Source organism: Telopea speciosissima, unplaced genomic scaffold (assembly GCF_018873765.1).
Source record: "Telopea speciosissima isolate NSW1024214 ecotype Mountain lineage unplaced genomic scaffold, Tspe_v1 Tspe_v1.0036, whole genome shotgun sequence".
NCBI lineage: Eukaryota > Viridiplantae > Streptophyta > Magnoliopsida > Proteales > Proteaceae > Telopea > Telopea speciosissima.
Genome location: NW_025317372.1, coordinates 858 through 72,946, shown reverse-complemented (window position 1 = coordinate 72,946; position 72,089 = coordinate 858). Strand labels below are relative to the sequence as shown.

The window sequence follows — 72,089 nt, the reverse complement described above, 5'->3', positions numbered from 1 at the left end:
CGAACCTCTACAGGAGCTACTCCATACTCTCTGGTATACGGAGTAGAAGCTGTGTTACCCGTAGAAATTCAAGTCCCTTCTCTTCGAGTGTTACTCGATAGTCAGTTGCCAGAAGGAGAATGGGTAAGGGCTACATATGAAGAACTCAATCTCCTGGATGAGAAAAGGATGAAAGCCGTAGATAATCTCAAGAAATATCAACAAAGAATGGCTAGGGCATTTAATAAAGGTGTCCGCAATCGAAACATTGAAGAAGGAGATTTAGTCCTTAGAGAGCAATGGGCTCCGATCCATGATCCAAGTGGAAAGTTTCGACCTAACTGGAACGGACCCTATAGAGTCAAGACCATATTGCCAAGACAGGAAGTCCAACTCTCTGACCTTGATGGAGAAGATCTTCAGGGACTAGTCAACATGGACCAATTAAAGAAGTATTTTGTCTGAGTCACTTGAGGTGACTTGAACTACGTTCGACCTGATTCCTCCCAAGGGATACGTAGGCAACTCGATGTATTCGAGTGCAGTCTCAAAAAAAAAAAAAAAAAAAAAAAAAAAAAAAGAAAAAGAAAAAATAATAAATAATAAAAAAAATAAAATAAAGAGAGGGCATTGTGTTGGTTTTCTTCCATAACTCTGCCAACTGGCATCCCCTGCATGTATGGATAAATCTTGCCATTTGACCTTCAATTCATTGACTTAGCTTAGGTGTAGAGTCATCTAGAGCTGGTTATTAACAAAGGATTTATCCATTCTATGCCATAAAATGCTAACCCCATCCTTGATGCAGGTAGTATGAGGGGACCAAAGAAAGAAGGGTTGGACAAACAGTTGCACCAATGGACTCTCCGGATTAATGTGGATGAGTCCACACTTCTAGAGGATTTCCATCTGACCGTGCTAGGAAGAATCGGTTGTTTCAAGCTCCATCATGACTTACTCAGAGAAGTATTAAAGTGCTGGAATCCCCAGTTATATACATTTCACTTCGGAAAAGTCTGGTTGGCGCCGACCATTGAAGAATTCTGAGCTTGCATGGTGGTGCCCTCTCGAGGAAGGCTGTTCCTCCCAACCATGAAGAAGGAACAGCTTCTCAAAGATTTGGAAGATTTCTTTGCCATGAATAAGAAGGAGATAAAGCAAGTTCTCAATTATGACAAGGTGGATGCGTTGAAAGTGGCGAAGATCTTCAACAACAATAGGCTTGTAGAAGAAGGTCAGACTAGATGCAAAAGGCGAGCACACTTATTCTGTATGATTGGGAAGTACCTATTAGCATCTCCAGGGAAAGGCATGTCTCCCATGATTGCAGAAGTAGTTAAGCAGATCAAAGAAGGATCTGACATTGTTCCTCCTATTTTAGCATAAACATTCAAAGGTTTCGACACCATAAGTCAGTCTTAGAAGTACGGGACAGACTTCCTTCATGGATCTCCGGCAGTGTTCCAAATGTGGTTAATGGAAAAACTGAAGTTGGTAACACCAGTCCCATGTCCTCACTTCCAACCCATGCATTATCAAATAAAAAGGGAAAAACTAGAATTATACAAGATCCAAGACTGGAAGAAGTATTTGGAGGAAAGAGATGTTCCAGAAATCCGAAGGGACTGCCCCTGGATGAAGGCTGAGATAGAAGAACCAGAAACACTTGGGGTGCAATTTTGTGAGGTTCATGGGTCTGACTCGCACTAGCTTTTATATCCCTTCCTTAGTATCTCCAAGGCAAGAACAGCCTAAGAGGGAAAATTTCAGAGCCCCAGAGATGTTGACACAAGAAGTGGTGATTCTGTTGTCCGAAATGTAGAAAAATGTTGTAAACAAGTGATATCAGTCCAATGTTCCTATCTTTATTTGTTTTCTGTCCTTTCTCATGTAATGGAACTATTGGCCAAAGGAATTTGTGCTTCTAAGGAAAGGATTTAAGTCATGTGTGCATTTCAAAGAAAGAAGGACACAAGGATTTACTGGGTTCGGTGGTAAATCACCTATGTCCAAGGATTCTCTACTTGAGAGAAGAATGTATTCACTTACCTTTCTTCACTTCTCCTTACAATATTTAAATCCATTCTTTCCATAACCGATGGATTTATTTTAGGGATAGGATTTGAATGAAATCCTTGATTTTGGTGAGAATAAAATCTTTGATTGTAGAGCTGATAATTAGGGGGAGACATAGGAGACATATCTGCTCTCTTTCCTTGGTATTTTGAATTATTTCCATTTAGGAAATTGGCATGTGTTTTGTGTGTAAGCTGAGCATTGGGAGAGGATAAGCCATGAGTCAACACTGGCTCATTTTGAATCATGGTTCCTCTTTGTACCACGGTTCCATGGTCTTGATGACTATGGACCGATTTGAAATGTTCCTGTGTCATAACACTCCCCCTCAAGCTCATGGGGTTGGAGACCACTTTGAGATTGCTTATGATGGCCGCAAACCATTGAGAGGACAGAGGTTTGGTAAACACATCAGCCAACTGATCTTTGGTGGATATGTACTAGACAGTTAGATCTCCTTAGGCAACTTTGTCTCGAACAAAGTGGAAATCAATTTCCACATGCTTCGTCCTCGTATGAAAGACTGGGTTGGCAGTTAGATAAGTTGCCCCGATGTTGTCACACCATAGAGTAGGGGCATATGGTAAGTACACTTGCAGTTCTTTGAGTAAAGATTGGAGCCATGTTACTTTTGCAGTGACATTTTCTAGTGCCTTGTATTCAACCTCTGTACTGGATCTTGCAACTGTTGATTGTTTCTTGGAGCTCCAAGAGATGATATTGTTACCAAGGAATATTGCATATCCACCAGTTGATTTTCTGTCATCTGGACTCCCTGCCCAATCAGCGTCAGAAAAGGCTGATAGTTTTTTTTTTTTTTTTGGATGAATAAAAAAAAAAAAAAAGGCTGATAGTTTAAACTTTGCATTTCTGTGAATTTTAATTTCATAGGAAATTATTGATTTGAGATATCTCAAAATCCGCTTGACGGCCATCCAATGTGTTGTGCTGGGGTTATGCATGTATTGACAAACGCTATTGACAGCATATTGAATATCTGGTCTTGTGAGAGTGGCATATTGTAGTGCTCCCACTACACTTCTATATTGTGTAGGATCCGACATGGGTTCTCCACCATATTGACTGAGAGTGATCGAAGTGGCTGTTGGTGTAGAAACAAACATACAATCTAACATGTTTGTACGGTGGAGAAGGTTGTAAATATATTGCTCTTGACACAAGACTATTCCATCAGTCATCCATTCGACGTTGATTCCCAAGAAGTAATTGAGTCTCCCCAAGTCTTTGATTGCAAAAGCCATACCAACTTTATGCAGAAATTGTTGGAGTAAGTCATCACTTGTCCCAGTGAGGATGATGTCATCCACATAAATCAAGATATATATGGTTCCCATTGGCTGTATTGCGATGAAGAGAGAGATGTCTGTTTTTGAAGCTCGGAATCCATTTTCCAAAAGAAAGGAACTTAGCTTGTCAAACCATGCTCTCGGGGCTTGTTTCAAGCCATACAAGGACTTGTGCAATTTGCAAACATGGGTTGGATAGGAGGGGTCAATAAAACCAGGTGGCTGCTTCATAAATACATCCTCTTTCAGATCACCATGCAAAAAACCATTTTGCACATCCAGTTGCCTTATTGGCCATCCATTGGAAGTAGCGATGGCAAGGACCAACCAAATTGTTGTTGGTTTGATGACAAGACTAAATGTTTCATTGTAGTCAATCCCCTCTTGTTGATTATATCCCTTTACTACCAAACGGGCCTTGTACCTGTCAAGCGACCCATCGGCCTTTCTTTTTGTGCGAAAAACCCATTTGCAACCAACCACATTCATATCACTACGAGGGGGCACAAGCATCCAAGTTCCATTGTGCATTAACGCATTAAATTCATTTGCCATAGCTTCATGCCAGTGTGGGATCTTATTGGCAGCCCCAAAGCAGGTTGGTTCAAGATGTGGATCTACAGAACTTTAAGTTATAGAGAAAACCTTTGGCCTAATGGTGCCATCTCTGGTTCGAGTTACCATTGGGTGTTGAGGTGCAGTGAGCGGTGCTTGCCCAGTAGGTATGTGGTGAGAAACGTGATTTTCTATCTGTGGGGATGGGGGTGGTAGCTCTACATAAAGATCAATGGATGGTGTAGAGGTTGGAGTTGAGGTAGTGGATTGCGCTGGAGATGGTGGTATAACCGATGAAGGTGTGGAACCAGAAGGGTATTAGTTTGATGGTTGATGTTATGGCATCCATTGTATGATGGGAGGGGGTCCCAAAATAGATGGGGTGGTTGTTATTGGAGGTGAATGTAGAGAACTTTCAAAAGGGAACTTGGTTTCATCAAACACAACATGACGAGAAATGAGAGATTGGTTTCTCCTTTGATCATAGCAAATATAACCCCGATGGCGATTGTTGTAGCCAAGGAAAACATGCATAAATGACCTAGACTCCAATTTGTTGTGGTTGTCAGGCCTTAATAGCGGGTAGCAAGCACACCCAAATGTTCTCATGGTATCATATTGAGGATGGATTCCATGCAATTGGAATAAGGGTGATTGATTTTTCAAAACTGGTGTTGGCATTCTGTTTATGAGAAAGACTGCAGTAGAGAATGCATAGGGCCAAAAATATTGTGGAACTGAACTATGTGCCATTAGGGACAGACCCGTCTCTACAATATGCCTATGCCTTCTTTCCACGGCCCCATTTTGTACATGGGTGTGAGGACATGAAAGTCGATGCTCTATTCCCATTTCAGTTAGGTATTTGGATATTGACCGGAATTCGTCGCCCCAATCACTGTGAAATCTTTTTATTTTCTGGTCAAACATGTTCTCTACTAGAGTTTTGAATTTCTGAAAAATAGTTAAAGCTTCAGATTTCAAAGTAGGTGGATATAACCAGATATATTTGTTGAAATTATCAACAAAGCTAATATAATATCGATGACCCTCTAATGAAGTAATTGGTGAAGGCCCCCACAAATCCAAGTAAATTAATTCAAGTGGTGTAGTAGAAACTGTAGGGGATGGGGAAAAAGCCAATTTATGACTTTTGCCCTGTTGACAAGCATCACAAATCACATAATCCTTATCAGAAGTAACAGGTAGTTGAAATTTATTTAAAACATAACGAACAATCCTAAGAGCTGGATGACCCATTCTATGGTGCCATTGCTTTATTGACGCCCGTTCTCCAAGATGTGCAGACGGTCCTTTATTTTGTGCATTTTTATTCAAAACTATTTGTTAAAGGCCATCCCTAGTTTGGCCCTACAGCAGACATTTCCCTATTCGCGATCCTTCACATACACACAAGATGGGTGAAATTCAAATAGAACATTGTTGTCTTTAGTAAACTGAGACACAGACAACAAATTTTTTGAGATCATTGGGACATGCAAAATATCCTTAAACTTCAAATTATTGCTTTTTGAACCAGTAAGTAAGGAAGATCCAGTGTGGTGAATGGACAAACCTGATCCATCTCCAATTTGAACCTGCTCAATGCCCTTGTAAGGGGCTGCTATGTGAAGATTCTCCAGATCCGCAGTTATGTGATTTGATGCACCAGAATCCGGATACCACACATTATCAGACTGCTGTCCAGGGGTATAGTCTGCATAGTTTGCACTTAGTGGAGAGTTATGGGACTGTGACTAAGTATGATTGTAACGATTGTAGCATTCGAGGGCTCGATGCCCGAATTTGTTACAAATTTGACATTCAACAGGTGGTGGATTTGTACCACGATCCTTAGCTGGGGAATGAAATCCAGAATTTTGACCCCGAAAATTATTGGATGGGTTTTGGTTAGGTGGATAACGACCACCTTGATACCGTCCTCGTCCTCCATTTCTACCACCATGATTGGTAGTGGGATAATTGGAATGACCACCACGGGTGTTCTTATTGGTGACATAATTTGCATTTGGAGCAAATAAGTTGGGCAGAGTCTCTTCATCTTTGAGACGAATCTCTTGGGTCAGCAACATGCCATGAAGATCATAGTATTGCAATGGAGTTCTTTGGGTTGTGATTGCAGTCACAAACCCTTGATAAGCAGGGCCTAGGCCTTCTAAAACTTGTATACACATTTCCTCATCGGTTAGAGGCTTACCACACGCTGCCAATTGATCTGTGATTCTCTTGACAGTAAGGAGATATTGATGAATGGTTGAGTTACCGCGCTTGGTTTGGTGGAGCTGGTACCGTAGTTGCATGATTTAAGCAGTGGAAGCGGAGGAATAGAGGGCAACCAATGTAGTCCAGATTTCATTGGAGGTTTTACACCCCACAACTTGTGAATGAACAGGCTCGGTCAGGGTTGCAATGAGCCAACAAACCAGCATGGTGTCTTGGCATTTCCATGTAGTATATGCAGGATTGATAGCAGCAGGCCCAGTGGTTGTGGCCGGAGTCATTTGCGCAGGACAAGGAGTGGTGCCATCGACCAAGGAGAAGAGATCGAGGCTGGATAACAGCGGTGCAACTTGGGACTTCCAAAACATGTAGTTTGAATAAGAAATTTTGATGGTCATAACATTGTTGAGGGTGGTGAGGGTGGGAAAAGGTCCCTTATCGGCCTGAGCTTCTGATGCCATGTTAAGATTTGGAGAAGACAAGAAGAAAGGTTGAGGGACAAGAAGAAGAAGGACACAAGGATTTACTTGGTTTGGTGGTAAATCACTTACGTCCAAGGATTCTCTACTTGAGAGAAGAATGTATTCACTTACCTTTCTTCAGTTCTCCTTACAATATTTAAATCCATTCTTTCCCTAACCGATGGATTTATTTTAGGGATAGGATTTGAATGAAATCCTTGATTTTGGTGAGAATAAAATCTTTGATTGTAGAGCTGATAATTAGGGGGAGACATAGGAGACATATCTACTCTCTTTCCTTGGTATTTTGAATTATTTCCATTTAGAAAATTGGCATGTGTTTTGTGTGTAAGCTGAGCATTGGGAGAGGTTAAGCCATGAGTCAGCACTGGCTCATTTTGAATCATGGTTCCTCTTTGGACCACGGTTTCATGGTCTTGATGACCATGGACCGATTTGCAATCTTCCTGTGTCATAACACTGATCAACATGACATCCGACTAAACCTATGTCAGAGAAGTTGATAAGATCGAAGTCATTGTGCATAGGATATCATAAGCCAACATCAATCGTGCCTTTCAGGTATTTGAAAATCTGTTTCACAACACTAATATGGGATTGCATTAGATTCGCCTAAAATCTAGCACAAGCACAAACACTAAACATGACATCAGGTCTGCTTGTGGTTAAATATAGTAGACTTCCAATTATTCCTCGATATCGAGTAGTATTCGTGATTATTTCATTCTCATCTTTTGATAGTTTTAAAGATGTACTCATGGGATTGCTAGATGGTTTTGATGAGTTTATGTCAAATTTCTTTAAGAGTTCTTTCACATATTTAGATTGATTCAAAAATATTCCTTTAGAAGTTTATTTTATTTGAAGTCCTAAAAAGAAATTCAACTCACCCATCAAACTCATTTCAATTTCATTACTCATGAAAATACTAAATTCAACACATAATGGATCATTTGTAGCACCAAAGATTATATCATCCACATAAATTTGAATAATGATTAGATCATTATTTTGTGCTTAACAAACAATGTAGTATCTACTGTTCCCATGGAGATTATTTTCAAGTAAAAAGTTACTTAATCTATCATACCATGCTCTAGGAGCTTGTTTAAGACCATATAATGCTTTCTTTAGTCTGAAAGCATGAGATGGATGTTTTGAGTCTTCAAATTCAGGAGGTATTACCCAAAAAAAAAAATCAGGAGGTTGTGCCACATATACTTCTTCCATTATGAATCCATTCAAAAATGCACTTTTGACGTCCATTTGAAATAGCTTAAAATTTTTGTGACAAGAAAAAACTAATAACATTCTAATGGACTCAAGTCTAGTAATGGGAGTATAAGTTTCATTGAAATCTATCATCTCTTGCTGATTATGTCCTCTCTTTTTTTTAACCCGAATATTACATGGGAATTGGGTTGGCCCCTAAAATTTTATTAATAAACCATATAAAAAGGAGAATACAAGGGAGGGGACATAATCCACCTTACCCCAACCCAAAGAGCCTCACTCTTTCACACATCACAGGAACAAAAAAGTGCCCGACAAAATAATTATATTCTGAAGACTTGTCCTCGCTAATAGTTCGACGTAAATTTTGTGGGACACCTCACTAACTTTCTGATTATATCTTTGGGCAACCAATCTGGCTTTATTCCTTACAATTGTTCCATCTTCATCAAGTTTATTTTTAAACATCCACTTAGTGTCGATAATTTATTTATTCTAGGGTTTTGGTACAAGTTCTCAAACATCATTCCTTTCAAATTGATGTGGTTCTTCTTGCATAGCCAAAATCCAGTCATTGTCACTAAGTACTTCTTTTATGTTTTTAGGTTCAATGGTAGATAGAAAAGCAGCAAAGTTATAAGTGTTTCGAATTTTAGATCTTGTTTGCACACCTGTATCAAGATTTCCAATAATTTGTTCAAGGGGTGGTCTCTTACAGGAATAATTTTCTTAGGAAATTCTTAAGTTTGATCTTGTAATTCATCTAGATATGTATTTTCAATTTTCTTGTTGATCTCTATCAACAAATCTTCATCTTCATCGACTAGTGGTCCATATTTCTCTTTTGGTGGAGAATTATCAAATGTAACGTTCATGGACCCTTTAACAACTAAGTTTCTCTTATTGAATACCCTATAAACACGACTATTTGAAGAGTATCCAAGAATTATTCCTTCATCTGACTTGTCATCAAATTTTCTATGCCTATCTTTATTATTTAGTATACTACACTTGCATCCAAAATTTTGAAAATAGTCAACTTTGGGTGTCTTTCCATGATACAACTCATATGGTATCTTATAGAGTATTTTTGTAATGGAAACTCGGTTCAATAAGTAGCAAGCTGTATTAACAGCTTTAGCCCAGAAGTACTTAGGTAATGATATTCATTCACACGGTTCTGGTAGTCTCTTAAAGAGATATATTCTTCCTTTCAACTACTTTATTTGATTGAGGAGTTCTAGGAGCAGAAAAATTTTGTGTCATCCCTTGATTATCACAAAATTTTTTAAATTAATTTTCAAATTCTTCTCCATGGTCACTTTGGATTGAAGTAATCATACAACCTTTTTGGTTTTGAATTTTCTTGCATAATGATGCAAATTCATCAAATGCATTATTTTTATGTTTCAAAAATAAAGTCCATGTAAATCGTGAATAGTTGAATATCACAAAACTGTAGTATTTTTCACCTAGACTAGGGGTCGTAATTGGTCCAAATAGATCTAGATGAATAAGTTTCAAAGGTCTACCTGTTGAAACAATATTTTTTGTCTTGTGTGATACTTTGGTTTGTTTTCCTCTTTGACATGCATCACAAAAGTGATCTTTGTCCAAATTTAGTCTTAAAAGATTTCTAGCAAAATTCTTGGAAGTAATTGATTTAATCAATTTCACATTTATATGTCCTAGTTTCCTATGCCAAATGTTTGATTCAGTATTAGATATAAGACATGTATTGTTGAAATTGGATCCATCAATCACATGTATATATATTATTTCTTCTAGTTCCTTTCAATATCACTTTATTTTCAAAATTCATTACTAAGCAGTGCGATGCATCAAAATTTACTTTATATCTCACACTACATAGTTAACTTACACTAAACATGTTATAAACTAATTTACTTATAAGGCAAACATTTGGAGTGATTGTACCTCTAATTTCAATGTTTCCAATGCCTACAATTTTTCCTTTTCCACTGTCTCTAAATGTCACCCATCTACCATCTTGTTTCTTTAGTTTGGTGAATAATTCAGAGTTTGTCGTCATGTGCTTGGAACATCCACTGTCGATGTATTATTCAATTTTGTCTTTACTCTTTAAGCACAGTTACAAAACAAATTTAATTATAACTTGGTCCCATAGCTTCATGGGTCTATCGGTGTTAGAATAAAATCTTCCTTTAGGCAACCATACCTTCCTATAATTTACTTTTGGGGCAGAATCTTTTTGTCCCTTAGATCATTGGAATCTAGGATCACAAATGTCAAAAGGTGAGGGTGCTCTCATTGGTCTTTGATAATTACCCATTCTTTGAGGTCTTCTACCTCTTTGGGATCTTTGAGGTGGATAATATTTGTAGGAGTTGTAGTATCTTGGGTGATAAGTCATACATGACTTGTGGGCTTGTTGAGGTCTGTTATATCTTTCCATCATATGTAGAACTTGAGATCTACCATATTACCTTTGTGGTCTTTGAAATGTGTATTTCTTTTGAGGTCTTCATTTTCTTTGATAGACATATTGAAAAGCATGATTACCTTGGTTTCTATCCCTGTGGTTGTTTGTCCTTCTATTTTTTGAAGGGAGTGCATAAGAAAATGACGTTTGACCTTGATGTACTCTTTTATCTTCTAGATACACTAATTTTTCTTTACCTTTGGCTTAATATGGGATTCTTCCATGTATCCTATTTCTTCTTTGTCTTGAGGTGCCTTTTGTGTTGTACCAAGAAGAGTATCCAAGGACTTTTGTCCTTTGGTAAAAGTGTGCAAAGCAGATGTCAGTTTCTCATTCTCCTTTTCAAGTTTTACAATGTGAGCATGTAGTTCATCTACCTTGTTATGTAGAAGGACAACTTTTTTTTCAAGGGTGGTTTGGGTTATTTCTAGCCATTAACTAGCTTCATATAATACTCTAAAACCTCTCTTAATGTCATTTTCATCAATCTCATCAATATCTATATCATCACATATATCACTATACTTAGAAGCCGTAATATAATCAGAAATTACCTCATCATTGTCTTCCTCCCTTTCTTCAGTGATTTCCATGAGTGCTAGATTACTTGATCCTCATCGGATTTCTCTTCTTCTTCTTCATCACTAGAGTCCCAAGAGGTTTCCGCAGCATAAGCTTTCTTCCTTTCTTGCACTTTTGGATATTCAGTCTCGAACTAACCTAGCTTTCGACATTTAAAACAAACAACATCCTTTTTGTTAGTAGATAAAGTTTTGTCCTTGGATGAAGATTTACCTTTCTGTTCTTTCGAGGAATTCCCTTTGTTGAATAATCTTCCTCATTTTTGTTTAAGGATTTTTGGAATTTCCTGGTTATCAAGGACATCTCCCTATCAGAGAAGGTGATGTCTTCCTCTTCACTTTCGTCATCGGATATGTTTATCATTTTGAGTGCAATAACTTTCTTCTTAGGTTCTTTTCTTTTGATGTACTTCTCATCTTCATTGAACTGAACTTCATGAGTTAACAAAGAACCCAATAATTCATCCATACTTACCTTTTCGAGATCCTTGGCTTCCTTGATTGTGGTTACCTTTGGTCTCCATTTTAGTGATTTGAGAATCTTTCGAACATTTTCTGATTTGGTGTAAGTTTTTCCAAGGCCCTTCAGGTTATTAATGATGTTAGTAAATCTTAACAACATGCTAGCAATATTCTCATTTTTAATATCTTAAATAATTCTTACTCATGGATAGGTTCGTCAATTTTGAATTCTTTTACTTGTGAGGTTTCTTCATAATAGGACGGTACACTATACACTCTCTCCTTATTTTTTTGCCACATGTGATATGAAGTGCTGCCCAAGTATTCTCAGTATCTTTGGAATCTATTCTGCATGGTAACTGGGATCACATGTGATATGGAGTGGTGCCTAAGTATTCTCAAGATCTCCAAGATCGGTTCTACATATAAGTTATGCATTACAATTGTATTGTAATATTTATTTCCATTTCTGTTTAGTGAGTTATCTCAACCACTGTACCCACTATATATTTACTATTAGAGATATGGCATAAGATTTCAGCTCAACATGGTAATCAGAGCCTAAGATACTCCAACGAGTTTTCTTCCTAGGCCTTCTCTTTTTTTTTTTTTTTTTCTCTCTAATGGGGGACAAAATTTTTGATTCCCCAACCGTGGCTCCCTCTACAGCCATTGGTCTTGCTTCTTCATCTTCCCCCCCTTCCCTAATGCCCACCATTATATTTTCATAAATCTGACTTCCAAGAACTATTTGTTTTGGCAAAGTCAGGCTGAACCTTGTGGCCAAGATCTGTTTGGCCACCTTGATGGGTCGACTCCATGTCCTACTGATCCTACTGCAAGTGCTCTATGGCATCGTCAAGACTCCATGATTCGCAGCTTACTTTTGGCATCACCATCTGAAGAAGTTTTTCCGCTTGTTCTCGGCAAGAAAACCAGCCGTGCCATCTGGGAAACATTAAACACTGCTTTCTCCTCTCCTTCTGAAAGTCGTATAATGTCTCTCACGATGGCCACGTAAGATCTCACCCAAAAACCATATGAATGTGTTTCAGACTTCTTGAAACGTGCAAAGACAATTGTTGAGGAACTTGCTATAGCCGGCCACATGCTTCGTTCGACTTCTTTTAATCTACACATTTTTAGGGGATTGAGACCCGAGTTTGAAGCCATGGTCTCATCCCTCCTTACTCGCACTGATCCGATTCTCTATGATGACCTTCACGCCATGCTACTTAGCCATGAGTTCCTCCATGGCTCATCCATGAAAAAGCTTGCTGTTACAGATTCTCCTGCTCCGACTTGCACTTCTACTGCTAACAATGTCCAGCGATCTAGCACTAGTTCAGAATCTGGTACTCCCATTGCTCAACGTGGGGGTCATGGTGGTGGTCATTAGGGTCATGGCCGTGGTGGCCATGGTTGTGGTGCTCCTTCTGGTGGTTATTCGACTGGGAATTTTTGTTGTGCTATTTGTCGCCGCACGAACCATTCCACAGATTGTTGCTATTTTTGCCCACAAAATGGTACCTTTAATCCATCTCTCCCTTACCACCCACCTAACCCACCTCCCACGGTTCACTACACCTATCCAAACCAATCGCCATCTTACTTCCATCACACCAACCCACCCCTGTTACCCACGCCCCACCCTTCCACCTCTCTACCAGGGTACCCTGATACTAAGGCTTCGCATCATGTGACCCCTGACATCCAATCTTTATCTCAGTATGATGACTACACTGGCCAGGATCAATACACATTGGTAAGGTCTTACCTATATCACACATTCGTTATTCATCTATTCCCTCTTTTTTTAATCGTTCTTTCCATTTAAATAATGTTCTTCATGTTCCTTCTATGTCTAAACGTCTTCTCTCTGTTAAAAAATTCTGTAGTGATAATAATGCTTATTTTGAATTTTACCCATCTCACTTTCTTGTGAAGGATCAGGTCACCAAGTCAACTCTGCTGTCCGGACCTAGTAAGGGAGGTCTTTATGAACTCCTTCCTCCTGGCCCACCTTCTGCTTCTTCCGCTGTTCGATCTTCAGTTGATATTTGGCATCGCCGTTTAGGACACCCGCATGAGTGTCTACTCCATCAAATGCTTAAACAGAATAACTTACCATATTTTTCTTCTCGTAATAATAGTATTTGTACGGCTTGCCAATTAGGCAAGGCCAGTAGACTTTCCTTGAATGTTACAAATAGTCATAGTTTATTTCCTTTGGACTTGATTTACACTGATGTGTGGGGACCCTCTCCCACACCCTCTTTTTCTTGGCATAGGTTTAACGTTATTTTTGTGGATGATGCGATTAAGTTTATTTGGTTTTATTCCCTAGTTCGTGAATCCAAAATTTTTCACATTTTTACCCATTTTAAAGCATTGGTTGAGTGTCATTTTGAAAGGAAAATTAAGGCAGTCCAAACCGATTAGGGCGGCGAGTTTCGTACTCTCCCTACCTTTTTTAATAAGCTTGGCATTAACCATGGACTTTCTTCACCTCATACCCATGAGCAGCAAGGGGCTGTCGAATGCCGTCATAGACATTTTGTCGAAACGGGATTGTCCCTTCTTGCTCAAGGGTCTGTTCCTCGCCAATATTGGAATTTTGCTTTTGAAACAGCGGTGTATTTAATTAATAGGATGCCCTCTTCGGTCTCTCATGGGGTTTCCCCCTTCAACTTGTTTATCACAAGAAACCAGATTACAAATTTCTGAAGTTTTAGGTTATTTATGTTTTCCATATTTACGCCCATATAATCAGCACAAGATGATTTTCACTCTTTGCCGTGTGTCTTTCTCGGCTATGGCTCTTTTCATACTGGGTATTGTTGCCTTCATATTCCTTCCAATAGGATATACATTGCATGACATGTTCGCTTTGATGAACAGTCGTTCCCCTTTTCCACATCTATTTTGGGGCCTCCCCCTGGTTCCCAATCTATCTCTTCAGGACCATGGGGTTCTGCCCCACTGAGGCTCTCTCCATTGAGCCATCTAGCTCCCTCGGGTGTGCCCTCACCCTTTCCAATGCCTGCTACTCCCATACCACGTGTGGGAAGTCCCGCATCTACCCCGATTCACCCTGTGGTTACATCCCCCACACCCTCGGCCTCCCCATCCCCTTCACCCGCGGCACAAACACCTTCACCGTCCAGGCGTACTCGCCTGCTTAGTGATCTCTATGACACTACTACTGATGCCACCTCCCCACCGCCAGATCCTCCTGCCAGGCTGCCCACTCAGCGCCCTACTGGTCTCACTGTTACTACTGATGTTGTTGAGCCTAGTTGTTTTTCACAGGCTTCAAAAGTGCCCGAATGGCGCAAATCTATGGCTGAAGAATTTAATGCCTTGATTCGAAATGGAACCTGGTCTTTAGTCCCAAGGCAGCCTCATATGAATCTTATAGGGTGCAAATGGGTTTATCGCATCAAACGCAAGTCGGATGGCTATCTGGAGCACTACAAGGCATGCCTTGTTGCTAAAGGTTTTCACCAGCAGGACGCCATCGACTATGATGAAACATTTAGCCCGGTTGTTAAACCAACTACCATTCGTTGTGTTCTCTCCATTGCTATATCCCAGGGGTGGTCCGTAAGGTAGTTGGACGTTAGTAACGCATTCCTTCATGGTCATTTGGACGAAGAAGTATATATGTCACAACCACCAGGATTCACTGACTCTAATCATCCAAGATATGTGTGCCGGCTCCATCACTCCATTTATGGTCTCAATCAGGCCCCAAGAGCCTGGTTTCACAGATTGTCTGACTTTTTGGTCCTTCTTGGTTTTCATGGTTCTAAAACAAACACATCTCTTTTTATTCGGAATAAGGGTGCCCATGTTTGTTACATCCTTATATATGTTGATGATACCTTGGTTACAGGTAGCAACCCTTCCATGATATCTTCTCTGTTACAACGGTTGGCAAGTGAATTCTCCATTAAGGACCTTGGTGCTCTCCACTTTTTCCTTGGGGTTCAAGCTACCGCACATTCCAAGGGGCTGCACCTCTTACAGTCTTGATATATATCAGATCTACTGGCGTGCACGAATATGGCAAACTGTAAACCTGTACGCACTCCTATGGCTACCACTAAGGTGGCATCAGTTGCAGGGGTGCTCCTCACCCCGATCCCACTGAATATAGATCGGTGGTTGGTGCACTACAGTATGTGACCCTCACCAGAGCAGATGTCAGTTCACGCATGCACCCACTTTGGACCATTGGCAACTGGTCAAGCGTATCCTACGCTATCTGAAGCACACTAACAGTCATGGGCTACTTATTGAACGATCTCCTTCCTGGTCGTTGCAGGCATTTTCTGATGCAGATTGGGTAGGGGACGCTGGTGATCACAAATCTATAGGTGGTTTTGCCATTTTTCTAGGCCCTAATCTGGTGTCTTGGACTTCTCGTAAGCAGAAAACAGTGGCCGATCCTCAACTGAGGCCGAATACAAGGCATTGGCTGATGCCTCTGCCGAATTAATTTGGATCGAGTCGTTACTTGGTGAACTCTTTATCTGGTGCTCCTATTCTGTGGTGTGACAACATTGTGGCAACCTACCTCTCAGCCAACCTGGTGTTCCATGCCCGCATGAAGCACTTTGAGATAGATTTTTATTTCGTTCGGGATCAGGTCACCAAGAAACAGCTCCAAGTTTAGTTTATATCTACTAAGGATCAATTGGCTGATACTTTCACTAAATCGCTTGGCTCTGCCCGGTTCCAGTTCTTACGAGACAAGTTGAAGATTCAAGTTCTCGACTCTCCACCTTGAGGGGGTGTAATAGGATGTTACATTGTACACTCTCTCCCTCTTTTTCTGCCACATGTGATATGAAGTGCTGCCCAAGTATTCTCAGTATCTCTGGAATCTATTCTACATGGTAATTGGGATCACATATGATATGGAGTGCTGCCCAAGTATTCTCAAGATCTCCAGGATCGGTTCTACAAAGAAGTTATGCATTACAATTGTATTGTAATATTTATTTCCATTTCTGTTTAGTGAGATATCTCAACCATTGTACGCACTATATATTTACTATTAGAGAATCAATGAAATATGGCATAAGATTTCAACTCAACACTTCATAAGAAACCACAAGTGTATCCTAAATTTCTTTGGTCGTTTCACATATAGCTATCATATTAAATTCAGAGTCGCTCAATGCATACTATAAAATGGTGATAGCTTTGTAATTATATTGAACTTTCTCCTTTTCCAAGGAGGTTAGTTTGGATGTGTCTTTTGGCATAGTCTCACCATCTACTATTTTAGAGTAGTAGTGTGGTCCATGTTCAATACCATGTCACACATCAAGATTGTGAGTACATGTAAAGTTCTTAAATCTAATTTTTCAATATAAAAAATTAACTCCATTCAACAAAGATAACTTTGATACATTCAGCCCCTCAAGTGCAGTGGGGGTAATGTGATCCCATAGATCTTTTAGTCTCTTAAATTGAGCTCCCGCTCTGATACCAAATGTTGGATAACCTAAAGGGGGTGAAAAGGTTATTTTAGTGGAATTTATATTTTTTTCTATTTTTACTATCTTTTCTTAAATTAACAAGATATATAAAATAGTACAAATAAGAATAAAGGAGACACAAAGCATTTATAATAGTGGTTTGACTCTACCTAGAGTCTACATCAACTCCTCTTAACCTTGAGAAAATTTCACTAATCTTTTTCCTTTCAGTACAGTAGGTGGAGAAAACACCTTTTACAAATCTTTTTATCATGATAAGAGGATCCTTTAATATTTTAAGGATAGGAGAATCCCTTACACAACTTAAGTATAGTCTAGGTAGGTGTAAAAATAACCTTACTCATCCAGAGTCAACCCAACTTAAGAGTAAGAAAAACAAATAAAGAGAAAAATAGTGTTACATAGGCAAGAAGTGTTCCCTATTTAATACAAATCCATAAGATCGAAATGGTTTTAGATAGATGAACCAAAATTGAACCAGTAGTCATAATCTCCAAATAAATCTTCAATAATACTATCATATAACGCAGCGGAAGACTTAAACAGTTAAATTCAACATTCGATTAATATAAATTCGAATATTTAAAACTAAGGTGTTGGTGGCACCACAACTAAAAGTAAGAATAAATCCCTATTACATTCGTCCATCCAAATATTAAAATAAACTATGTATCAGGGTCAAATCATTACAACCGTCCCAAATGAAAGAAGGTAAATGATTCCATAAATTTTCTAATCATCCCCAATATGAGTATCATCTCCTCCAATAACTCCAATGCACTCATCACATGAGCATGGCTCCTGACTCTCGTCCTCTGTGTGGTTAAATAAAGGGGTAAGCTTGGGGAAAGCTTAATGAGTAAGGGGAAACAGAACATAAATATCGATAAACAAATGCATATCCCGAAATGTAATAAAATCTCAAAACATATGTTATATAAATCTGAAAATATCACAAATTTCAGTAAAACATGCCATGAGTTCTAAAGTTCATAAATCTAGTTCCAATTAATAGCCTCAGTAGGTTCATAAAATGACATTGTTAAAAATCAACATATCACCAATATAATCAATGGGATGGGACTCAGGCTCTTGGCTCACAGAACCGGTAACGGGCTCCTATGGAGGGGAAACCACGTTCCTTAAACGTCACGCTCTTGCCTCACCCCCCGGTCCACATACCAAACATAATGGAATTGTGAGCTTTGAGCTCTTGGCTCACAGAATCGGACCATGTCCTTAAACGTCACGCTCTTGCCTCACTCTTGTGCTCAACAATCCACCCCAACACATAACCCCCTGTTGAAAGGGTTGCAGTCCAATAATATTACATTCAAATCATATCTTATAAAATGACAAGTCTCATCATACGTTTAATAAAGTAAAAATCATGCATTCTTTCCATAAAAATCAAATTATATTTCAAAATATGCATAATACTTCAAAATAAACTTCAAGACAATTATGCACAAATAGTCATGTTGTTTCAAATCATGAAATTTCACAAAATGGCAAATCAAAGAAAAGAGATTTGTATATGAAAATAATACATAGGTTCTGTGGGGTCTCACTCACCTTGCAAGTTTTAACTCAATTCTCACTGCACTTCAAATCACAAAAATAATGATCCAATATCCCCTACATAGATTATAAATAGCAAAATCAATAGGTTTATGTACCCTTACAAAGCTGTACCCAACTTGCAAACACGGGCAGCCCTCAAATTGTAATATTTCCCCCACTTGTACATATCTAGAGACTCTCAAAATTTACAGGGGACCAATTTACCCTAATACCAAGATCTCCACCAAAAATCATCTCCAAATTCTTATATTTTATATTTAAATCATTTGTTTCAATCTTAGTGCATAGATTCTGCCAGAATCTGCACAAAAGATTTAAAAGATACATAAATACCATATCCCAAACTTATTTTAATCCGAATTTTTTTTGTATTAAATTAGACTAAATAATAATGATTCACACCAAATTTCAACTCTAAATTCCAAATATTAGTTGGGCTTTCATTATTCCCAAGTTCAGGTTCAAATTCTTCCAAGACAACAGATTAGTCCCAAGTTCTCATTCAGATGAGATACCAAACGAAATTGGATGGGCCTCAAATTTGAAAAAATACTTCATCTACATGTCATATATAATCCCACCAAAATTGGGATCCAAAATCCTCGCCGATTAAGAGATCTGTCCAAAACTGTACACTGTAACAATACAACCTCAAGAATCAATCTCCTATATTCAAATGATCATGAAATAGAATATGAGAACATTAAAATGTATACCTTTTAAAAAAAAACAAGTCCAATGAATCCTTTTCTCTCTTGCACTTTCGTGAAATTCTTTTCTCCCTCTTTTTTTTTTTTGTTTTTCCTCCTCCTTCTTCTTCTTTATTTCTTCATCTTTATTTCTTCTTCTTTAATCTTTCTTTATTTCCTCTTCTTTACTTGTTAGAATAGGTTTCAACCCCTTTTAATTAAATTTTAAGTTTTAATCTCTTAATTTATTTTACAATTTATTAATTCATTAAACTTTAAGTTTCTTCATTCTCTCCCTTCCCTTAATTTATCTCAACTTCTCAAGTACACTTGACAAATAGAATCTTTCTTCTCCTTTCAATATCGATTATAGTCCCCAAGTTAAAAGTCAATATTGTGTCCACCAAGCTATCCAAAGCAAAACAAATAAAATTCCTTTCAATCCATATGGGGTCCTAACCACTAGGCTAACCTCTCTTAGATGTTAATAAACTTATAAATAAATATATTTGGATACTAGCAACATATAACCATGCACAAAGAAGAAAAAATAAATAAATAAATAAGCATACCCTGCACTAACACTAATAAAATACTAGCAAGGTTTTACCTCTAGTATGCATGCTAACAACCACAATTCCACCCTTCATTGGTCCATTGGTACAAATTCTGCACACAAAGTGAAAAGTCCAAATTACCCTTATATTTTGGGCATGGGTATTACAACCTGGGCATGTGTGGTGCGTTGCTCTTGCACCTAGACTCACGGGTGCATAGAATCACCTCCATGCCACTAAAAATTTCTACCTTTTATGGGGGCACGATGGTCATTCAGCTCAGCCCTATGTCTGGGTGTAGGGGCAACCTATTGCTCGCATGAGCCCAGGTAGCATTGTGTATCCCTAAAATAATTAGTTACCAAAATAAGAATCAAATCCGCCTTGTCAAAAAGTAGTCACTTCTAGGGGTGCATATTTAACCCTCTTAGCTCGAGCCTGCCCTAGACTGTTTTGAGCTCGAACAAGGCCTAGGCTGAGATACCTTGGCCCTAAGGGTGGGTCAAGGTTGAGAACTTTTGGGCCGAGTCAGGATTGAGGCCCCGGATGAGCCCGACCCTATCTTCTTCTTCTGGCCAATTCAGCCTTTGCATCTCCGTTCCCCCTCCCCTCCCCATGGTCAAGGCCAACTAGGGTCAGCTCGGCCCAACCTTGAGGGTGGGTTAGGGTTAGACTAAGGGCTCGACTCGACCTTGTTGCATCCCTAAGTCAACTCTGTAGGCATAACTACGGTCTAGGGATCAAATCATGGCTCCCTAGGGAAACCAATATACCACTAAATTAGGGTATTGCATGCCCTGGGTTATCCCATGGTGTCCCATGGGTGCCCCATATGATTTTCAGGGTTTCCCATGGTTGCCCATGGGAACCCTGGTGCATCCCTATTAGGGTACGTTTCTCCTTCCCTATTGCGTCCCATAAAATTTTATGTCACAATAGGGACGGAGAAATTAGTTAATTCGAGTTTCTTTTGCATCCCATAAATATTAAATAATTAAAACTGAAGGAATTAATTAAGAACTGCTAACCTGGTGAGCCTCAAGTGTTCCTCCTCCAATAGACAGTGGTTCTTCCTCCAATGAGCGCTCCAAGTAAACAGATCTAAACCTCTAAATGGCGCTACCAAGGTTCTTCAAACCAATCCCAAATGCTCTCAAATCCTTCAGCACAGATCTAGGGTTTCACAAACCCTAACTCTCAATTGCAGTAGAGAGAAAATAGAAGAAGAAGAAGAGAGATCACACGAGGGAGAGAGAGTGACCAAAACGCAGGAGAGAGGGGGCCAGGGTAAAACGTGGAGCACTGCCCCCCGCCTGCGTTTTCTAGTCTTTATATAGAGCTAGGGATTTTAATTAATCCCTGGATGGATTAATTTAATCCCAGTGAGAGTCTATCTCTCTCTCTCTCTCTCTCTCAATTTGGTAGTTCTGTTTAAACTCAAAGTGCTTCTAAAAGGGAAAGAAGCAGAATCTAATAGGGAAAGTATTAACTAGCTACTTTATTTAATTAGTAATGGACAATTACAATTAGCATCAAATCCATTAATTAAATAAAGAGCCAATTAAATTAGCAAATTCCAAATAACTTCCTATATGATAATAATTAATCATATACAAACCCCCCCACTAATCAACACCATCGTTATGGAATCTAGGGCATGTACACATGTATTGCCAAACTCCAATCCATAGTACATGTCCATATACGAGCGTCTGTGCATCTGATCGGGTCCCGTAAAACTCGATAAAACACTTTGTTCAAATAATTATAAATAATGTATCATTTTATGTAAAATAGATTTTTGCAAAACCATTTCCAAAATGACACTGGATCCAGATTCTGATCCAACCATGCACAGACAGTCTCTATCTTGGTGTTCCCCAATCGGGTAGTGGTGACCGTGTTGGATAACTCCTTCACTCACAAATTGTTCACGCATTCCCGGAACACCGGCTTTGACTCGCTTGAGTCTCTTGATGAACCAAAGAATGTGATCACACTTTGCAGTGATAGCGTTCCCTTAGGCACAGGGTGTCGATGACACATGTCTATCCCTTCCTACATCTGGCAGTAATACATGAGAGAATCGACACAGTAGATTCTTTGCCAATGCACACATCAAACATGTGAGTACTCGCATTCGTACCCTGGCATCACATGTCTAGGCATACCCAATGCGACGACCATATGATAAAGGTGCCCAGCCCAAACCCTAGTCGTGACTATCATTTTAAGTAAAACTTATGGACACATGATACTCAAAAAGTTTATATCGCATGTGACAATATTAAACTAAAATGTATAAAAGTTCAATACAAAGGTGAATCGGGTTGAACCGGACCGAACCGGGTTTGATGGACACACACTTGTCCAACAAGTTCCTAACCCTCAATAATACAAGATTATTCTCCATAGGATTAACAAAAATATTTATGACACCTATCATGAGCATTCATTGATAACATGTGTAAGGTTTTGAATCCATTTAATGATAATATGGTCTCTTAGATAGGTACAACGGTAAGAAGTGTTAACTAAATGCATTGAGCAGAAGACTAATTCTCCCCTCCTATGTCTAAGATGGTTGAGTTCCCACTTCCCATGTTGCGCGCAGAAGAAAAGATGAAGAAAATGAAGCGTCGAAGTCATGGGAGCCAAATATAAATACTATGGTCATTCCTCAATCAAAAATAAATGCTTCCAAACCCATTATTATCCTTCCTAAATTTTGGGTTTCCAATGTTTTTTATTTTTTAATTTTTTCATATGCCAGCCCGGAGGAGTTTCCATTGCATCTTAATAGAGTTGAGGGAGGTTGGCCCATTGATTACTATTGACGATATGATTCTCTCCTTTGGTTGTACATTCTATGTATGACTCAATCTTCTATCTTAGGCAACTGCTATCACATGCGATATGACTTCTATCATACTTGGAAAACTATGATCACATGCGATATGGATTCCATCCTAGAATGAAAGTCTCACCTTCTATCATTGCCAATATGTAAATCCAATATTCTGTGTATTCTTTATTTATTTGTTTCGTTGTATATTTCATTCTCTTTGTAATCTGTATATATATTCCTCTATTGCGGAATCACAGTTTAAAGAGAATAATACCATATTAACAATTACCTTTAATTTTTTAGGAAGAACAATATGAGAATTCTAGGGATTAGTTTTTTTTATTGAGTAAACAATTCAACTCGTCTCTATAAATAAATAAAGCAATCACCTTATCAACCGATCTACTATCCAATTATCTTGTGAATGACCAAGGCTGCCTTTTCTCCACCAACATCTCAACAACCCTTATCATTTATCTTAAGATAAAGTTCATTGCATATCAAACTCTATCAAAGATCAACGGCTGAAGATTAAGCTCCACCAAAATAGTTACCAGATTCTATCCTAGTTCACACGTGATAATGTTCCACTCTATCTAAACCTCTCTAGTTGCTCTAGTTGCTCACCATAGAGTTCTTACCTTTGTATAACTCTATATCAATTATATATAGAGGTGATGTAATCTTATTGAGATATAAAGAGTCATCTGAATAGAAGCTTTCGTATACAGCTTCGGATTCATCTTCAAATTATCTATTTTGAGAAGATGCCTTCAACTTCGGCGGCAGAGGCTGCAAAACCAGCATTGGAAACACCAAAAACCCCTGCAGAAACAGTAGAAGTGTCATTGAGGTCGAATCAGATTGAGTTTAACTTTGTTGTGAAGACGGATTATGCTGAGACGGTGAAGACAGCGGTTGCTGAGGTGGTAAAGGCGGCGCTGGAAGCTTCAAAGTTGGTTGTGGAGGCTCTAAAGGATTTGGCAGAGGTGACGAAGATGGAGACGGCGAGTGTAGTTGCTAAGTTGGCGAATGTGGAGGAGGAAACAACAAAACCGGCTAAGATGCTGACGATGGTGGAGAAGTAGACGAGCAAGATGGCGAAGATGGAGTCCAATATTGCCAAACTAGCGTCTAAGATGGCAGAGATGGAGGCGACCAAGATGGCGGAGATGGAGTCCAATATTGCCAAACCAGCGTCTAAGATGGCAGAGATGCAGACGACCAAGATGGCAAACATGGAGTCCAATATTGCCAAACTGGCATCTAGGATGGCAGAGGTGGAGACGAAAACGGCCAGGCATACTAAAAGAATACAATATTCGGAGGAGGCAATTAGCACCCTTGCTATGTCGTCTAGAAGATTTGGATCCAAAGAATAGTGGTTTTGGTGCAAGGATACAATCCTTAAGTTGAAGGGGCATACGGGCAATCTAGTGTTTAATTTAATTTTTTTTGGGGGGTAAAATCTAGTGTTTTAAAGGGTCAAGTTCAGCAGACGCTTAGGCTGCGCTTGGTAACGGTTTGAACAAAGAACGTTCGTTCTTGACTAGAAACGTTCTTTTACGTTCTTGGTCTAGAACGACGTTCTGAGACCGAAAATGACCGTTTGGTAACATTCTCAAGAATGTTGTTCAGAACGAAAATGGTGTTTGGTAAAATCTGTTCTTCCCTATTTGATATTAATTACAATAATATCAGTTCTTTGTCAATTATACCAAAAAAAAGACTTGTAAAATCTTTTTCTCTTACCAACCTTAGCATAAAATTAAAATATCTCATTAACATAACCAAAGTAAGTATAAAAAGATGTCAAATTTCAAAGATGCCATTAAAATTGGCACAAAAGCTAGTCGAAGGTCAATTATATGGAGAAGAATGGTTTCCCAAATTTTGGCTCAAATCTGATGGACAGATCTGAAGTAAATAGTGTTGGAATCCAATCAGATTTCTTGTTTGGGAGATATCACCAGTTTACTTTGCTGGTTGTGTCCATATGCAGTTCTGCCTATTGGATTGGAATCTGACTTTGTTTATCAACATACTATTTCCTAATCAGACAGCAACACCACTTTTATGTAGATTTCAATCAATTTTAGACCTGTTTTTCCATCATGCAGAATATACCATCAAGTGAAACACCAACACTCAACCATAAATTATATGCTACGATGTACCTATAGTATACCAAAATAACCAAACGAAGCCCATCCCACCAAAACAGGTCTGTCGATTAGCAAATAATGAACTAAGAATTTAAATATGATGAAAATTAACCAGATGACCAGGTAGCCATGTCTTGTAAACTAATTAGCATCAAAATGGCAACTTACGACAGAATATCTTCTTACAACAAATAAATAAGAGAGAGAGAGAAAGAGGACTTCCTAATGTATTATATGGTTTGGCTTCAATGCTTCTTTTTCACTTTCTCCAAATTTTCTTCTCAAATGAGATTGACCCATCCACTTATTCATTCACAAGTGCTCTCAAAGGTAATTTTGGACTTAGAATTGTAATTCTTATAATGCTTTTTAAGTTTTTGATGATGAAACAGCTGTGGATTTTTTTTTTTTTTTTTTGGGTAGCTTTGCAGGCAAGATCAGGATATGGTTATGGTAGGGAATGCTTGTCACCTAATGGTTTTGCTCTGAATTCTAAGTGGAGTGAAGCAGAGAAGTATATCTATAACCCACTTTCAGGAGAGTTTCCAATGGAGTGTTTGTCCACCAAAACTCTAAGTGGAAGATCCTTTCCTACTTTAACAAGCAGATTTACTGTGTCTGGACCTCTTGTTTACTCTTACCATGCTCGCCTAGCTCAAACCAAGCCTGCTATAACACATGAAGATGAAACTAAATTTCCAAATCAAGGTCTAAATTGCTTCATTTTCTTATGTTTTTTCTTCCTTTCTTGTCTATGAGCTTTATTCTATTGAGTTGCTGAAAATACTTTTTGGTGGTTTTGAATGTAGACAAGAAAATAGAGAATATGAATACTATAGATGCGGGTACTCAAAGTACTCCACCTGAATTCAGCTCAAGTAGTCCAAGCCCTGCTTCAACACCTTCCATTAAAGAGAGAGCTTTGAAGCAATGTGGAATCGAAAGTCAACTAATTCCAGTTCAAAACCCAAATCAGAGGAAGATCAGGTATGCCCATCATAAAAACTCAGTTGTGGATTGCTTTTTTTTTTTTTTCTGAATGTTTTATGGCTTAAACAAATGATGAATTGAAATGGAATTACAGTCAGATTCATAGGAATAATAGATAGTTTGGACACAAAAATCTAAGGATTGACTGCTAAAAATTTAAAAAAAAAAAACCCTAATTATCTGACTCTAGGTTCCCAAATGACACACTGTAATAAGCTTGGGGAGCTATCTCTCACAATTGTCTTCCCCAGGAGCTCTTTGGCCTTCCTAAGTAAGCAAGAAATTAAGGATGGTAGAAGCAATACATTCTGATCCTGCAACCAAAATCTTAGAGGGTTTGAACTCTCTCTTCATCCAAGAGATTGGACTAGAATCTGGAGAACTAAAACAGGAATTTATGCAACCAAATTTTCCTCCAATGCCATATTATTGGATGCGGAGAAGAAAGGTGCACTGAACGATGTGGTTAAAGAAAGAACTACTAGCTTGAGAATTTATGCAACCAAATTTTCCTCCAAAATCTATTGAAACAGTCTCCACTCTCTACCACGAGTTCATTGAAAAAAAAAAAGGAAACACATTCAAGCAATTTATGCAACCAAACTACACATAGAAGAGCACTTGCCGTTTTGAGTTTTAGATCTGAGATATAATATTAACCTAAGACAAAAGATGTATCAAAGGAGTGCTAATCCATACCTTTTCGGTTGTAGGGTGTTGATCCACTTCCTGAGACAAAATAGGAAACTGATTGGATCAATCTTCACAGAAATATCCACACAGAGACGGTGAGAGGGAGAGGAGAGAGAGAGAGACAGAGAGAGGGAAAGAGCCAAAAATGACACAGAGTCAGTGAGGGAGAGTATGAGAGGAGAGAGAGAGAGACAGAGAGAGGGAAAGAGCCAAAAAATGACACAGAGACAGTGAGGGAGAGTATGAGAAGGAGAGAGAGAGATAGAAAGAGGGAAAGAGCGAGAGAGAGGTGCAAAGAGTGCGAGAGATATAGAGGGAGAGAGAGAAACAGAGAGAGGGAAACAATGCCCAAGGGAGGCAGAGCATGCGAGAGATAGAGAAGGAGAGAGAGTGACAGAGAGTGAGAGATCTCACCTAGGGTTGCAAAGCGAGGAGCCCTTCCTTCGTCATCTCCAAACTTGGTGCTAGCAGAGCGAGAGATGAGTTTCGAGATTCGTCTAGAAAAATCACGGGTTTTGTCAGTCGCGAGTCGTTCTTGTTCTTTGCAGACCGTCTCTGAGACGGTCTGTAAAGAACGTTCTTTTGGTGCTCAAAACTTCCAGTTCATTCTAAAAGAATGAAAAAATGAACCGCATAGCCAAACGCTTTTTGATGTTTCTTTGTTCTTTTAGAACAAAAGAACTGTTCTGAACGCCGTTCAGAACGTTACCAAACGCACCCTCAATCTAGAGTTTAAATTTTTTATTTTTTTTATTTTTTATTAAATATATTGTTTAAAATTGTGCAGTGCCACAGTTTGGACATCCAATAAAAGAGTGAATTAAGATCTAGATAAGACTGCCAAACTAATGTCTCAGTCTGTGTTGGCCAGTTTAACCTACTGCAGGCCCAATTTTAGAAGGCTAAGTAATATTATCTTAAAAAATAGGCATACTTAGTACGCAAGGCTCCCTCCACTGTGGGGTTTGATAAGTGTTTAAACTAAGGAAAACTATTTCAAATAATGGAAAATCACCTTCTCTTTACCGCCTCTACCCTGGGTGAATGGGATCCCATTCACCAAGGGACAAGAGAGGGCAAGAATGGGTATCTAGATTTGTTCGACAAAATTTTAAAAACTAATATCATATCCAAATTTAAGAGTTTATCTGATCACCCAAGTTTGGAGAGGATTTTAATCCCTAATTGGACGGCCAGGAGTGCACAGTGCAAGTAAGCGCACGGGCTGACCTACATGTGGAGGGGCGCACACAAGCGAATCTGGTTGTGTTTACACCCTATTTTCACACTCTATTTTTGGTCCTTAACCGAAACACCATGCATACTTAAAGGTTGTGCATTGCACGTGCCATGGAATGGGTTCTTTTTTTGGATTTGAACAACAGAGTAGGAAGGTGGTGTAGGAGGTTATGGACAATTATGTAATCACCTAAAGATGTTCAAATTCAAATTCAAAATGGGATGTGAAAGTTACAACTGATAAAAATGGGTAGTTACTTAACTACTTAATAACTACAAGGGATTGCCAGTAACAACTATATAAGTGATGCTGGCGATGAAGAAGAGATTCACAAATCAAACAAACAAGTCTTTACTTTTATCTTTTATTTTCTTTTATTCTTAGTTGTAAATGGTTTCTGTTCTTTTCCTTAAAAGAACCTGTTGGGATTACTCTCCAATAGTACTATCAGATGCAATGATTCATCCTTCCAAGTCAAATTGAAGATCACTGCAGCTCTTCATTTTACCAAAGATGTATCTGGAGAAAAAATTAATTTGATTGCTTTTTTTTTCTTGTTCTTGGCATTGCAATCTTTGCATTTCTTTTTGAAAAGTCCTTGGATTACCAAGGCATTGGTAGAACCCACTCTTTGGTTTAATTCATTTTGTGGCATCTTTAATTCACGTCGTCAATGCTGAATTTAGTGGAAACATTTTTGGCACGCTAGGTGGGACACCATCCAAAATCGAACCTTATTGCCAAGAAGAATAAATGTCGATGAAGGGAATCCAATCCTGAATCAGGCATTAAAAAGGTGCTCAATCATGGACAAATCCCATTATAAATGAGCACTGAGAAGTTGTAACCCATCATCAAGGGGCCCAGCTTATGTACCGGCCTTGCTGTTGGTATTTTCAATGGCCGACAGTCTATTTTCGGCCAATAATCAGACCCTTGTTGGCCATCATCAACTAGGGGCAATGTAGGTGTTCTCCAGGGGCAAATCCTACAACTCAGTGACGATATGTCGATGAAGGAACTCAATCCTGAATCAGGCAAACTAGGGGCAAATCTTGCCAAGAAGTCTGCGCAGACCCAAGCAATGAGGCATTTGACGTTGTTCTTAGCGACGAATCAAAATGGAAAGTCCTACTATTTTCTGTTTTCGAAAACATAGAGAAACGGTCTTTTGACGTAGCCAATGAGGAATTTTTCTCCTCTCAGGTTCCCTGCCCGGTCAGGTTCGTAGGTTCCTCTCATAGGGAGGGCGGAAATGATGACCTCACCCCACCCGGGTAGTGTGTTCGGACAGGGGGTGAGGTCGTCATTTCCAATCCCCTATAAAAGGAACCTACGAACCTGACCCGGCAAGGAACCTGAGAGGAGTTAAGTCCAGCCATGAGGCACACTTATGAGTAAATTTTGACCTTGGAAGTCCAACGATTGATAAGCTCTTTTCCCATTGGTTGATTTCTTTCCTTAATCTATTAGGAGATCAAAACAGCCATGTGAAGGACACTACTGTTTGGAATCTCTTATGGTAGTGGATTTTTCTGTGTTTGTTTTGCAAAAAGCCAACGGGTTTTTGGGATTTTATTGGAGGGTAATAAGGATTGTTCTATTACGGCTCACAACTTTTGAATTCAAAGGGCCATGTTTACCCGATTGAAGGGTGATTGTGGCGGTGGCTGAACGGCACCAAATTGATCTGCTAATGCTTCGCCTCGGTCTATCCGAGAGTAACTGATTCTGATCGCCTTACCGTTATTGCCGCTGTGGCCGGTAAAGCCATGGTGGATTGTTGATGTTATGGAGATACTTAGGATCAGGATCGTCTACAGGGAGCCCATCGCTCAGATTGCTGTAAGGGGGATCCAGCGGCTGAGTTTACCGCACAAATTTAGGTGCGTGACTAGGGATGTGTGGGGCACAACCAACTACTGGCAACACCCTGGGCGTGCTTACTCCTTAAAGAAGAACTAAATTTAGATACTTGCGCAACTTACAATCGTGGGTTGCAGTTATAACCGCGTAGGAGTTGGGTCTTATAAGCCTTTTAAAATAGGCTTACGTGGAACAGAATGGTGAATATATCTCTATTTTCTGTCTATTTCTCTCTTAAGAGAAGAGGCACGACTCCTCATAAAATAATCCTTATTATAGCCGCATCATGAAGCTGGCAGATAACAAACTTCTCCTGCATTGGATTAGATCGGTGAGGGGAAAAAAAACCCTGATGCTGAAAACAAAAGAGAAAGGTTCTCACCGGACTCTCTACCTATTCTGATCAGTTTTGTTGCCGCCGAAAAGATTCGAAGCGAAGGTCCCTTTACTCTGTCGAGTCTCGCGATTCTAGTTCTCCAGGGTCCCTTTACCCTTGCAGAAATATACCCATTTTTCGTTGAGTTTGGTTCGTTGACCATTCGTTCTAAGCGGAAACCAATCTGAACTAACTAAAAAACTTGCGAAGATGGAAGAGAGAAAAGTAGAAAATAATTCGATTGGATCGATGGAGAGGATACTACGACGACCAGTGACCACGTCAAGTCCGGGCATCCAATGGGCTTCCAATGACAATTCAATCATGGAGCGACATCGAATATGGCGAACAGATTGTTGCAGTTGAGGGAGTTTACGCTCACTCTTAATAACACTAACGGCAAGAATCTGATGCATGTCTCACGCGCCCAAGTGATGGTTATTCAGAGAAGGTTTCAACGATAATGGGCTTGGTTGCAATCATCTTCATGAAACCCTCATCACCATTTTTCCAAGATCTTACACTCTTTCTCAAACTCTTTACCAGATCGCATGTCAATCTTGGTGAGGATCTCAATGAACTTAACAGCAATGAGAAAGGTATGGCAATCAAGCATAGGGGCATATCCATTACCGATCTGCCCGAGTGATTCACTATGAGTGCCTGAGAATTGAACTTGACAAACTCCTCGGTGGCATCGGTTGTAGAGTCAAAAGCAGCAATTCCATGCTTGAGGATTGAGATCGTTCTTAATTAGCATTGAAACCAGCACTGTTACCAGAGGCAGAAAGGGTTTCTACAACATCCACATAGTTTTAGTCTATTCATTCAAAATACAATGATTTTTGGATCAAAATGCAATGCAGAATTTATGTGACACGTGGCAGAGGGTTTCAAATGCAATGCAAATTAGATCAAGATGCAATGTAGATTGGACGTTCAAGTGCTTCTTTTTTTTTTTTTTTTTGATAATAAGTTCAAGTGCTTTGTTGCTGTAAATCCAAGTGATCTCAAGTTTGGAAAATCCAACGGTATTGATTCGGTCAACACTTATTTAAGAGCCTAATCCTTGGTGAGAAATAGCAGGTGCTCTCCACGTACGGATTTGGCTCCTGTCCTGCTGTGGCGGGAACTGGAGCGTCTAGCACCCCCCACAGATATTGCCACGGGGACAGGAGACCATCCAACGGCAAATTGTTGAGTTTCATAAGTTTAACCCATTTGCCTCTTTTGTTGCACTCTCACCCGACTTCAGTGATGAACCCGATGTTGGACAAGTGTTTGTCCATTAAACCCGGTTCGATTCAGTTCAATCCGGTTCATCTTTGTATTGAACATTTATACATTTTAGTTTAATATTATCACATGCGATACAAACTTTTTGAGCATTATATGTCCGTAAGTTTTACTTAAAATGGTAGTCACGACTAGGGTTTGGGTTGGGCACCCTTATCATATGGTCGTCGCATTGGGTATGCCTAGACATGCGATGTCAGGATACGAATGCGAGTGCTCACATGTTTGATGTGTGCATTGGCAAAGAATCTACTTTGTCGATTCCCTCATGTATTATTGCAAGTTGTAGGAAGGGATAGACATGTGTCACCGACACCCTATACGTGAGGGAACCCTGTCACTGCAAAGTGTGATCGCATTCTTTGGTTCATCAATGACCGAGACTCAAGCAAGTCAAAGTCGGTGTTCTGGGAATGCGAGAACACTTTGTGAGTGAAGGAGTTATCCAACACGGTCACCATTGCCCGATTGAGGAACACCAAGATAGAGATTGTCTGTGTGTAGTCGGATCAGAATATGGACCTAATGCCGTTTTAGAAATGGTTTTGCAAAAACCTATTTTACATAACATGATACATTATTTATAGTTATTTTAAATAAAGTGTTTAATCGAGTTTTGCGGGACCCGATCAGATGCACAGACGCTCGTATATGGACATGTACTATGGATTGGGGTTTGGCAGTACATGTGTACATGCCCTAGATTCCATAATGATGGTGTTGATTAGTGGGGGGATTGTATATGATAATAGTTATCATATAGGGAGTTATTTGGAATTATCTAAGTTAATGGGCTCTTTATTTAATTAATGGATTTGATGCTAATTGTAATTATCCATTAATAATTAAATAAAGAATCTAGTTAATACTTTCCCTATTAGATTCTGCTTATTCACCTTTGAAGCACTTTGAGTTTAAACAGAACTGCCAAACAAGAGAGAGAGAGAGAGAGAGAGAGAGAGAGAGAGAGAGAGAGAGACAAACTCTCACTGGGATTAAAGCAATCCATCAGGGTTTTAATTAAACCCTCATCTATATATAAGGACCATAAAACGTAGGAGGGAAAAAAAAAGTGTTATGCGTTTCGGCCTGGCCCCCTCTCTCCTGTGTTTTGGTCACTCTCTCTCGCTCTTGTGATCTCTCTTCTTCTTCTTGCTTCTCTCACCAATGTTTGAGAGTTAGGGTTTGTGAAACCCTAGATCTGTGCTGAGGAGTTTGAGGGCATTTAGGATTGGCGTGTAGAACCTTGGTAGCACCATTGGAGGTTCAGATCTGTTTGCTTGGAACGCTCACTGGAGGAAGAACCACTGTCTATTGGAGGAGCAACACTTGAGGCTCACCAGGTTAGCAGTTCTTGATTAATTCCTTCTGTTTTAATTGTTTAATATTTATGGGATGCAAAAGAAACTCGAATCGATTAATTTCCGTTGCGTATTCGAGTCAGGGATGGATCCCTCTTGTCATGTGATGGACTTGAGATGAATTTCTCCGTCCCTATTGCGATAATTAATTTTATGGGACGCAATAGGAAAGGAGAAACCCTAACAGGGATGCACCAGGGTTCCCATGGGCGACTCGCCCATGGGAAGCCCTAAAAATTAAATGGGGCACCCATGGGACACCATGGGATATCCCAGGACGTGCAAAACCCTAATTGGTTTATAATTGGTTTCCCTAGGGAGCCATGGTTTGATCCCTGGACCGTTGTTTGACCAACAGTGTGATATCAGAGCCACCTTTCCTACCCATGAATATTGAATAATTAATGGTTAATGTAAGTATCATGAGTGGGATGCAAGTTGGCACATGGGTGGTTAAATTATGGTTGTTGTAACAACCTTCCCATACGCACATGGGTGGTTAAAAGGTTGTTAGTGTAACAACCTACCCATGTGATGATGGATTTGGTTTGTTTTATTTATTCCAATAGTGAAGCATGTATCCAATTAGGTTGTGATTACTAATTTTTAATTTAAATTTTTAATCATGTTTCATATGTGAGGGGGGGGGGGGGAGCGCGCAGCCCACGCATGGGGCTGCTGCCTGTGGGCTGTAGCCTATAGGCTGCTGTCCGTGGGCAGCAAGCCTACGGGCAGCAGGCCTGCGGGCTTGGCCATGGGCTGCTACCTGTGGGCCTTGGGCTTGCGGGCTGCACAAGGAGTGCCTGCAGCCTGCGCATGTGGGCTGCATGCACCCCCTTTGATTCCCCTCCAGTTTCTAAAAAAAAAAAACAAAAAAAAAAAAGGAAAAGGAGGATTCTTTTTTCAAAACAGAATTTTATTTTATTTATTTTGTTTTGTTTTTGCAGGATGATGATGGGTGAAGGGATTCCCCCTTTACCCACTTGTAATTGAAATGCGATTTTAATTTCATGGGCTTGGATACATGTTATCACATGTGATGTGGTGGTTCAATAATTGAAGGAATCCATGTTAATTTTGGTTTACTTGCTTTAATGTCCATGCATGAAATTATATTATGTTGTGATTATGGGAATGGCATTCTAATAAATGGATGGATTGTTTATGTATGTGATACATGGGGTTATGGGTGGATGTGATGCTTCTCTTTCTTTCTCTCTCTCCCCCTATCTTTTTTATAAACAAATGTACTCCACCCCATAGGTAGCCCAAATGGTGGGTTGGTTTCTCCATGCGGGGTTTCTTTATTATTATGGAAAGAAAAGTGTATAGAATTTTTCCTAGGTTTCCATTGTAATTTTAGAAGAGTTAGGACTCCCAGGGCATGTTGATGGTGATCCACATGTGGCGCTCAAAGCTAATGGAGATGCAGGTCACCTACTTTGAAGACGTGATCGGGCGGAGGAGATGATCGAGGCGTGGCATCCATGGCATGGTTGATGCACCCATATTATTAGTTTATTTTTATTTGGGAGGGTTTCTTAAATTGCTTCTAAATAAAAATGCCGCCATCCCATAATCACTATTAATTAATGTTGATTAATTATGTATGTTTAAATCCATCCATGTATGTGAGAGTTGATTAATCCTTCTTTGATTGTAATACATGTACGGTATGGACTAGTCTTAATCGGTAGACATGTCCATGGCCTCCTATTGAAGATAAATGTAGAAAGTGTGTGACATGACCCCGTATACGCCGACAGGACATTGCTAGGCCGTCTGTTACACATTTATCTATATTTCCCTCTATTTAGATATGTTAGGGTATGGATAGTGGGAGTGCACCGCGACAGTATGCCATCTTTCATGATTCCACGATTCTAACTAATGCAATAGTACATGACTTGGGTATATGTCAGCCGACAGGATCTGAACATGACACCCAGGTGGCCAAAAATATTGGAAGCCCATGAGGCGGACAGCTTAGTTCATACTACCATGGTGTGTATAATGACTCCCGACAGGGTAAGTTATGCATGCAAGGGTTGTAGGTATCCAATTCATCTTTTGGGTTATGAGAGAAACCCAAATCATGAAAGACCATTGATGTGTGTGTGCTCAATTTATTATTTTCAATGGTTGTTAATTAGCATGTGGATTTTACTAGTACATGTGTAGATAATTATACGATGGCTGCTGTTAATTCGAACTTGTTAACACTTATTAGTGAATACAAACTTAATGGTACAAACTATGTTGATTGGTACCGAAGCATTAAGTTGCTCCTGACTGCTGAAGGACTGTTTACAGTTCTAGATGAACAAATTCCTCCACCTGACCAAAATGATTTTGAGGCAAATGAAGAGATGCAGGATTTCCTCATGAGGGATTCCAAGGCATCACTTTATATCCTAGGATCGTTGGAAAAGTCAATTCTGGACTCGATCAAGGATATACGCACTGCTGGGGGTAAGATGGATAAGCTTGCTGAATTGTTCAACAGGCAGCTGACACACGCTCATTCTGATACGGTGAGTCAGATCCATATGCCAAGATGTCCCAGGGGACTCCAGTGATGGATCATGTAACGAAAATGATCAATCTGTTTGAAAAACTGGAGTCCATGGGGACTGATTTCAGCTTGCGGTACAAGACTGATGTGATCTTAACGTCACTCACCACTGCCTATGCACCCTTTACGATGTCCTACAAGATGTCTGACAAGGAGATGGAGCTCACCGAGCTTGCTAATGCACTGGTAGAGGCTGAGGCATCCTTAAAAAAGGACAAGATTGAGGTCAATGCAACTGAGGCAAAGCCTTCTTCAAGTGGGAAGAAGAAGAAAAAGGGAAGTAAGGGTAAAACCCTGAAAACCAAGGGTGAGAAGTCTGGCAATAAAGACAAAGGCAAGTGCTTCTATTGTACGAAGGAGGGTCACTAGAAAAGAAACTGTCGTGCTTACCTAGCTACTGTGAAAGACAAGAAGCCAGATGAAACAGAGGCTGCTAAAGAAGGTACATGTGATGTTTACGTTCTTTGTGAGTCTAATTTGTCTTTTGAACCGACCAATTCTTGGTTGGTGGATAGTGGATCAACTGTTCACATTTGCAATGATTTGTAGGGGTTTAAGGAGACAAGGAACCTGGAAAGAAATGAGGTGCATCTTTAGATGGGCACTGGAGCTGAGACCATGGCAATGGCTGTGGGAACTTTTATTTTAAATTTTAGTTTTGCTAGTTTAGTTTTAAAGGATTACTATTATGTACCCTCTTTCACGAGGAAGATAATTTCAGTTTTAAAACTTGTTTTGGACGGATATAGTTTTTCCTTTAATTCTAAGTTGATTATTCATTTTAATAATTCCTTTGTGGCATTCGGTTATATGCAAAGTGGTTTGTATTTTCTAGATTGCCCTATTAGAACGAATGTTGTTTCAAATGTTGATTTGAAACGGAAAGCAGCTCCACTGAACTCAACATACCTATGGCATCTAAGATTAGGTCACATTAACTTGGACCGAATCAGTAGATTGGTGAGGGATGGGCCCTTAGAGAGTCTGAGGGTGGAACCATTCCCCACCTGTGAGTCATGCCTTCAGGGCAAAATGATCAAGAAACCCTTTAGCAATAAAGGTGCTAGAGCAACAGATCTATTGGAGTTGATACACATTAACGTGTGCGGACCCAAAAACATACAAGCAAGGTATGGGTATAAGTACTTTATCACATTCACTGATGATTACTCTAGATATGGATACATATACTTGATGCGTAGAAAATCGGAGGCCTTTGATAAATTCAAAGAATTCCAAGCCGAGGTCGAAAGACAGCTCGATAAGCGCATCAAGTCCTTACGATCAGATCGTGGAGGGGAGTATCTATCGGATGAATTTAAAGGATATCTCATATCATAGGGGTTAGTTAGTCAACTAACTAATCTAGGTACACCACAACAAAATGATGTACCCGAACGACGCTATTGGACTCTATTGGATATGGTCCAAACGATGCTCACTTATAGTGAGCTGCCTCTCTCTTTCTGGGGGTATGCTTTAGAAACAACGATATATATCTTGGATAGGGTTCCATCCAAGTCTGTAGCCAAGACACCCTTTGAGTTGTGGAAGGGACGCAAGCCTAGTATTCAACACCTTAGGGTATGGGGTTGCATAGCATATGTATGAAAGCAACAGACAGACAAGTTGGAGTCTAGGACTTCAAGATGCTATTTCTTAGGCTACCCCAAAGGCACAATAGGTTATTATTTCAATGACCCGGTTGACCAAAAGGTCATTATAAGTAAACACGTCACATTTTTGGAGGAAGAAATGATGACCCAGAGGTCCGAACCAGTAGTCATTAAAGAGCTATCAGATGGCTCAGAAATGTCACTTCTAGAAGTGAGACCAATTGACATACCCGCTGAAATACCAATACCTGAGGAACCTCGACGTAGTGGGAGGACTATTAGACCACCCACCAGGCTAACTCTTCTAACCAAAGAGGAAACAATGGAAGAGTTTCACATGGTATCGGTTGAATCAGATGATCATCCGATGACATACTCTGAGGCTCTAAAGGATGTTGATGCCACTAGGTGGCTAGAGGCAATGCGCTCTGAAATCGATTCGATGCATTCCAATAAGGTCTGGACTCTAGTCGATGCACCAATTGGCGTCAAACCAATTGGATGCAAATGGATCTTCAAGAGGAAGAAGGGCGCAGATGAAATGTCACGCCCCTATTCCAGACAAGGAATATAATATCATATAAAGGGTGACTAGGACGACGCGTGTCATCCTACTAAACCGCCCGGATCACTGACATAGTGTCCCAACGCACAGTCATAACCAATATTAACACAATATAATATTAGAATGCAGAAAAAGAGGAATATTACATTCCAAGGATCAGTAGTATTGCGGAAGCGTATAATCGAATAGTTACAAGATGTTCAAAGGCTAGATGATAAATACAGTAATTAGTTACATTTTCAATGACCATCTAATAACTATCAAAATGGTATAACAGTAAATGTTTCAATATAGGCCTTAGCCTCAAAAGTAAATCAAAAGGGATCAAGTCCCGAATATCCTCACGGCTCGTAGGCACAATCATCGCAAGGACACCCGTCGCCATGTTCCTCAAACACGGCCTCCGGTTCCTCCTCACCAATCTCATCGTATCACGAGGGCTGAACTCCAAGTCCCACGAGATATCCGTTACCTGCATCATAATCTAAAAAGTGTGCGCACGAGGGGTTAGCTCCACTGAGCCAGTGAGGGGATGGGGATGCACAAACACGCAATTCACATAGTCCAATGATGCATGCACATGTTAAGTCCATTTTTCCACCTAACAAACAACTAAGTCAATGGCATATGCTACTGTGACAACTCGGGAGACACTGTGGGTCACTTAACTTATCGCCACAATGAAACCTCAATTGTCACGTGGGACCTACGCCGATCGAAGCCTCCAAGACCACTCGTGGCGGACCCCGATAACCAATACTACCATGATGGCCTCTCCCACCTCCACGTAATCCGGTGTCGATTACCCAACACCTAAACCCCTGTTGGTAAGGGTCGTAGCATAAGGGTGTGAAATCCTAGCCACAATATACTACATGCAAGTCCTATCGTCCCGAGAGGTAATCCGGGCGCATCAACTTTTCATCTGGTTTAGTGCCCGGTTACCAGCACGGCACGGCGCATACAGTTCAACATGACATTCAACATAATTTCTTCATAAATGTATATAGTGTTCGGGGTTCTGGCACCGGTACCCACCGGCACCAAGACCCATCAAGGTACAACATTACCGATCAACATTATAACAATTGTATATAAGAGTATGCAATATGCGCAAACATGCTTATTAATTATAATGATTACATAATATATAATGCAATAATAATAACAGGCCCAAACGACCAAACCCACTCACAACGAATACGCCAAGCACCACGATTATCAGTTGTCGCCTCGATCAAGCAATAAGCCACAAAAATGAATATATTAACCTATACAAAGAGTGAAATAAGGTTAAACGAGCAAAGGGAAAGGATTCCCAAAAGGTCTCCCATAATCACTTAGTATAAGGTTTCAGAAACAAAGTGGTTGCAGGAGTGGTTTCATGCCCAAATTCTGCAACCACATATAAATCCTAGGAAACCGAGGGTTCGGGACAGTTTTAGTCAAGGTCGGATGCAGATGTGGTTTCAGAAAACTGAAACCGAGTGTAAATCCGAGCTTCACAGGGGCTCAGGACAATTTTAGTCAAGGTCGGATGCAGATGTGGTTTCAGAAAATTGAAACCGAGTGTAAATCCGAGCTTCACAGGGGCTCAGGACAATTTTAGTCAAGGTCGGATGCAGATGTGGTTTCAGAAAACTGAAACCGAGTGTAAATCCGACCTTCACAGGGGCCTTCTCGGGAAGGTAATTTCAGGGTGGTTTCTTGCAGGTCTGAAACCACATGTAAACCCTCACACCTTCAGGTCCAAAATCCGAAGGATTCCCCTCCAAGGACCCCATTTTCAAGTGGTTTTAAAGCATAAGAACTTCTAGGAAACTCCATCCTAAGCTCATTAGGGTCCAACCTTAAATCTCTCAAATGGCAATGAGAACCCTTACATTAGAGCTCATAATGGAGTGAAATAACTCCACCATAGCTTGGGCTTTAATGCTCCATCGACTCCCTAGGTTCCAAGAGAGATCTAGGTCAATCTCTCCCATTACCCAACCCCTTTTAAAATCCAAAATAGAAGAAGGAAGAAGCTTCAATAGCTTACCTACCCCCAAGATGAGAGAGCTCCACGATTTGTGGCCCAAGAGATGGGGTCTCCACCTTCCTCCAAGCCTCTTCACCTTCCTCTTCCTCTTTCTCTCCTCTTTCTCTCCTCCACGATTTAGGGTAGAAGAGAATGATGAAGGAGAAGTAATGTTCTCTCTCTCCCTCATGGACTCATTTATAATAAATGGGTATTTGGGTACCTCTAGACAAATGGGTCATGAGGCCTAATGGGTCAACCCATTAGTCCTATGTGGGTAAGTGGATGGAATAACCCATCATTGGGTCAATAGGTTAAATGGGCCTGCCCACAACCTTAATTAGGGAAAAGCCCATTCTTAGATGGGTTCATAAGAGATGGGTATAAGTCCCCAATGTACTTCCTAAAGGTACGTGGGACCCGAACTTAAATTATTCCCTTCTCTCATGAAATAGCTCGAGCGGTTCAAGCCCGGACCCGCACTTCGAGGTTACCAAGGGAAGAATAATTAATAAGTCTTGAGGCTAGAACTTACTTTTCCCCTGTCATGGTTTATTACCCATGACCCCGAACAGCTTCGCCACGGCAATGCTAAGCTCATCACCGAACGAATTATCCAACTGAGGTGATGGTCCAGGATGCTCTCTCCTGAACTCCTCGCTTCCCGGGCTGGTACTTGGAGGGTAGTCGATGAAGTCGCCGTCAACGAACTTTCCCCACGGCGGTTGAGGAATCTTTCCTCCACAGCAAACCCGTCTTGTGGTCAACATTTTGTAGCTAGGTTTGACCATCATGGAGAACAGTCACCAAATACATGGCAGCGATATCTACACGTCACGAGAAGAAATGATATTTAATTATATCCCTGAACGGGTATAACATCCCCCCACCTTATAAGAAATTTCGTCCTCAAAATTTGACGTACCTTGTAGATAGGCAAGAAAAGGGTATTTCGCCCGCATCTCTACCTCTGCCTCCCAAGAAGCTTCCTCTTCTGGATGGTTGCGCCATTTTATCTTCACATAATGAATGGGCCGGTTGCGAAGATGAACAACCTTGCTGTCCAAAATCTTTTCAGGCAGCTCTTTATAGGACATGTCGGCCGTAAGTTCTGGTGGTTCATGCGTCAATACATGGCTTGGATCATGGACATACTTCCTCAACATGGACACGTGGAAGACGTCGTGCATACCTTCTAAAGATGGAGGGAGTGCTAACCGATATGCCACCGGTCCAACCCGTGCAAGGATCTCAAAAGGCCTTATAAATCTCGGACTCAGCTTGCCCTTCTTGCTGAAACGCATCACCCCTTTGGAGGGTGATACCTTAAGGAACACTTTATTGCCAATAGTGAACTCAAGGTCTTTCCGCCTCAAGTCTGCATAACCCTTCTGCCTGGACTGAGCCGCCTTGATCCGCTCACAAATCAAGTCCACCTTCTCGCATGTTGCCTGAATCAACTCGGGTCCAAGAATACGCCGTTCACCTACTTTGTCCCAATATAACGGTGTCCGACACTTCTTCCCATACTGAGCCTCAAACGGTGCCATGCCTATAGTAGCCTGGTAACTGTTATTGTAAGCAAACTCAATAAGTGAGAGATGCTCGTCCCAGCTGCCCTGCATATCAATGGCACAAGCTCGGAGCATATCTTCCAATGTCTGAATAGTCCTCTCCGACTGTCCGTCGGTTTGAGGGTGGAAGGCTGTACTAAAACTCAACAGTGTACCCATTGCCTTCTGAAAACCCCCCCAGAACTTAGATGTAAATCTGGGATCCCGATCGGAGATGATGCTGACAGGAACTCCGTGTAGACGAACTACATTATCAATGTACAAGCGAGCCAGCTTGTCCATCGAATAGGTAATCTTCATGGGGATGAAGTGAGCCGTCTTTGTCAATCTGTCAACGACAACCCATATGGTATCGACACCTCTAGGCGTGCGGGGCAACCCGGTGACAAAATCCATGGTAACATGCTCCCACTTCCACTCGGACAGGCAATGACGTAAGAGGCCATGAGGTCGCTGTCGTCCGCCTTCACCTCCGACAAGTAAGACATTTTGCCACATACTCAGCCACATCCCTCTTCATTCCACTCCACCAGAATATTCCTTAGATCTCTATACATCTTTGTACTACCTGGATGAATAGAATAGGGAGAGTCATGGGCCTCAGCTAACACTTCCTTCCTCAACTGAGGGTTACTAGGAACACATAGCCGTTGTCTGAACATGAGAACACCACTCTCTATTAACGTAAAATCCAGTTCCCGCTGCGTGTCCCCCTTGATAGCCTCAATAACCTTTTGAATCTCCTCATCAGAAGCCTGGGCTGATTGAATTCGCCCTACCAGTGTGGATTGTACTGATAAAGCTGATAGAGATAAGGTAACACCATCAACCAGTAATTCCAGGTCCATCCTTCTAGCTTCCTCAATGAGTTTCTCACTGGCTGCTAATGATGCCAGTGACAAGGACTGAGATTTTTGGCTCAGCGCATCCGCTACTACATTTGCCTTGCCTGGGTGGTAATGGATGGTACAATCATAATCTTTTAACAACTCCAACCACCGTCGCTGCCTCATATTGAGCTCCTTCTGTGTAAAGAAGTATTTGAGGCTCTTGTGATCACTGTATATTTCGCTCTTCTCACCATATAAATAATGTCTCCAGATCTTCAGAGCGAAAACCACAGCGGCAAGCTCCAAATCATGGGTCGGGTAATTCTTCTCATAGTCCTTCAATTGCCGAGAAGCATAGGCCACTACCTTCCCATCTTGCATTAGAACACAACCCAAGCCCATTTTAGATGCATCACTGTAGACTACCATCCCTCCAGTACCATTAGGAATGGTAAGTACTGGAGCGAAAATCAGCCTCTGCTTGAGCTCTTGGAAGCTCTTTTCACAGCTATCAGACCACTCGAACTTCACTCCCTTTCGGGTCAGTCGTGTCATAGGAGCGGAGAGCCTTGAGAAGTTCTCAATAAATCTCCTGTAATAGCCAGCTAGTCCCAGGAAACTACGAATGTCTGCCACATTCTTGGGTATCGCCTATCAACTCATCGACTTTACCTTGCCAGGGTCAACCTCTATACCCTTACCGAAACAAGGTGTCCCAAATGCCACTGTTGTAGCCAAAACTCACACTTACTGAATTTGGCGTACAACCGCTTCTCCCTTAGGCATTGCAATACTAGGCGGAGATGGTCTGCATGCTCCTCCTCGCTCTTGGAATAGACCAAGATGTCATCAATGAAGACAATGACATACTTGTCTAGAACATCGTGGAACACCCGGTTCATCAACTCCATAAAGGCGGCCGGGGCATTGGTCAGCCCGAAGGACATGACCAAGAACTCATAATGACCATAGCGAGATCTGAATGCTGTCTTGCTGATATCACCATTTCTGATCTTCAACTGATGGTACCCTGACCAGGAGATCAATTTTCGAGAACACCTTAGCACCCTGTAGTTGATCGAATAGGTCATCGATCCTAGGCAAAGGATACCGGTTCTTGATTGTCAGTTTGTTGAGCTCACGGTAGTCAATGCACAGACGCATACTACCGTCCTTCTTTTTCACAAACAACACAGGTGCTCCCCAAGGAGATACACTGGGTCTAATGAAACCCTTCTTCAACAGGTCATTCAACTGCTCTTGTAGCTCCTTTAACTCAGTTGGGGCCATCCTGTAAGGTGCCTTGGACACTGGGGCTGCACCAGGAATCAGATCTATCATGAACTCTGTCTCGCGATCTGGTGGCAACCGCGTTAGATCCTCAGGAAAGACATCTGGAAAGTCTCTCACCACGTACAACTCTTTCAAAGGCCTGCCTTTGGCTTCAGTGTCTATCACAGATGCTAGATAACACTGACATCCCTCTGCCAACAACTTCTGTACTTGGAGGGCAGAGATGATAACCTTCTTGGGTCTCTCCCGCCTAGTACCCATAAACACAAACTCTTCACCTTCAGCTGGTTTGAATAGAACCTTCCTCTCTGAACAGATTAGACTGGCTTTGTGAGTTGATAGTCAATCCATTCCCAAAATCACATCAAAGTCTTTCATATTCAGCAGTACCAAGCTTGCTTCGAGTCCGTGACCACCCACACATACCGGGCAAGGATCATAAACCGAGTCAAGTTCAACCTTGCTACCCGTTGGTGTATTGACTATCAATTTCTGGGCCATTAGCTTTGGTTCAATGGACATCTTCTTAGCAAAACTAGGGGACACAAAAGAGTGTGATGCCCCCGAATCAAATAAAGCATAAGCAGGCTAAGAGCAAACAAGAACGACACCTGACAAGCAACAGACAACCAATCATAGAAACAAAAGCTATTAATATGCACATCTTAAGAGTAGAGTGCATTACCTGTAATAACACTGGGATCGGCCTGGGCCTCTTCATTTGTCACAGAATACACCCGACCTTGAGATCTATGGGCCGGAGCAGGAAGAAGAGAACGCACAACTGCCTTGGCTTGGGGTGCCTTTTGTGTAGCTGCACCTGGAGGTCCTATCATCCGAGGATGAGGACAGTCTCGAACCATATGCCCGGACTCCTTGCAATTGTAACATATAAGAGTCTGGGAACTATAGTGAGGAGTTGATGTAGGCCTGGGCGCTTGCACTGCATCTGACCTCCGGGACTGGACCGAAAAAGCAGTAGTGTAGGATCCTCTCTTTTGGAATTTTGTGGATCCCCTAGGTTCATGAGAGGTCATGGGCCTTTTACCAGCCGAATGGCCCCGTAATTCTCTCTCTGTTGGTCCTCAATCACCTTAGCGGCCTGGACCGTCTCGCAAAGATAAGTAGGGTACTTGTGTAGCACCACAGAAGTACTAATGCTAGGTCTAAGCCCCTTCTCAAACTTCCTAGCCTTCACATTCTCGGCCTTCATGTGTACCGGGGCGAAGTAAAATAGCTCCTCAAAAGCTTGCTGGTACTCAAGGACCGATTTGGATCCTTGAAAGAAGCTCATAAACTCAGACTCCTTCCTATCACGGAAGTTCTGAGGGAAGAAATTTTTGAAGAAGACTTCCTTGAATTGAGCCCAAGTTGCCTCTGGGTGAGTTGCCCAAAAATGGTCTTTAGAGGAGAGCCACCACGCATCAGAATCACCCCGGAGCTGGTAGGTAGCACACCGGATCTTGTCCGTGTCATTGCACTGTATCACTTCAAAGATCCTCTCAAGATCCCTTATAAATGTTGCCGGGAAAAAGGAATCATGGGCCATCTTGTAGAAGGTTGGAGGACGATGTTTCTGAAATCTTTCCGATAGCCTAGCAGCATCCACCCAAGCCGGAGCCACCGCTTGGACTGGAGGAGCCACTGAAGTGGGAGGTAGAGTAGGTGCTGGCACCTCTTGTGTCAAAGGAATTCCGGCAGTAGCTTGAGCCAGAGGAACACTAGGTACAGCAGAACCCACAGGGGCAGGTGGGGGAGGATTGACTTGCACAGGAGGAGGCACTGGCTGCCTTTCCCTAACAAAGTCTTGGAACATAGCAGTCATGTTTTGCATAAATTGGCGCTGCTCTTGTTGCGCCTCCCTATGCTCTCGTTCCATGGATTGCAACCTATTGCTCAACAACGCGGCGACATCCGCATTATTACTAACTGGCGGTGCTACCGGTAGAACCGTATTTGAAGCCTCACCGGCTTCTTCCCTAGCAGGGGAACGGTTGGCATTTGACCGTGTATTAACCATGGTTCACACCTGGTTACAGTCAACACCCACAGTTATAGGCACAATAGCAATATTAAGCAAACCAATCAAAATCGATTTACAAAGGTAAACACAGGTTACACGAGGGGTAAGGCAAGCAATAATGAGGGTAATAAGCATTAGAAACAAGTTGGTTAAGCAAAACAGGGTCAAAAAACCCTTTCTGGCCGGGTCGGATTTACGTGCGGTTTCACTAGGCTGCATCCGAGTGTAAATCCGAGATTCACAGGACCAAAGTTTGGTCTCAGGAAACCGCGGATTCACAGTCGGTTTCAAAGTTTTGCACCCGAGTGTAAAACCGCATGGCCCAAAAATAGAATTTCTAACTCGAAACTCTTTTTCAAAACCCAAATTCCTATTTCTAAACACACCCTACGCTCTGGAGAACCCAAAACCGCACTCGTTCTTGCTCCATTTCCCTTCTAGGTGGATTTTTGGCACTCCAACCCACCTCCACAGAATCCGATCGAGTTCAGGTATGACCTCTTCCCTCTCTATCGATCTATCTCTTTCTCCCTTCGACTTCTCTTATGGAGAAACCCCAAAACCCATTTCGGGTTTACTAGGTTTGAGTTTTTTTTTTTTGTTTTCTCCTAGCTATATAGATGGATTTTTGTCCATCCCTCCTTCGTTTCCCATCATATGCAACCTAGTTGAGGCATTTACCCCAATTTTGCACCATCACCATGGGTTTGGGTTGGATTTAGGAGAAATCCCAAAACCCTAACCGAAAATTCTATCTCTTTTTTTTTTTTTTTTTTGCCCATATCAAGTTCGGTTTTGGTAGGTAGGCTTGGTGTATGTAATTTGGGGTTGTCTCAAGCCATTACCTATTTACTTCTTGCAATTTGAACTCCAAGAACCACATCTGAAATTTTTTTTTTTTTTTTCTTTTAGAGTTTCAAGCATGCCTCATGATCGAATGCACCCCTTGTTTGCTTGCATTTATCATTTCATAAGAGGGCTTAATCCCAAGCATAACATGGCTATGAATAATTGTCCCTATGAGTTAAAATCCATGTACCATATCTGAATTTTCCTTTCTTTGAAGTTCTAAGCATGATTTACCACAAGTTAGCTCCATATATTGCTTGAACTAGGTATTTGGTATAAACTTCATGTTCTAGGTATAATATGGCCATGTATGTATATTGTTTACTATGCCATTCAACTTCCAACCAAATTCTGAAAATTTCCTCTTTGGTTTTCTTAGTATATTTCTTATCAATTCAGTCCAATTTTTGTTTGAACTAATTGCTTGCATAATATAATGCTCTCCAAGCATAATGTGGCCATGTACATTTATCCTCTATGATTGCTTCTACATGTTGGCCATGCATTCCCCTTTTCCCTAACCCCTTAGACCATTCACAACAAAATTTTCCTAGTACATTTCCTGCTGTAATTTGGTTAATCTGTTGTAGGAATCAAGGTCTAGGTTCTAATTCCTTGTCTCTTTTCATTGTATATCTGCTTAGGCCTTAATATCCAAGCATTGACTTAATATGTTTCTATATCCTTGGCCTTCTTTGGTTGCAGGTTAGGGAAGTAAATGGCTCCTAGAACAAGGCGTGCACGGGCCGAACAGGCTGCCCCAGCTGCTTTGGATGCACTATGGTTCCAAGACCTAGAGAAACAAGAGATGTACCAAGACCACTTTCGCTTTAAGAGTATCTTGGAGGGAAGAGATGTAGTACTGGAAGACCTCAAGGCCTACAAAGTAGGGCCGAGATTTGAAGCACTGGGGTGGTCCAACCTCCTCAACCTTCCAGAGCCATTCTATCCCAAGCTCATTCGTCACTTCTACGCCAACCTGCACACCGAGAACCTAGGCACGCGAGATTACCGGATCATCTCTTATGTCAAGGGAGTCACCATATCCTTCACAGGGGCACAGTTGGCAGGCATCCTCAATGTAGCTATCTGGGGAGAGAAGACCTACTGCGCACCATGGAAGAATCCCTACTCCTTTCTCAGGAGAGAGGCATACAGGGAATTATACAGGGAGCTTACACGTGGGGCATTCGAGAAGAAAGTGCCTGAGACTTCTTTTGCTAATTCTCCCAGGATATTGAGCCGGATTGTGCAGCACAACATCGTGCCTATAGCAGGTCACCGCACCATGCCTTCCATCTTCGTAGGCTATGTGGCCTATCACCTCTACAAAGGCATTCCCATCTGCCTGCCCTACATTATCATGCGGACCATGGATCATGCGGGGCGAAATCCCAGGAAGAACTTAGATTTACCCTATGGGAGGTTGCTCACCACTATTTTCCAGCATTTTGGAGTTGACTTGAGTGAGGAGGATCAAGACTTAACCGAAGATCCACCTCTAGATCGTAATGCAGTGGCGAGGATGCGAATTGCGATGGATGCATATAGTGATGGGGAGCCATTGGTCCCAGCAGAGGGCCACGGGCCTGAGCCTCAGGTACAGGAGCCTCCTCCTCAACCGGCTGTGCATGCGGCCTCTTCATCCGGCACTGCTCCTAGTGGGTCAGACATCGATAGGATTCTTGCAGCTTTGGGCCAGATGAGTACCAGCATGGCTCAGGGGTTTGAAGGAGTGAACACTAGGCTCGATGCATCAGACAGACGCATGGAGAGCTTCGAGCAGCAAATGGAGGACTTGCACTCCTACCTCCATGATGAGGGCACAGAGGATGAGCCCAGCAGTGATGATGAGATGGAGCAGTAGACCTCCTGTCCATTGCCACCATGCTCTCTATGGACTCCTAGCTATTTGTCTTACCATGTAGTAAAAATTTTTTTTTTTTTTTTTTTTTTTTCTTGGTTGTAAGAATTTGAAGTTTACAGTTCAGCTGAATTTTTTGTAATCACTCATTTGGCTTATGGAAAATGTATTCACAGCTGAAACGAAGGAATATATCTATAAATATATACACATGTCTTTCCTTCCACTGTGTGCCTATCATTTGCTATTGTCTTCGGCTTTCACCCTAAACTAGTCTTCTCCCTAGCATTCACACACATTCCAATTATGCAGTGTTGGAAGCTTTTAACTTAGCAACCTATTGTGGAGAGTAAATCACAAATCCGCTAGACTGTGGCTGGTGCAGAGCATCTCGCTCTGATACCACGCTGTCACGCCCCTATTCCAGACAAGGAATATAATATCATATAAAGGGTGACTAGGACGACGCGTGTCATCCTACTAAACCGTCCGGATCACTGACATAGTGTCCCAACGCACAGTCATAACCAATATTAACACAATATAATATTAGAATGCAGAAAAAGAGGAATATTACATTCCAAGGATCAGTAGTATTGCGGAAGCGTATAATCGAATAGTTACAAGATGTTCAAAGGCTAGATGATAAATACAGTAATTAGTTACATTTCCAATGACCATCTAATAACTATCAAAATGGTATAACAGTAAATGTTTCAATATAGGCCTTAGCCTCAAAAGTAAATCAAAAGGGATCAAGTCCCGAATATCCTCACGGCCCGTAGGCACAATCATCGCAAGGACACCCGTCGCCATGTTCCTCAAACACGGCCTCCGGTTCCTCCTCACCAATCTCATCGTATCCCGAGGGCTGAACTCCAAGTCCCGCGAGATATCCGTCACCTGCATCATAATCTAAAAAGTGTGCGCACGAGGGGTTAGCTCCACTGAGCCAGTGAGGGGATGGGGATGCACAAACACGCAATTCACATAGTCCAATGATGCATGCACATGTTAAGTCCATTTTTCCACCTAACAAACAACTAAGTCAATGGCATATGCTACTGTGACAACTCGGGAGACACTGTGGGTCACTTAACTTATCGCCACAATGAAACCTCAATTGTCACGTGGGACCTACGCCGATCGAAGCCTCCAAGACCACTCAGTGGCAGACCCCTGATAACCAATACTACCATGACTGGCCTCTCCCACCTCCACGAATCCGGTGTACTGATTACCCAACACCTAAACCCCTGTTGGTAAGGGTCGTAGCATAAGGGTGTGAAATCCTAGCCACAATATACTACATGCAAGTCCTATCGTCCCGAGAGGTAATCCGGGCGCATCAACTTTTCATCCGGTTTAGTGCCCGTTACAAGACGGCATGGCGCATACGATTCAACATGACATTCAACATAATTTCTTCATAAATGTATATAGTGTTCGGGTTCCGCACGGTACCCACCGGCACCGAGACCCATCAAGGTACAACATTACCGATCAACATTATAACAATTGTATATAAGAGTATGCAATATGTGCAAACATGCTTATTAATTATAATGATTACATAATATATAATGCAATAATAATAACAGGCCCAAACGACCAAACCCACTCACAACGTATACGCCAAGCACCACGATTATCAGTTGTCGCCTCGATCAAGCAATAAGCCACAAAAATGAATATATTAACCTATACAAAGAGTGAAATAAGGTTAAACGAGCAAAGGGAAAGGATTCCCAAAAGGTCTCCCATAATCACTTAGTATAAGGTTTCAGAAACAAAGTGGTTGCAGGAGTGGTTTCATGCCCAAATTCTGCAACCACATGTAAATCCTAGGAAACCGGGGGTTCGGGACAGTTTTAGTCAAGGTCGGATGCAGATGTGGTTTCAGAAAACTGAAACCGAGTGTAAATCCGAGCTTCACAGGGGCTCAGGACAATTTTAGTCAAGGTCGGATGCAGATGTGGTTTCAGAAAACTGAAACCGAGTGTAAATCCGAGCTTCACAGGGGCTCAGGACAATTTTAGTCAAGGTCGGATGCAGATGTGGTTTCAGAAAACTGAAACCGAGTGTAAATCCGACCTTCACAGGGGCCTTCTCGGGAAGGTAATTTCAGGGTGGTTTCTTGCAGGTCTGAAACCACATGTAAACCCTCACACCTTCAGGTCCAAAATCCGAAGGATTCCCCTCCAAGGACCCCATTTTCAAGTGGTTTTAAAGCACAAGAACTTCTAGGAAACTCCATCCTAAGCTCATTAGGGTCCAACCTTAAATCTCTCAAATGGCAATGAGAACCCTTACATTAGAGCTCATAATGGAGTGAAATAACTCCACCATAGCTTGGGCTTTAATGCTCCATCGACTCCCTAGGTTCCAAGAGAGATCTAGGTCAATCTCTCCCATTACCCAACCCCTTTTAAAATCCAAAATAGAAGAAGGAAGAAGCTTCAATAGCTTACCTACCCCCAAGATGAGAGAGCTCCACGATTTGTGGCCCAAGAGATGGGGTCTCCACCTTCCTCCAAGCCTCTTCACCTTCCTCTTCCTCTTTCTCTCCTCTTTCTCTCCTCCACGATTTAGGGTAGAAGAGAATGATGAAGGAGAAGTAATGTTCTCTCTCTCCCTCATGGACTCATTTATAATAAATGGGTATTTGGGTACCTCTAGACAAATGGGTCATGAGGCCTAATGGGTCAACCCATTAGTCCTATGTGGGTAAGTGGATGGAATAACCCATCATTGGGTCAATAGGTTAAATGGGCCTGCCCACAACCTTAATTAGGGAAAAGCCCATTCTTAGATGGGTTCATAAGAGATGGGTATAAGTCCCCAATGTACTTCCTAAAGGTACGTGGGACTCGAACTTAAATTATTCCCGTCTCTCATGAAATAGCTCGAGCAGTTCAAGCCTGGACCCGCACTTCGAGGTTACCAAGGGAAGAATAATTAATAAGTCTTGAGGCTAGAACTTACTTTTCCCCTATCATGGTTTATTACCCATGACCCCGAACAGCTTCGCCACGGCAATGCTAAGCTCATCACCGAACAAATTATCCAACTGAGGTGACGGTCCAGGATGCTCTCTCCTGAACTCCTCGCTTCCCGGGCTGGTACTTGGAGGGTAGTCGACGAAGTCGCCGTCAACGAACTTTCCCCACTGGCGGTTGAGGAATCTTTCCTCCACAGGCAAACCCGTGCTGTGGTCAACGATTTTGTAGCTAGGTTTGACCATCATGGAGAACAGGTCACCAGCATACATGGCAGCGGTATCTACACGTCACGAGAAGAAATGATATTTAATTATATCCCGGGGTACGGGTATAACATGAAAAGGTCGAAAGATTCAAAGCGAGATTGGTGGCAAAGGGCTATACCCAGAAAGAGGGTATAGACTATGAGGAAACCTTTTCACCAGTGGCGATGATGAAATCCATCAGGATTTTATTGGCTATCGCTACACACTTGGATTATGAAATCTGGCAGATGGATGTGCAGACTGCATTCCTGAACTGGTTCCTACAAGAGGAAATCTACATAGAACAGCCAGAGGGGTTCTCTTCCTTAGAGGAAGAAAGAAAGGTGTGCAAATTACAGAGGTCCATTTATGGGCTGAAGCAGGCTTCCAAGAGCTGGAACATCAAGTTTGATCAATCAATCAAATTATTTGGTTTTGATTAAAACATGGATGAATCATGCGTTTACAAGAAGATCAGTGGGAGGGCAGTATGTTTTCTTGTTTTATACTTAGATGACATATTGTTGATTGGTAACGATGTAGGATTTCTTTCATCAGTAAAACAGTGGTTATCCACAACATTTTCGATGAAAGACCTTGGCGAAGCTAGTTATATCCTTGGGATCAAACTCATGAGAGATCATCAGAAAAGGATGCTAGGCTTGTCACAAGCTACCTATATAGACAAAGTCCTGGCCAGATTTAGCATGGAGAACTCCAAGAGGGGAAGTGTTCCCTTCAGACATGGAGTCAGTCTTTTCAGATCTCAATGTCCTTAGTCTCAGACAGACATTGAAGAGATGAAGAGGATTCCCTATGCCACAGCAGTAGGGAGTCTTATGTACACTATGTTGTGTACGAGGCTGGATGTTTGCTATGCAGTAGGTATTATGAATTGTTACGAGATTAATGAGTGGAGGTGCCATTATTTAGAGGAGTACAAAATAGATATATACAGCCGATCCCAATTTTTTAAGAACACCTTGCATCATGTGATGTAGCTTATAAGGTGTTTGGGTTAGGAATTTCCTAACATTTCTGGAGTAGTCTCTGATCTTGTCAAAGGCCCTATTCCCCTGTTATGTGACAGTAGAGGGACCATTGCACAAGCTAAGGAGCCTAGGGCTCATCAGACGAACAAGCATGTGCAACGGAAGTATCACCTCATCAGAGAGATTATCCAGCAAGGCGACGTGAGTATCTCCAAAGTGGATACAACTGAAAATGTGTCTAATGCCATGACAAAGGGTTTGTCACCAGGAGTGTTTGAGAAACACATGGAGGGCATGGGTTTAAAATGTATGGGGAATTGGCTTTGATGTACAAGTGGGAGATTGTTGGACAAGTGTGTGTCCATCAAACCCGATTCGGTCCGGTTCAACCCGGTTCACCTTTGTATTGAACATTTATACATTTTAGTTTAATATTATCACATGCGATATAAACTTTTTGAGCATTATGTGTCCATAAGTTTTACTTAAAATGGTAGTCACGACTAGGGTTTGGGTTGGGCACCATTGTCATATGGTCGTTGCATTGGGTATGCCTAAACATGCGATGTCAGGGTACGAATGCGAGTGCTCACATGTTTAATGTGTGCATTGGCGAAGAATCTACTTTGTCGATTCCCTCATGTATTACTGCCAGTTGTGGAAGGGATAGACATGTGTCACCGATACCCTATACCTGAGGGAACCCTGTCACTGCAAAGTGTGATCGCATTCTTTGGTTCATCAATGACCGAGACTCAAGCGAGTCAAAGCCGGTGTTTTGGGAATGCGTGAACACTTTGTGAGTGAAGGAGTTATCCAACACGGTCACCACTGCCCGATTGGGGAACACCAAGATAGAGATTGTCTGTGCGTGGTCGGATCAGAATCTGGATCTAATGCCGTTTTAGAAATGGTTTTGCAAAAACCTATTTTACATAAAATGATACATTATTTATAGTTATTTTAAATAAAGTGTTTAATCAAGTTTTGTGGGACCCGATCAGATGCACAAACGCTCATATATGGACATGTACTATGGATTGGGGTTTGGCAGTACATGTGTACATGCCCTAGATTCCATAATGATGGTGTTGATTAGTGGGGGGTTGTATATGATAATAGTTATCATATAGGGAGTTATTTGGAATTTGCTAAGTTAATGGGCTCTTTATTTAATTAATGGATTTGGTGCTAATTATAATTATACATTAATAATTAAATAAAGAATCTAATTAATACTTTCCCTATTAGATTCTGCTTCTTCACCTTTGAAGCACTTTGAGTTTAAACAAAACTACCAAACAAGAGAGAGAGAGAGAGAGAGAGACAGACTCGCACTGGGATTAAAGCAATCCATCAGGGTTTTAATTAAACCCTCATCCATATATAAGGACCATAAAATGCAGGAGGGAAAAAAAAAGTGCTCTGCGTTTCAGCCTGGCCCCCTCTCTCCTGTGTTTTGGTCACTCTCTCTCTCTCTTGTGATCTCTCTTCTTCTTTTTGCTTCACTCACCTGTGTTTGAGAGTTAAGGTTTGTGAAACCCTAGATCTGTGCTGAGGAGTTTGAGAGCATCTGGGATTGGCGTGTAGAATGTTGGTAGCACCATTGGAGGTTCAGATCTGTTTGCTTGGAGCGCTCACTGGAGGAAGAACCATTGTCTATTGGAGGAGCAACACTTGAGGCTCACCAGGTTAGCAGTTCTTGATTAATTCCTTCTGTTTTAATTGTTTAATATTTATGGGATGCGAAAGAAACTCGAATCGATTAATTTCCGCTGCGTATTCGAGTCAGGGATGGATCCCTCTTGTCATGTGATGGACTTGAGATGAGTTTCTCTGTCCCTATTGCGATAATTAATTTTATGGGGCGCAATAGAGAAGGAGAAACCCTAACAGGGATGCACCAGGGTTCCCATGGGCGACCATGGGAAGCCCTAAAAATTAAATGGGGCACCCATGGGACACCATGGGATATCCCAGGGTATGCAAAACCCTAATTGGTTTATAATTGGTTTCCCTAGGGAGCCATGGTTTGATCCCTGGACCGTTGTTTGACCAACACCCTGCCCATTTTCTTTTTTAATTTTGAAACCTAACGAAACCCATTAACCCAACCCCCTTCGTCTTCCCCCTTTTCACTCTTCTCCCTTTCTTGTCTCTCTCCATCTCTTGACCTCGCGACAACCCTAGCAGCGGCAACGACAAAATGGCCTTGCAATCTTTTCTGCAAGAAAAAAACATTAGTCCATCCAATGTTTTTAACTTTGTAATTACTATTGGCATGTGCATACTAGGCCTTAGAGTCTACTGTTGAGCTCAGTAATTCAGTTGATTTCAGCTTCGAAATCTAGACTAGTTACAAATGAAATGGATGAGAGTACAGAGCTCCTCTTATCCATGGTTTGCCTCCTTACTGTAAGCTTGAGACCTAAGAACATATACAGTTCTCTCTTATTAGACATTTAAGCTTTTTCTGGGTTGTACTAAATGATTTCTTTTTGAAGTTTAAGCTCTTCCGAGTTTGAACTGCTATTGTACCCTTCGGCTCTCTCTCTCTCTCCCCTCTCCCTTCTTTTTTTTTTTTTGGATAAATCTTTTTAACAACAGATCTAGGTAGATCACGAATTACCACTGAACTGCTTGAGTTATATAGTCAGGGTGACTTAACAAATTAACACTTCCTAAGAGCATGAAAAAAGCAAAAAAGCATCTATCTTACTCCTTACAGCAGGCTCTTATGATTACAAACATTAACAGAGAATAACAAATATTGCGGATTAGTTTCAATTATATACCCTTCAAATTACACCTATCTTTCAATTTTAATTTGATCTGGTCTTCCCACTCGACTCTTGAGTAGGAGATTGTGATACCATACCTGTTTAGCATTGAAGGAGTGGATTTTGTGGCTTTTTTGCCTGACTTCCCTCTATCTTCCCTCCAATCACTAATTCGACCCTGCGACTCAAAGATTTAAAAATCAGATTAGAATTGGCAGATTCTAAACCCTCCTGCGATTGGCCAGCACCAACAAGGGAGATAAGTGGAAAACAGCCCCGAAGGCTTGTTGCCTTCCAGCAACTGCGGCATACTAGAGCTTCCAGCTCTGTGCATATCAATGCCAAGGTCTTGCATCAATTCTTTCAAGGATCTCACAAGGAAACTCACCAAAATTTGATAAAGATGTCGTAGGGATTTACAAACCCCAATCAACCCATTCACATATACCCATATAGATTTGGAACACCATAACTAAGAATCATAAATAACATACCTTGTTTAATGGCGGCTGTAGTCGATCCCCAAGCTTTTCTCCTTCCCTTTAGCCTTCCACAGCCCTTTTTCACCCTTTCTCCCGTGAGTAGGAATTCAAAACAACAAGTGACCGCTGTGGGGACCTTAGGGTTGAATATATAATACTCTCCCTGACCCTAATCACACTCTAACAATTTGTAAGGTCAGTTATACCCCTGACTTAAACCTGGAGTGAATTATTAATATTTACCTTATGGGCCCAATAGAGATAAGATATACTAATGAAGCCCAAAACCCAACAATCTCCCACTTAGGCAAAATTAATACTCATATCTTATTGGAATTGGCCAGAATCCCATTTTCACTCAAAATTACTTTGATTCTTATTAATATCCACTTGTATCGAATGACAGCAGCAGATATGCCTCAATATGTGGCACGCAATTTTCTGTCATCATAATCACAAATGACCTATTAACTCGAACCTCTTTGGGTATATATATCAACAAGGAAACAAGAGCATAACAAGTGATCAGCAAGTACATGCTCATTTCCTCGTAGGTCCTCTACCTTGATAATCCTCACAAGTAGTGCACTTTGATATTAACTCATACTTGGGCTAAACCGCCATGAACTGGAGTTAACACCATACTTTGGCTTACTGCCCATAGCTTTATCCATCATTTTAAAGAACTTTGGCTTTATACAGCCTATGGCTAATCGCCACTTCATTATCTTTGGCTAAATACCTCCTATGGCTAATTGCCATTTTGTTATCCTTGGCTAAATGCCGCCATCGTAAAATCTTGGCTAAAATATTCCATTATGTACATATAGGACATGTCATGCAACAATGTACAAATAAACCATAACCAGTAAATGCATCAAGATAGCAGAAATACAGAAAACACTAGTCAAATAGAGAGTTCATACAACAATCAAAAGGGGAGCAACATACTCCCACTAAACCGACATATCATGAATATAATAGTTATGACTGTCAAAACAATCCAGACTCCCACTAAACCTCAGGAATCACGCTACCATCACCCAAACAAACATGTCAAGTACCAAGCTGTTCTATACCTCCATGAATCTAGGGACTTTTGCTCGTACTGTACTAGTTTGTCTCCTGAAGCATGACCTCAGAGAAAAACTCTACGTAGCGAAACCATAGGAAAAGATTCAGTCACCAACTGCCCAGTAGGGACGTAAACACCATCGACCTCTCCCTCAGTCACCTCTTCTTGGATAGGAAAATACTTTGTCCCTACATACCTTGAGCTGTTTGCCTTTCGATGTTCCTTTGGGTAGATAACTGCAGAATCCTTGTCTCACTTCAACCACAGGGGTTTAGGGACAGAGTCAACAACCTTTAGTTCTGCAGCAAAAAGCCTAACCAAACAACCCGCTCGATCGTCTCATAATCGCCATCACACTTCTTACATGGTGAATAGAGCAACAACAGTCTAATAATGGTCTGCTTGACACCTTTCCATTTCCCTATAAAACCTCTCCAATCAGTTTAACCACTGGAGTCTGAATCTAATTATCCGGTTATACCAAGTTAGTCATCCTTCCCATGGACTAGCCCGAACTCTCTGGCACTTAGTCAGTACCGCACCACCCTCTCATCTGTGATTCAAAGATCCAGTCCTACATCAGACTGAAAAACTCCCAAGCACGCTAACTACGAATGCCGCACACCTGTGCATACATCAATCTGACCACAGCTAAAGCATAAGGCTCGTCCTACAGGGAGTCACTCTCAAGAATCTCCTTCGAACACCATTCATAGTTCAAGTTGTCCCCTTTGTGGATAGGTGCATCCTCCCACATCATTGGATAAGTCAAACTTCAATAAGATCCTGTTAATAAAAGCTCTTTGTGACAACTCAAGATGGTCTTCCTTTTCACCACGACTTACCATGACTTGCCACGAACCCAAGTACATGGGTATGCCTTTCATATCAGAATCGTAGGAAAGAAACTATTTGATCTCCCAAAAAGTCAAGATCACTGCTGGCTAGTAGTATATAATCTACACAGGGCACACAGAAGATGAACCTACCCTTAGTTCGTGGTTTTTCTGGTGGATGCAATTGCCAATTGCTCACGCTTAGCAGAACCTCAACACACTATCCCATAGCCTGTTTTAGACCTTACAGTAACACCGGCAACTAAACTCAATGGTCCTTTCCTTTTCTTCTCAAAACATTCATACTCACACATGTAGACTCGCTCTGCCTGATTATTTATAGTTCAACTTACTAGATTGGTTGTGGCTTACCAGTTGAAGTTCATATCCTCGAGGAGATCCATGATACCGACTCTCAAGTCTTCCTTCATTTGTGACTTGACGGTAGGGTGCTACAGTAATGATCCTTCAAACCTTCTCCTTCTCAATGGAAATCTTTGGTACTGTCTGGTATTGAGGTGTTCTGCCTTCCCCTGAAGGCCAATCTTGATTCTAAAATAGCTTTGATGCAACAACCTTGCATCCCTGAGAAAACTTAATTAATTTCAAACACCATTTCATACTAAACCCTTCCAACCATCTCACAATCGCAGACACTTTACCCTCATCCTTAAGTGACTTTGTACAAGGGATCTTAATCATTCTACTCGCTGAGCCTAAGTGTCAAATCTATGACCCTACGATCTTACGAAATATCCTGCTATCACCCACCTTGTATTGTAAATTTTGAGAGGATAGGTTCTCGGGTAGCCCTTGGTTGTGCCAGATGGGGTATTTTAATTGACTTGTTTGAACACTATATTTTAAAATATCATTCCCCAAAGTCAATCTCAACCTAAACTCAGGATTTCTAGTTTGATTTTCTAGTTTACTTCCTTCTCAAGTGTTGACTAGCATCACCACTACTATCATGAAGTTACCATCTTCCCCTTGATGCAGTCAACACACTTCCTTAATACTTCAAGGGCTAAGTAACAATAATGCCTTCCTCTATTCCTCTATAGGCCCATCCTATCATCCATTCACGACGGTTGATTACACTATGGGAGAGAATAACGACTTATGTAACCATCAATCACATAATCAAAACAAAATAAAAGAACCAACTGCTGAGAATAGCCAACTCTATTAAAAATAGCATAAATGCTTATCCAATTAAAACAAGTTTCTTCTAAATTTAAATAAAACTATATGTTTTAGCAAAACAAAACAATAAAAGAAACATGAATAGAAAGGTTTAAAAGTTCTCAATGGCACCTGTGTGGTTTCCAAATTTTCATATCCTCATCTCTCACTAAGACCTTCACTTCCCATTCACCCTTTGATCAAAAACAAAACTTATCTACTGAGGGCTGTGGTGAATGGTCACTAGACCTTGGAGTGTAGAATGGTGATTCTGGTCTGTCCACTTCCTAATATTCGGCTTCATCTCTTGGTGGGGATCCCGGAGTATAGTAAGGTAAGTCCAACTTATCCACTACATCAAAGAGGATTTTCTATACTGGTCCACACCCAGGTGGCCAATCCCTCATCACCAATGGTCTCGGCATCTTGGATCCTTTGAAAACCTCTACATGTGCCCTTATGATAGCCCTATACATTCGTGCAGTCAAAAGCGTCTTCTTACTTGCTACTCGAGTGCGGTTTCCAGTGCGCTGGGAAGAATCTAAGACACTAGTATTACCATTTTGCATCTTGAAGTTATCGTGTACAACCGACTAATCTTTGGTGGGTGGCATCCTGTCACACAAAATATCAAATCAATAACTAGCATTTGCCACACCCATAACTTCAATAATTATCCAGTGTCGAGATTGTGTCATGATTAGCACATTTATGTGTGAAATCTTAGGACATAAAGCATATATTTTACCACATTAGACAATGTTACTCTGTGCTTTCTTGTGCCTTTCAAGGTTTAGGTGACTTCTTATGAAAATGGAGGAAATGATGCTAAGAAAATGTTTTTAAGCTCTTTAGAGGGATTAATAGTATGGATGCGTAGCCCATCAAGTCAGCTTTGCAACGATTCAAATGACACTTGATTCCGAGTTAAAACGAAGAAGTTACGGCCGTTTCCATAACGACGCGCGAAAATGGTCTGTAGGGGTTTATTTATAATTATTGACAGTCGGCCGGGGACAAAGTAAAGGGGAAGTTCAGATTCGAGGGGCTTTAGTGCAATTCTGAGAAGTTTTTCTGTTAGCCGAGAGATTCCATTTAAAGGGCTCTGGACAGTCCAACTTCAACTTGAGATATCTTGGGCTCCCCAACTCCAAATTGGACGAAATTTGGATCTATTTTGGGTGATTTTTCGCAAGAAACACAATGTTGAGACCTATATAAACACCCCATGCTCCACATTTTTTGAAGGACAGATTTGGTATTTCATTAATTATGAGTGGAATCCTAGTCATCACTCTCTCTCTCCTCCAACTTTCCAAGGGCACTTTTGGAATTCTTGGGATAGATTTATTTTAAAAGATATTTTCTCATCTATGGAAGGTTGAAAAATCAAAGATGCTTTGATTTTATTGCTTGGAGAAGATATCTACAAAGAAAATAAAGCACTTGTTAGAATTGGAAGTTTACTTTTCTAGAAATAGAAGGTCTATGTAAACAATCTTCTCTTCTTCTTCTTTCTATTTTTTTCTTTTTTCTTAGGATTCAAGGCATTGTACAAGAGGAAGGAGAAGAGAATATTCTCTTTTCTTAGGGAATATTTCTCCTACACTTCCCTCTTCTTTCTTCTCTTCTCTTCCCCCTATGTATACCCCCTACCTCTCTTATAAAATTCATTCATTTACTTAGTAAAATTTTCTTCTCTTTCTTGCTTTCAAAATTGTGATTTTTGGCTTTCTAGTTTTTAGTTTTAGTTTCATAAGATTATTTTCTTTCAAGTTCTCAGTTTTGATTTCATGTTCTTAGTTTTGATTTTATAAGCCTAGTTTAATGGTTGTGATAGTTCTAGTTTAAAGCCTCCTAGTCTAAGCTCATATGTTGATGACAAGACTTGGAGATTTAGAAGAGGAGGTCATGGTAAGTTCATGCAAGTATTCATTCAAGCTTCTTTAATTAATCCGGTTCAAGCACATCTAGGTTCGCATTCTCCAAACTCTCAATCTCATTCTCCCTCTCCTCTATCTCATTCTCTCTTTCTTCTTCTTCTTGTCCCTCTATTTGTTTTATTTCATTTATGTGGTTATTTTGGTTTTGTGGATATGTGGCTGCACTTTTAGTACTTCCAATTTGCATTAATTTGATATGTTTCTTTTATTCCTTTATTGCTCTCAATTCACTTTAGTTTAATAGGTTAGATGCTTGTGAGTAGGATCCATTAGTTTAATTTAGTACTTTAATTGATTCGGTTGATTCGGTTCACTTTGCATTATTTTTAAAGTTATTTAAATAGAGTGGCGTATATCTCCTCGTGTTCGACTCGTAGCTACGATTGACCGTTTTATTTTAACTCAAACTAGTTTCTGGCGCCGTTGCTGGGGAGATTATAGTCCATTTTATTTTTCTGATTTTTAAGTAGTTCGAAGTGTTTTAGTTTATTATTTTCTCTTCTTTTTCTGGAAAAAAAAAAAATCAGTTTTTGAAAACCTCTTCTTGTTTCTCTTTTGTTTCAAATAATGTGCGCCCAATCTAAAGTCCTTCATATGCTTCAACCCTCCATCTTTTGATGTCCCTCATAGGATTAAGTTACCTATGACGCTACATCTTGACTTTGTTGGATGGATTGACATGTGACTTATCTTTGGAGGTGACCACTCTTGATAACAAGAAAGCGACATAGTGAGAGTGTTGAAAACATAAACGTATAGTAGACCTCCACTCTACATCAGAATCCATATTGGAGTAGCACATAGGTGGCTATAGAAGACTATACGGGTTCCCTTGCTATCAACCTATATGGCATCCTTACAGCTTTTGAACCATTGTTTCATTTTTTGAGGGATAGATGCACTATCTACTTTGGACTCCCTCTTGTTTCTAGTTTTTTTTAAGTGTTTTATTTTTCTTTAATTTTTCTAAAGGAGACCTCATATCTGTTTAGGTGGCTAAGGTGTGGACTCGTGATTCAAGTAATCGTCTTATTAGAAGACCACCTTCTCTACCACCTTTGACCATGGGTGACCAACCCAAGACTCTTAAGAATATGTTTTACCCTACCAAGGCTGCATAACCCTCATGCATTAGTCTGCCTTTTGTTACAGGGAACAACTATGAACTCAAGACCAACTTCATTAGCATGCTACCTCATTTTCATGGGATGGCTAATGAGGATGTATATCTCTTCCTTAGAAAATTTGAGGTCTGTGTTCTAATTAAGGTCCAGAATCTGACTGATGATGCAGTTAGGCTTAGGTTTATACTCTTTGCCTTAAAAGACCAAGCCAAGAAGTGGCTCTATGGGCTGCCTACTAATTCCATCACCACATGGGATCAGTTTACCATTGTCTTCTTGATAAAAATTTTCCCTCTTTACAAAACTAATAAACACAAGAGTGACATACTCCAGTTTAGGCAGAAATCAAATGAGTCATTTTCTAAATTCACGGAAAGATTTAAGGAGCTCCTCTTAGAATGCCCTCACCATGGTTTTGACTTGTGGCAGCTATGTGTAGGAGCAACGGATGAAGATCGATCCACGACCTCTTTCTGGCGTGGTGCCCCCGAGTGTGGGAGCGGTGTGGGGATTGTTGTTGATGGTGTAGGGAGTCGCCACCTAGATCAGGGTCTAGGACCCACAAATGGTGCCCGTTCTTCAGAGAAGGGCGCTAATTAACTCCAATGACTCAATGGATGGTTTGCTCCAGATCTTTGGGTAGGTGTCAAGTTACGGGCTGGGAAGGTGTTAGGCACCCAGCAACCGTCCGGCCGACGGCCGGTCTTCCTAGACCAAACTCTATTGTATACTGTTGTGTTATGCGTATTATGCACCTAATTAAACTATTTTATTTTTTGTGTTTTGCTATCTTTGTTGAAATTTATGGACCTAATTAGGCTAATTAAAATTAATGTTTTAATCCTAATTACTACCCCTAAGTTAGCTGATTATGTAGAGCCAAAATGGTCAAAATTAGGAAAATACCCCTAGAGGACCAAAATATGTACAAAGGCAAGAAATCACGTTTAAATGCTGAAATGATTAAAACATGATTAATGGCATGCATGTGAATTATTAAAATATATACAATACTATAAAATGGTAAAATTACCAAAATGCCCCTATTAAGGAAAAAATACAAATATGCATGAAAATGCAAACTTATACTTAAAACATGCTTATGAAAGTTAAAACATGCAAATAAAGTGATAGAAACCTTTCCAGGGCCCTAAATATGACTTGGTCGCAAAATGACCAAAATACCCCAGAGGCGTATGACTTTTTATGCATGGTTATGATTCATGGTGGGCATGTATGCATATAAAAACATTCTAAAACAACTTAAAACATAATTTAATGCTTAGAAATGTATTTTTATGATTTTCTTGGATTTTCACAACAACTACAAAAATGACATCTACATCCCTAACATGGTAAGGAACACCTATGAAAATGATCAAACATTCATGTCAGTGATTAATGATCCCATAAAATCAATCCTGATGAAATATGTATCCCATAATTTTTTTGTGAATTTTTATACATTTATACTATTTTTAATATTTTCTGAAATGCTAAAAAGAAGGGAAAACAAAGAAAAATACAAAATCCCCATCACAGATCCGAATTGGATCAAACCAGAGCCCACACCCACTAATCAAAACATGATATTTAACATGGTCATAATGATTTTGTCCAAATCCCAGCCCACAGGTTCAGATTTTACATAATCCGAAATCCTTCACAGGGGCAAAAATATCACAAAAACCGTGATTTGGAGCTTGAGAAAATTAATGGACATCAAGCACAGTGGGAAACATCTTCCCTAAAATTTTCAGAAATTTATCACTCTTGTGTTATTTGTGAAGATTTTTTAACTGAAAATAGCCTCTTTTAACTAAAGAAAATCAAAAGAAATACATAAAAACTAAATAAAGATATATAAAACCTACCCTTGAAGCGTGGAAGTGTCTGGGCTCAGTCTACATATCCTTGGATGGCCGAAATTATCGTCGGAAGGTACCAAAAGCCACTCCAAGTGTGTTTGCCCCGAATGGCAAGAGTGGTGAACAAGTGGTATTTGAGGAATTTTATATGTCTATGGAAGCATGATATGGAGATGTCTCTGGAATGGATGGATAGAGGGGAGAACGAACTTCACAATGATAATTTTTTCATGAATTTTCTTGATTTCTAAACCCTCCAAATGGCCTGTTATTTATAGGAGAAAAACTGTTCGAGGAAAGGTCTCAAAGACCCCTGGGGCCTTAATGGCTGGGATAAGGAGTGATGGGCTGGCTTGCGTGTGGCCAGGCTTGCTGCGCAGCCTGGGCTTGCGTGTGCCTAGGCCTGCTGGGCAGGTGGGCATGGGTGATGGGCCTTGTGTGGCTCAGCCTAAATGGTGGGGCTTTGTCCCCTGCCGACAGTCCAGCTGGGCCGGGTCAGACTGGGTTGACCCGGTTCGGGTTAACTCAGTTTGTCCCACTTTTTATTTTTTTTATTTTTATATATATTCCTTTTAGAGATTCTATTTTAAAGGTCCACATTCAAACATCAATATCTTTTGATCCGAATGGCCGATTTTGATGCGCCACATATCACCGCGAAGGTCTCAACATGTACTTTCCATCCATGTGGTAGATATGGTCAGATTTTGCCTAAAAATGGCATGGATATCGAGGAAAGCACGTAAATGGTGTTTCACACTGATCAAGGTCCAAATGATACCGGAATTCTATGAAATTTTATGTGTAAGCACAATATGACCAAATAAAGTTATCCAAATGGTTCCAGGTCACATCGGGTGGCTTGGCTACCAAGAACCATGTCAGGGGCAAAATGGTCATTTTCACAAAAGTTATCCGATTTGGCCGAATCTTTTCGTGAAAGCTTAAATAAGGTCATCCAAAGTGTTTTGGGCTAAATCAGGCAGTCCAGATACCGAGAACCAGGCTAGGGGTAAGACAGTCATTTTGACAAAAAGGCATCAGATTGGAGTGAAATTTCACATGTGGGCTTAAAATGGTTAAACAAGGCTATCCTAGAGATTTGGGCTCTACTTGGGACAGTTTGGTTACAAAAAGTGGGGTAAGGGTAAATTGGTAATTTTCTACCATTTGGTCACCACGCAAGCCAGTCGAGCTTTAATCATCATCGCCAAGTCACACTTCCAAGGTGCCAAAATTCAGCGTCTACAGAATGCCCCCCTTTGACTGAGGACACGCAGTGTACAAAAATCAAAGTAATGACTCAAATTTTGGCACAAGGAGAGCAAAAACGAAAACTCCCCACATCTTGCTCATGAATGTGGGAATTTGAAACCATCGATGAAGTACGGTGTACAATAAAATTCAATGAAATCAAAGTAATTTATCATACGATTAGCTACAACGGAAACAGGTAAAGCTTACAGTGCATTGTGACTAATATAATTTGACGGGGCTCTCCATCGACTGACAGACGACATAAACAAGACGGTACACCTGCAAGAGATACATGGATGCAATAGACTAATAACACTATGACAAACAACAATGACAGTGGATGTTGGTTTGATGGTTTCCAATAGTAATACAAAATAGTGACTCACTAGGGGGAGAAATACACTTATTTGGGAAAAATGTGTGCAGCTAGTATCGGCACTCCTTGGCAGATTAGACTAGAAGACAACACGAAGGTTGAAAATGCACTCAATTGGCAAATTCAATGTTGTGAAAATGCACTCAATTGGCAAATTCGATGTTGAATGAAAATGCACTCTATCGGCAAATTCGATGTTGGGTGAAAATGTACTCGATCGGCAAATTCGATGTCAGGTGAAAATGCACTCTATCGACAAATTTGATGTTGGGTGAAAATGCACTCTATCGAAAAATTCAATGTTGGGTGAAAATGTACTCAGTCAACAAATTCGAATGTTGGGTGAAAATGCACTCAATCGGCAAATTCGATGTTGGGTGAAAATGCACTCTATCGGCAAATTCGATGTTGAATGAAAATGCACTCAGCCGACAAATTCGAATGTTGGGTGAAAATGCACTCAATCGGCAAATTCGATGTTGGGTGAAAATGCACTCTATCGGCAAATTCGATGCTGGATGAAGATGCACTCTATCGACAAATTCGAATTTATGAGTCTGACTTGTATGGTCTCAATGCTATTAATTGAAGGAGCTTGCGAACTTTGGTGATTTATTCCCTGCAAAACAAAAGCATGCAATTCGCAACATGTATTCATGCGCACAATCCTAACGCTATGTTCATGCAAAGGAGAGAGTCCAAGTTCAGATGAAGATAGTGGTGACAGTGATGATGGATTGTGGCAATGGTTTTTGGATGGTTTGATTGTATAGTGAGTTGGTGGTGATCTTCGGATGGCTGAGATTGATGTTTTTTTTTTTTCTAATGGATTGATAGATGTGTTTCATTATCTATATGAACACCTTCCCAAATCATAGACCACCCTTTCTTGATGCCCCCTGGTCTTCTGTGTTGACATGACATGTTCATTGATGCATGTTACTTTGTGTCTATGCTTGTGACTTTTGAAGTCAAATCTTCTCTTGTCCCTAGACTTGGCTTGACCTCTGACTCAGCTATTATAGAATCATCCAATGATAGCTTGCCGGTTGAATTTGTATCAGTGGACTACCTTTTAATCCAAGAGAGACAGAGAATCTCTTTTTCTTTTCCCTTCTTTTCTTTTTTTTGTTTTACTTGGACCCTGCAGTGTATCATGTCAGATTAGAAATAACTGACGGAGTCTTCAATAGTGTAATCATGCCACTGGATCCAGATAACAATAGAAGATTACAAGGTGGGATGTTCCGATTGAGATAAAAGACTTATCTTAGTCAGAGGTGATGATGAAGTTGATGGCCAGGTTGGCAGATTTCATGAAGAATGATTGGGGAATGATGACTTTATTAGTGAGATCAGGAAGTGCACAGTGGATGAACATTAAGGTGAGAAAAGGATTTGGAAATCTGACAGATTAAGATCGGAAGAGATTCAAACTTTGGGAATGTAAGAAAGTAGAATGATAGAGATGATATGAGTGATGACTCTTTTTTTTTATGATTTTTTCTTATTTTGTTATTTTTTTTTTTAGGCTGCCTACATTTCCTCCCTTTGAGGAATCAGGTCGAACCGTAGTTCTATCTTGATGATGGTAAGAAAATGAAGTTTGATGGAAAGATGTGATGGGTGGTGTGACCGAGCTAGAAAGCTGCCTACGTATCCCAAGCCAGGAATCAGGTCAAACGTAGTTCGTGCTTTTGTGGTGTCAAAGCCTTGATAATTAAGTTCCATCATAGCTGGGTGAGCTAAGAGCCATCGACGAAGATCTCACCGCGTTTAGCCTAGGAGGACTTATTAGGTTGTAAGGGGGTTTAGGACATGGGTTCTAAGAGATGGCAAATGCTCAAATATGCCCCCAGGATCCAACCAAAATTCAGTAATTTTTGCCTCAAAAGGTTAATTGAAAGCTTGGCAATTCCACCCTGAAAGGTTTGGCAATTTCTCCTCTCAAAGGTTTGACTAAGAGGTTTTACAATTTTGTTCCTCAAAAGTTAGATCGAAAAATATGACAATTTTGCCCCCGGTTACTCGTAAGATTTTTCTCAACCTTGCTCAGACTAATGCATTCCCTTGACTTTTTGATTTTTTTTTTTCTTGCTTTTTTTTTTTTGAATTTTTTTGTTCTTTTTTTTTTGGATTATCATCACAGTTTTTTTTCTTTATCTCATTTTTTTCTTTGTCACTAGCTTGGGTTCTTGAATCTTCTCTGGAATAAGCTTTTTCTTTTCACAATCTAAGTCTCGAGGACTCTCCTTTTCCCTTTATTGCTCCCGGCAACGTCAAATTTTGATATGAAAATGTTTCCAATTAGACCCTGGGAGCGGTTAGGACTAAGTATATCAAGAGTACTTTGGTGATGGGTTAGAGGGTAAGCCAAAATAGGTTCCAAATGAGCAGGCTGAGGCTCAAAGTGGTAACTAATGGATTCCAATGTTTTAGGATTTATTTGGCATAGCTAGCGGTCAAGGATGGCCTCCCTTAACAGGTTCAATGAAGTGAAATCTCCTTCTAAGCTCCGTGCTCATTTGAAGGGGATCAGATGTTTGGAAAGCTCAAGAACTTTTATTGTCAAGACTTCGACATCATTTTTTTCTTTTCATTTTTATCATCACGAAGATCATCTTCAACATTGAGGGAAAGCAAAGAGTAGAGAAGAATGTTTATGTAGAAAAGAGATAATTTATTGATAACTGATCGAATAAGCACATCAAGAGGCATTTACAGAAGGAGACTCGACAAAAGGAGAATCTAAAGACCTAAGGGACTTATATCCGGACCCGGTAACATCTTCAGTGTGCATTCTCCGTCTCCATGCAGTAGTGTCATAGTGCCATTTGCCATCTTGAAATGTGCAGCAGTCAAAAGGTGCCCTTCTAGTCGGGGCTGGGAGCCTGGAATCATTTTAAGTCAGCCAGCAAGATTATTCTCATCAATTAAATGATCGTAATTTAACGCCTTCGGGCGATTCTGCTTCCCTCACTTTGGATGTGTCGGGAGGGGATTGGTCATCACATTAGGCTGCTGCTGTTTGGGATGCAATTCAAATGTTCCAGCTTCCAAAAGGTCTTGTATCTTGTGCTGAAGGATCAAACAATCATCAGTAGAGTGCCCATGTTGTGTGTGGTACACACAATACTTTTCAGGTTTATACCAACGTGGTGGAGGTTGAGGGACAAATCGAGGCTCTACTGCCGCAATCAGACCTGCATTGAGTAGTTTGGTAAAGACGTGACTTAATGGCATTCCACGATCTGTGAATTCTCTCAGTGGCTTCTTTGGTGGAGCCGCCCTCTGTGCATAAGTGGTGGGAGGTGGAGCTAATGATAGAGACATGATTGGAGTAGGAAGCACGAGGTTCACCTCGGGGGCCCTCTTTGGGAAGTTCTTCTTGCCCCCAGTTGAACTAGGGGCATAACGATCCATCTCCGGAAGCGACCCATAGGATAATTCATCCTCAATTTGTTGCCCAGCAATTATCAATGAGTTGAATGAAGTCAACGGCTATGGAAACAGATACTTCTTGAGGTGGGGTTGCGATCCTCTGACGACCATTGCCACTTGTTCTCGCTCAGTGGGGCGATTTACCATCAGTGATGCTTTATCACGGAACCTTATCAAGTAAGCTGTGAAGGTCTCATTGGGCTCTTGCTTTGTTGTCTCGAGATCCCAACGAGTCAGCTCAACATCAGTGTTATAAGAGTACTGGTGGTTGAACGCTTTGATCATGTCATTCCAAGTACGAGTCTGAGACGGGTCAAGGTTCATGAGCCATTGGAGAGCTGCATCCTTGCGAGTCAGCTGGAAGGCATGTCCCATCTGTTCAGGGGTAAGCTTGTCTATCCTCATCTGCCCAATATATGCTCTGAGATGGGCTCTAGGATCTCCTTTTCTAGTGAATTTCTCAACCTTGTATTTGAAATTCAAAGGAAGCCTCGCTTCAGGAAAGAAACATATTCCTTCCGCATCAATAATTTGATCCTCGATGCCCTTTACATTCTTGAAAGCTAACTCAAGCTTCTCCAACTTCTCACGCATAAGCTTCTCCCTCTCTGTCTCAGGGGGTTCTTCAGGATTTTGGTGTTGCTTGAACACCACATCTTCCTCTTCATCCAACATCATGTGTCAGATGCTCCATGGGGTATGAGGAACACTCTGCTCATACTCTGGTTGTCTACTAGCCTGAAACTGTGACTGAAACATTGTTGACAAATTGGCCACTGCCTCTTGCAATTTGTTCATCTGCTCCTGCAAAGACTCTTCTCTGACAGGGGGATTTCCGGTTGAGCTCATGGTGAATGAAATACTTTGACTAACTGGTGGTGATGATATTCTGACAAGACGATCGTCCCTCCCGGCCCACAGAGATTGATTCTGTTGTCGGGAAATGGTGCCTTACAACTGAGAAACACACCCCTGATCAAGTTTGACTTGAGGTGAGATGACTCAATGATAGATTATAAGGGATGTTAAGGGATGGACTCACTCCTTTGATAGAACACAAGGCAAGAATCATGCGCAAAACAAAATGACCGAACCATACAAGGGTGGCTTAGGTAAGAACAAACCCTATTTCCAATTCTACGTTGAAACAATGATCAAGTACCATGTAATGGATGAACTTGGTCTGTCCCTAACATCGAGACAGAGATGTGGTACCTTTACTAGGTTAAAATGTACATCACACCGGATCGATTGTGTAGGCATCACCCTACGGTACTAACCACGTGGTGTGGATACATAAGTCAACGCTGATGTAGTTACCAACACTCAAATCTTAATGTTAAAGATGGACCATGTTTATCCGTTGGTGGACGAAAACTAAAACGGGTAGAACTAGTTAATGGGGAGTTCTAATCCAAGTCTCAAACAATTTTACATTTGTGGCATTCCTAATGATTCAGATCTATATCCACTACATGATGCATGCAAAGGGTAGGCTGATAGGACAGAACAGGTCACCCTTGACAGATCCGATATACCTATCGCTCGTATAAGTGAGTCATGGGTACGTGGTTCCTTTGATATACCAGGGGAGTAGATCAGTCGATCTCAGAATGATCAAACTAGTGCCTTTTTTGAGTATCGAATGTACCCCACAGCACACTAGTGACCACCCTCGCCGATGATTCTAAACCCGTAAAGTACAGTATCAAGGGGTGTGACTTAGTTGTGGATTAGCCATGACTACACATGGGTTCCAATGACTAAACCACGTGGTTAAAGTGATTCCATGCGGTGAGTGTGTGCATGAGTGTAGTGCAGAAAGTGGCCATCAGTTGAACTCAGAATATCCGTAAGGAACATCGTCGTTGCCTAATTTCACTTCGAACACTCTTATGTAGGAAGCGGGTATCATCCGATCTCAGAGTACTTAGTATGATGTGTCTCAACTCCCTGGGGGTAGAGACACAACAGGGAGTACCCTCGTCGTTTGATTTCACTCCGAACATGATGCATGATGTAATCAATACAATTATGATATATACAGACAAATATGTATAACATAACAAGTATACAACAAAGAGTATGGTTAATCAGAAGTTTGACGATCCCCAGCGGAGTCGCCACTGTAGGCGCAACGGATGAAGATCGATCCGCGACCTCTTTCTGGCGTGGTGCCCCCGAGTGTGGGAGCGGTGCGGGGATTGTTGTTGATGGTGTAGGGAATCGCCACCTAGATCAGGGTCTAGGACCCACAAACGGTGCCCGTTTTTCAGAGAAGGGCACTAATTAACTCCAATGACTCAATGGATGGTTTGCTCCAGATCTTTGGGTAGGTGTCAAGTTACGGGCTGGGAAGGTGTTAGGCACCCAGCAACCGCCCGGCCGAAGGCCGGTCTTCCTAGACCAAACTCTATTGTATACTGTTGTGTTATGCGTATTATGCACCTAATTAAACTATTTTATTTTTTGCGTTTTGATTATCTTTGTTGAAATTTATGGACCAAATTAGGCTAATTAAAATTAATGTTTTAATCCTAATTACTACCCCTAAGTTAGCTGATTATGTAGAGCCAAAATGGCCAAAATTATGAAAATACCCCTAGAGGACCAAAATATGTACAAAGGCAAGAAATCACATTTAAATGCTGAAATGATTAAAACATGATTAATGGCATGCATGTGAATTATTAAAATATATACAATACTACAAAATGGTAAAATTACCAAAATGCCCCTATTAAGGCAAAAATACAAATATGCATGAAAATGCAAACTTATACTTAAAACATGCTTATGAAAGTTAAAACATGCAAATAAAGTGATAGAAACCTTTCCAGGGCCCTAAATATGATTTGGTCGCAAAATGACCAAAATACCCCCGAGGGCAGAAGTGACTTTTTATGCATGGTTATGATTCATGGTGGGCATGCATGCATATGAAAACATTCTAAAACAACTTAAAACAGAATTTAATGCTTAGAAATGTATTTTTTTCTGATTTTCTTGGATTTTCACAACAAATACAAAAATGACATCTACATCCCTAACATGGTAAGGAACACCTATGAAAATGATCAAACATTCATGTCAGTGATTAATGATCCCATAAAATCAATCCTGATGAAATATGTATCCCATAATTTTTTTGTGAATTTTTATATATTTATACTATTTTTAATATTTTCTGAAATGCTAAAAAGAAGGGAAAACAAAGAAAAATATAAAATCCCCATCACAGATCCGAATTGGATCAAACCAGAGCCCACACCCACTAATCAAAACATGATATTTAACATGGTCATAATGATTTTGTCCAAATCCCAGCCCACAGGTTCAGATTTTACATAATCCGAAATCCTTCACAGGGGCAAAAATATCGCAAAAACCATGATTTGGAGCTTGAGAAAATTAATGCACATCAAGCACAGTGGGGAACATCTTCCCTAAAATTTTCAAAAATTTACCACTCTTGTGTTATTTTTGAAGATTTTTTAACTGAAAACAGCCTCTTTTAACTAAAGAAAATCAAAAGAAATACATAAAAACTAAATAAAGATATATAAAACCTACCCTTGAAGCGTGGAAGTGTCTGGGCTCAGTCTACATATCCTTGGATGGCCATTATCATCGGAAGGCACCGAAAGCCACTCCAAGTGTGTTTGCCCCGAATGGCAAGAGTGGTGAACAAGGGGTATTTGAGGAATTTTATATGT

The 72,089-nt window shown here is 40.8% G+C and overlaps 1 protein-coding gene and 1 non-coding gene across 2 annotated transcripts; one reads left to right on the top strand and one right to left on the bottom strand.

Moving 5' to 3' along the window:
• Positions 1-24,984: 24,984 nt before the first annotated feature.
• Positions 24,985-47,770, top strand: LOC122647373. The gene is made up of 5 exons (XM_043840795.1): positions 24,985-25,066; positions 25,160-25,444; positions 25,546-25,723; positions 30,448-30,500; positions 47,481-47,770. Exons 1-5 carry the CDS (start codon positions 24,985-24,987, stop codon positions 47,768-47,770), a joined length of 888 nt encoding a protein of 295 aa, XP_043696730.1.
• A 13,970-nt stretch (positions 47,771-61,740) lies between these two features.
• LOC122647379 lies at positions 61,741-61,847 on the bottom strand. The gene has a single exon (XR_006330861.1). It is a non-coding gene; the product is annotated as a small nucleolar RNA R71 (small nucleolar RNA).
• Between the last annotated feature and the right edge of the window lie 10,242 nt (positions 61,848-72,089).

Bases quoted from the DNA above. Each gene is read 5' to 3' on its own strand.
- LOC122647373 (XM_043840795.1), top strand. From the start codon at position 24,985: ATGCTTCTTTTTCACTTTCTCCAAATTTTCTTCTCAAATGAGATTGAC. The intron at 25,724-30,447 runs GTATGCCCATCA...ACTCTTTACCAG, and splicing joins CCAAATCAGAGGAAGATCAG to ATCGCATGTCAATCTTGGTG. The intron at 30,501-47,480 runs GTATGGCAATCA...TGGTCCCAGCAG, and splicing joins ACTTAACAGCAATGAGAAAG to AGGGCCACGGGCCTGAGCCT.